Below are 72089 nucleotides of genomic sequence, written 5' to 3'. Positions count from 1 at the left end.
GAACTACCCTAATTTCAAAGTACACTAACATCACTAGTTTGTATGGAAGACAAATGCCAAACAGGGGGGACATTAAGCCCATCCCTGGCTTATACATATGTATACACAGTATATTTATAGCTGGATTTCTGCAAAGGCCAGGGCCTTGGGTGGCTGCAGCCCAAGTAACACCTGAAAATGAGAGAGGAATTGCTACATATGGTAGAATAGGCTGAAAATAGGGAGCGGTCAGACGGCATCTCCGCGTCCAGGCTCCGCCCACCGCCTCTGACTCCTACGCTGACACCAACGCATCCCGCTGCTCTGGCCAAGCGCGGGACACAGGAGAGGACAGAGGGCAGGCCGGACAGGCGCATTGACTTCCTATACACTGTAAGTGCATCTTTTATCAGCGTGATTGACCGAAGTAAAAAACGTTATTGCACCAGCGGTGCGCTCTTGTTTTCTTTTATCCTTTTTGTCAGATCCGCTGGCACCACCCAGCTTCTGGAGTAGCACGCATCTGTCCACCATCCACCTAAGACAGCGCAGGGATTGTTCTTTCTGTTGAAAATAGGGAGCATCACATGAAAAAGGGAAACTGATGCCCAGGGGAGCGGTTCATCAAAGAGATGGGCTACAGTGCATGGATGAAATGCATGGAAGAGGGGGCTGCACATGGAATGGGAGGGGCAAGGCAAACCCACAACATACTTAGCCTAGGGGCACACAAAGTATAAATTGTGTGTGTAGAATAGATAGATAGATAGATTGATAGATAGATAGATAGATAGATAGATAGATAGATACTCGCAACCTCCAGAGGAAAACACAGGATTTCCTACAGTACAAGACCAACTTGCTGCAGTTCCACACTGCCCTTGCTCATGCGAAGCAAGAATACTTTACCAAGCTCATCGGAGCACAAGCTTCCAACCCCCAGCGTCTTTATGCCACTTCCTCCACTGCTTAACCCCCCCCCCCCCCCCCACCTTCCGTTTCCTCCCTCTCTGCCACAGATTTAGCCACCCATTTCACCAACAAAATTGTCTCCATCTGCCAGGAAATATCCAATCTCCAATCTTCACCTCCCACCCCCTCCCAACCAGCTCCTCCTCCACCCTTTCCTCCCCTCTAATCCTTCACTCCTACTACTACCACCAAGGAAGTCAACCACCTACTGCAGACTTCCCATACCACTACTTCCCCCCTTGACCCCATCTTTTCTGATTTACTCCAGCCTCACTTCACGGAATTGGCCCCAGTCCTCACTGCCCTGTTCAACCTCTCCCTATCCACAGGCACCTTCCCCTCAGACTTCAAGCAGGCCACTGTACTACTCCTGCTCAAGAAACCCTCCCTCGACCCCTCGCTACCCTCCAACTACCGTCCTATCTCCCTCCTCCCCTTTGCCTCAAAACTCTTTGAGCTTCTGGTTCACAAACGCCTGACCCAGTACCTCAATGCCACTCACTGCTAGACCCACTGCAATCTGGATTTCGGCCTTCCCACTCAACCGAACTGCTCTCACCAAAGTGGTCAACGACCTTGCCTTAGCTAAAGCTGATGGTAAATACTCCATTCTCCTCCTCCTTGACCTTTCAGCAGCTTTTGACACAGTAGATCATCCCTTACTCCTCCAGTCCCTCCAGTCCTTGGGCATTCACGATCTCGCCCTGTCCTGGCTTTCATACTACCTCTCCAACCGCTCCTTCACGACCGCCTTCAATGAGTCCTCGTCCACCCCCAACCACCTCTTGGTGGGAGTCCCCCAAGGTTCGGTCCTTGCCCCCCTACTGTTCACCCTATACACATCCTCCATTGGCAAGGTTATCTCTTCCATGGGTTTTAACTATCATCTGTATGCAGATGACACCCAGATCTACCTCCACACCCCTAACATATCGACCACTACCATGGACAAGGTCTCCTCCTGCCAGTGCCTATCAGCCATCTCCTCCTGGATGTCTGCTAGGTTCATGAAACTAAATCTAGACAAAACGGAATTTATGATCTTCCCACCCCGGCCATCCACGAACCTCCCAGATGTGCATGTCACTGTTAACCACACTACCATTCACCCTACCTCTCAAGCCCGCTGTCTGGGTGTCACCCTGGACTCTGCACTCTCCTTCACTTCCCACATCCAAAACCTCACAAAGTCCTGCAACTTCCACCTTCGTAACATCTGTAAGATTTGCCCTTTCCTGACCTCTGCCACCACCAAACTCCTCATCCATGCCCTCATAATTTCCCGCCTTGACTAATGCAATGCCCTGTTGTCTGGTCTCCCAATGACCCGAACAGCCCCACTGCAGTCCATCATGGATGCGGCAGCCAGAATTATCCACTGCTATCATCGCTCCACCACGGCAGATCCCCTCCTAGAATCCCTCCACTGGCTTCCTATCCAGTCCAGAATCAGATTCAAGATACTGTGTCTGACCTACAAATCTGTCCACAAAACCTGTCCAACCTACATTTCTAATCTTACTCAGAGGTACACACCTAGCCGCTCACTCCGCTCTTCCAATGAACTTCGCCTAACCTCCCCTGCATCACCAAGTCCCATGCACGCCTCCAGGACTTCTCAAGAGCTGCTCCAACACTATTGAACTCCCTACCTCCACCCATTAGGGCAGCCCCCTCCTTCAACATCTTCAAGAAAGCCCTCAAAACTCACCTTTTCACTCTGGCCTACTACCTCTCACAAGTGCTCTAAACCCACAGCTGAACTCTGGTCCCCTACCGTTCATGTCCTTACCTCTCCCTCTAGATTGTAAGCCTTTGGGCAGGGTCCTCCTCCTTTTGTGTCCTACCTGATCATGCACCTCCATTACTGTGAACCCATGCTATGCATCTGAGTGAACCTAACTTGCCTAATCTCCATGCTCCATCCAGTGACTGACTAAGCATTACCTGGTAGTCATACTGTGCTGTGTGATCTGGCTTTCTTGTATTCCTGTATTGTCATATTGCTGTATGTCACCCCTAAATATTGTCTGTAACCTAAATTAATGTTCAGCGCTGCGTAATATGCTGGCGCTTTATAAATACAATAAATAAATAAATAGATAGATAGATAGATAGATAGATAGATAGATAGATAGATAGATTTTAAATTCAGAATAGGGGGTGGAGCCACAGCCAATCAGATTTGTTTCATTTCAATGAAAATTATTGATGCCAAAGATCGCTAAGCTCACAAACTTGGTCATTGAGTAATTGAGTAATTGTGTGTTAGGGTTAGAAAAAGTGGGCAGAGCCAACACCTCACAAATACATACCCGGGCAACGCCGGGCCATCAGCTAATATAATATATATATGTGTGTGTGTGTTTCTTTTTGCCTTCTGGAAGAATTTATTTGAATTCATTGATTTGTGCTGTGCATGATATTTACAGATTATTTACAACATTTACAGCAGAAATCTGGAGACAAAATAATAAAAAAAAAACCTTGCCATTAGATGGACTGTTAGCTACAACTTAAAGAGACTCTGTAACAAAATGTTCAGCCGTATTTCTTCTATCCTATAAGTTCCTATACCTGATCTAATGTGGTCTGTCTTACTGCAGCCTTTCCTAGTTGCAAAGTATTATCTCTGTTATATAATCTAATCTTCTTTCCTTTGCCGGCTTTGTCGGCTCAGGCAGGAATGTGCTGCTCTGCTTGTCATAGGCAGAAGTTATACACACCCTCTCCAAGCCCCCTCCAGGCTCTGTATAAGCCACAGATTGATCTTCTCTCAGCCTATCACATGCTGGTTAGCAGCCATGTTTTTTGTTTGTAAACACTGCCTAAAACAGGCAATTACAAGTCAGGATTGCAGCAGGGAGTGGCAGAAACAGCACAGAGGGGCCCAGGAGAACATAATGAAGAGAATGGTATGCTTTTTGTTGTAAGAATTTTAGAGTACAGATTCTCTTTAAATGTGAGAATCCCCTTTACAGGGAACAACCCTACTATTTGTCAGAAATAAAAAAAAATTAAAATTAAAAAACACCAGCGAGTCTGTTTCCAGCAACAATTCAAATACCTTGTGCTTCCTAGACTAGGACTGATTTGAGCAGAACTGATTTGACCTCTTATTCCCACCTGAACAACTGGGAAAACAGCAAATCCCGCTATGGATCTGTTTTCTCCCCTGAGCACACGTTGGGGAGAACACAGAAACCTGCAGTGGATTTAAGAAGGAACAGTAGTGAAAATATTGTAATTAATACCATTGTTTATTTTTTTTACAATATTAATTTATAAATTATATAGCCATTGTTTGCCTATTGTAAAGTATTTCCTCTTTAACCCTGCCAGGTTATCTGTACGGAATGTTCATTTACTGAGAGTTCTACACACAGAGGGAGATACTGCTTGCTTCCTCCTTGTGTATTGTCCTTGACCATGCACTCTGCACCACAGCAAAGTGTAAACCGTATAACCTTATTTATTGTCAAGCGCTGTGTGATATGTTGGCACTACAGAAATCCAATAAATAAGTATAATAAGTATAATAAATGATAATGCAATGAGGTTCATTCATAGACAGCAAACTTTCAGGGCCATGGCCCTGACATCACACTGTGGGAGGGGTTTCATGACAATATCGGCTATTAAGGAATAGGTAAAGATTTCTGATTGCGTTGAATTGAATAGGTTATAAAATAAGAAACACTGAATTGAATAGGTTATAAAATTGAATTGAATAGGTTATAAAATAAGAAACACTGAGAGCCCAATATAGTATAGTATGTATTGGAAACCGTGGATAAATGTAAGTGTGAGATGATTATACTCACAAACATGGGTTACCTCTTAGGCAACCACTGTGGATGCAGGTGAGGAGATTAGACCTGTCCTCACTCAGGATTAAGATGTCGCTCTCTGTAGATCAGGAAAGTAGGGGTAGGTCACCCCTCCACCAGGGGCGAACACAGTATTATCGTAAGAGAACAGAGGCGCCAGCAGGATAAAAGGTAATACATTTTTTTTTTAAATTTGCTGGGAGGCAGTGGTGGACTTACCTCCGGAAAGCAGACTCAAAATACTGTCTGAATTAAACAAATACATTTATTATTGGTACCCCAAAAGATGCAACGCGTTTCGCAGGCAATAAGATAGGGGACAAACAGTAGCTCATCAGTAGCACGAATAGCGCTTTATTTTGGGGTACCAATAATAAATGTATTTGTTTAATTCAGAAATTTTTTTGAGTCTGCTTTCTGGATGTAAGTCCACCACTGCCTCCCAGCAAATTTTAAAAAAAAATGTATTACCTTTTATCCTGCTGGCGCCTCTGTTCTCTTACGATAATACTGAATCCTAGGTTAGGCCTCTTCATATCATTGGGGAAAAGCAGCTTGTTGTGCTGTGTGAGGAGTCTGACAGTGAGTGAGGAGTGGGGAGGCAGGAGAGCAGCAGTGTTTCATTTGGCTTGCAGAGCAGAAGGGAGGAGGTGCCACTGCTGTCCTGACTGAGGAGGAATGGAGTGGCTGAGGGCGAGCAGTTTGTTTGTCACACATTTACAGCCAGCCAGTGTGCTATTGTGGTGAGCTGCAGCATGTCATGTGAGAACATTAAATGAAGCAAAGTAAATTGTCAGGTGCTGTGCGATTATTTCAAGTTTGCCTCAGGCAGCAAAAAGTTTAGAACTTGCCCTAAGCGCACAGCTGGGACAGGTGAATTTCTATGCTGTCAAAACCAGGTCACAGGAAGACCTTTGGGGGGGTGGGGGAGGGAGAGGGGCATCAGCACTCAGGGGCCCTGAGGCAATTGCTCCCTTTGCCTACAGTCTATTGGTTAACGAACGAGATAGGGACTGTCATCTCGTTCTTAACCTGAATCTGTCCTTAAGTCGGGACAGTGCCGGATTTCTGTGATTTAAAAGTTTTTAAGTAGTTTAAAATTGACAAAAAGACGCAATGTGTGTGTGGGGAGGTGAGCAGCTACATACCGCACACCTCCTGTGCCCTGGTGTCACCCTCTGCCTCTACAAAACACCTCCGTATCATTACAGAGATCCGCGTCCTCTGACCCGGATACTGTTACTGCTCTGCGCATGCGCAGTATGCCGGGTCGTCTCCCGGCCTGCGTCAGAGGACGTGGATCTCTGTAATGATACGGAGGTGTTTTGTAGAGGCAGAGGGTGACGCCAGGGCACGGGAGGTGTGCGGTATGTAGCTGCTCACCTCCCCACACACACATGGCGTCTTTAGGTCAATTTTAAACTACTTAAAAACATGTAAATCATAGAAATTCGGTGCTTGCGGTGATGTCATCTACGGGGCAGAGCTATCGGTGGGCCATTCGTATCGGCGGGGCGTTCGTAAAGCGGGCGTACATAACCTGAGGACTACCTGTATATATATATATATACTGTATGTACATATCTCAGAATTATGGTTTATAGTTTTAATTCCAGCTATCTATGTGTAATAAATATAATCTGACTTTAGAATCAACAAGACAGGATCGTTATTTAATTGTCATTATACTTGTAAGACTCAGCATTCCACCATGAGTTTAAATGCAGCTAAAACTGCAAAAACTATCACTAACTTCATCTTGTTAACACCTTGCCTTCTATGTTTAGCAGACAAATCACACTGATAATAAGATAACAGGGATGAGGCTTGACGTGTCATCGGAGAGATCGCACTGCGAATGTCACTGAAACATTTATCCATTCCACTGCGCTCGGCATTTGCTGTCCAAATGAATTAGCTGTGGTGACAGAAAGCCATATCTATCCTTCCCAGTCTATTATGTGAGAAGCGCTACTCATGGCCAGATTTGTGGCATATCCCGCATGTCATTAGAACTGGTCATAGTACATTGTTATGCGCATGGTGGCCGTTTCCTCTTATCAATCATTGTCACATTTGGGTATGGCTGAAAAAAAAAGCAGTGACTGTTTCAGAATGCATAGCTAGGCACAATGTAGCTTGTCACACAGAAGAATGCGTTACAATCCACTGACCACTGGCTGAACAATGGGACAAAGCATTACTTCTCTCCTAATCCCACATTCTCTACTCTCCTTGGGGTTGATTCACGTGACAGGCAGCCTATTGGGCCAATCAAAGTGCAGGGATCACTTCCTTTAAAGTAACTGGACCCGAAGGGGTCCAGGACGGGATGAGTGGAGCACCCGTTATTGGCTAATAGCAGGCGTAAAATACTAGCGCCAATAGGCTTGATTGACTAAGACAAATAGCATGCCTTAATAGAGTTAACATGCCTTGTCAGCGTTAACACGCCTTATCAGAGCTAACACGCCTTTTTAGAGTAGCATAGCGAGTGCTACGAACTTATGCCTGCTAATTGATAATGACAAGAGCGCCACTTGTCCTGCCCTGAGCCCCTGCAGGTTCGTAGCGCTCGCTACGCTACTCTAATAAGGCGGGTTAACTCCGATAAGGGGCTTGATTCACTAACCAGCGCTAAGCAGGTTAGTGTGCCTTATCTAAGGTTAGTGTGCCTTATCTGAGTTAGTGTGCCTTATCTGAGGTTAGTGTGCCTTATCTGAGGTTAGTGTGCCTTATCTGAGTTAGTGTGCCTTATCTGAGGTTAGTGTGCCTTATCTAAGTTAGTGTGCCTTATCTGAGTTAGTGTGCCTTATCTGAGTTAGTGTGCCTTATCTGAGTTAGTGTGCCTTATCTGAGGTTAGTGTGCCTTATCTGAACTTAGTGCCACTTAAGTAGCTTTGCGCACACTAAAAGATGCACAAAGCTACATTGCTCACTGCACGATAACATCGCACCCGCTATACTGTACATGATGCGACCTTAAGGTCGCATAGGATGCGACCTAAAAAACTTTGCATCAGTGCACCATTATTGTCGCATTCTATGCGACCTTATGGTCACATCATAAACAGTATAGCGGGTGCAACGTTATCGTCGCACCGCGCGCAAAGATCGACGCATTACGCTGTGCGCACTGTGCGTGGTGCACTGTGCGAAGTAGCTTTGTGCATTTTTTTGTGTGCACAAAGCTACTTAAGATATACTAAGTTCAGATAAGTCACACTAACTCAGATAAGGCACACTAACCTCAGATAAGAACAAAATACATATATCCAGGCACATCGCATCTAGATCTAGTTAGGACATTAAATAAGTTAAGGAAAGGGAGGTGCTGAAGGGGGTGTGGCTAGAAAACAGCAAAAATCTATTAACCCTTCGCACTCTCACATGCAAATGTTCAAACAAATGCATTCACAGATTCACTCATCCAGGCACAACTGTTATCCCTACAGCTAAGTTAAAAGCCGGGGTTTTAGTTCACAGAAGAATGCATTCTTATGCTTAGTCACCTATACTGCGCAGAAGTACCCAGGTAAACATAGGTGTCCTAACTCTGGCCCTGTAACATGCATAGTGCAGAGACATGCAAACACATTCATTGCATCAAACCTATCAATGGATTAGGAGCACACATCCTGACGTCCTCTCCTGGGACAGATAGTGCATCTTACCAATCGCACAAGGGAGCTAACGTAATGTATCCATGTGCACCATGCACATACACCAGCATAAGCTGTGTGCATGCTGACAAACACATACAGGGGAAGGAGGGAGTGTACTGAACTAGACCCTAGCCACAGGGGTCAGTAACAAGAACAAAATACATATATCCAGGCACATCGCATCTAGTTAGGACATTAAATAAGTTAAGGAAACGGAGGTGCTGAGGGGGGTGTGGCTAGAAAACAGCAAAAATCTATTAATCCTTCGCACTCTCACATGCAAATGTTCAAACAAATGCATTCACAGATTTACTCATCCAGGCACAACTGTTATCCCTACAGCTAAGTTAAAAGCCGGAGTTTTAGTTCACAGAAGAATGCATTCTTATGCTTAGCCACCTATACTGCGCAGAAGTACCCAGGTAAACATAGGTGTCCTAACTCTGGCCCTGTAACATGCATAGTGCAGACATGCAAACACATTCATTGCATCAAACCTATCAATGGATTAGGAGCACACATCCTGACGTCTCACATGCACTGTGTCGGGCATGCACTGTGTCGGGCATACTGCTCGCTGGCCTCAGGAGTCCCCATGAATAATTTATGTGATCCAATGGGTGCAACAGCTTCAGATAGCACTAGGCTAGCTAGTAAAGATAGGCGGCACCCCCCGCTCGCCCGCGACCCCCCCCCCATCCAGCCACTTAATACATTACCCAATCTGACTCCGGTGATTGGTGCAGCCTCCCCGCACAGCTCCGGTCTCTCTATGGGGAGGATCCGGTCTGCGCATGACGTCATGACGCCGGTGACATCATGAAATCATGTACAATCCTCCCCATAGCGAAGAGCAGAGCTGTGCAGGGAGGCTGCGCTGATCGCTGGATCCAGGCTGGGTAATGTATTAACCTTCCTGGCGGTAACCCCGAACGTAGTTCGGGGTAAGCCGCGCAGGAGGATTTCTCAGGCCCTGCTGGGCCGATTTGCATAATTTTTTTTTTGCTGCACGCAGCTAGCACTTTGCTAGCTGCGTGAGCACACCGATCGCAGGCGCTCCGCGCCGATTCGCCGCTATCCGCTGCGGCGTGCTGCCCCCCCCCCTAGTCCCCTTGCGCAGCCTGGCCTATCAGCACCAGGCAGCGCTGAGGGGTGGATCGGGACTCCCGATGACGTTGGTGATGTCATCCTGCCCGTCGCCATGGCGATGGGGGAAGCCCTCCAGGAAATCACGTTCTTCGAACGGGATTTCCTGATCGCGATCGAAGCGGGTGGGGGGATACCGCTGCACAGCGGCTATCATGTAGCGAGCCCTAGGCTCGCTACATGATTAAAAAAAAAAAACTGCTGCGCTGCCCCCTGGTGATTTTTAATAGACCTCCAGGAGGGTTTAGTGGCTGGATCAGGTGATCGGGGCGATCGGGGGGATGCTGGCTACCTATACTAGCTAGCCTAGCTCTAGCTGAAGCTGTTGCAAAATTATTCATGGGGGACTGTAAAACCTCCTGAGCGGCGCAACGCTCAGGAGGTTAAAGTGAACCCGAGGTGAAAATAAACTGATAAGATAAACAATTGTATTTATCCTCCTACTCCTAGAAATAAAGTTTTTTTTAGATATCCTGTGTTTTTATTTTATATTTAAATATTTACAATGTAGATTGAGGCTGGGTGCACACTTGTCAGTATGTGAAAGGTTGCATTTCTGTCATGTGCGTCTTGTGTTTGTAGTGCGTTTTTGTGCGTTTGCCTTTTTTTTTCTTTTTCATGTAAAACACATGAAAAATGCAAACAAAACGCATTACATTGCATTACCATTGACTTTCAATATGTGCGTTTCTGATGCGTTTTTGAAAATCAGGCAACAAAACCAGGGTTTTTAACCACTTCACAATGGAGGGGTTTCACCCCTGAAACACCAGCGCGATTTTTACCTTGCTGCGCTGCTTCCATTCATTTTTTTCTGTAATATGATTGGTTATTGGGGACTGGGGTCCCCATAACCAATCATTGGACTTCAGAGCAGGGGTATGTGTGCGCGCGCGGGTCGCGGGGGTGTGCGCGATCGCACGCTGCACGTTTGTTTACTTTACGTTGTTATGAATGAAGACTGCCTCTGTTTGAAGCAGTCTTCATTCTATTTGCAATCGGCGAGTCTAATTGGATTTAGGAACGCTTGTTCCTAACGTCCAATTAGTCACTTGCTGTGCTAGCTGGCTGGAGTGTGCGCGCGAGTTCCCCGCCCACTCCCAGCCAGTAAACAAACAAGTGCGCCTTTCTCTGTCCCTGGGGGTGAAGCGGTACGCAGAGGGACGGAGAAATTTAGCACTGGGGGGGGGGGGGGGGGATAAAGTGGTTAAAAACCCATTTTAGAAAACACATACAAAACGCATATGCATTTTTATATGCGTTTTTTGATGTGGCCCATTTACTACCATTGCAAGTAAAAAATGCTGTGTTTTCTGCAACGCTAAGTGTGTTCCCAGCCTGAATGTTTTGTTGTCTCTGCTCAGTGGCAGCCTATTAAGTGTCCTTGCATGAAACTATTGACCTTTTTCAATCTCTCAATGCCCTCAGAAGTTGTATTCTGCCAGGAAAACTTTGATGGCTGTAATTTGCTTATCAGTGATGATTACTATATTCCAGACAAGGTACCAACAAGACAGAAGCTGTCGCTTCCATGCCCAATAATTTACTCTTTCAGGCAGCAAAATAAAACAAGTAAAACAGCCCGGTTGTTAATATGTTTTGCATTGTACAAACATGTTTATCTTATCATGTCTTATGCCGCCTCGGGTACACTTTAAGCTCCTATCTGTCATAAATACAGCACTGCATTAAATAAGTAATCCACTCTGATGTTTGTTTCAGTCTTCGGCTTTTTTGATCTAACTGCAAAGAGCTACATGTGATTTTTTTTCTTTTTTTAAGTCTCCGTAGAATTCTCATTGCAGGCATGCAATAGAAAAAAAAAACAAATGTATTCAGTCATTGACTTGGCCTCTTCTCTGTGCTGCCTGAGCCCTGTCTCACTTACTCTTCGAGTACTCTGATTAGATCAAAGTACTCCAAGGGTACCCCAGCAGTGAAAGAGAATAATTGTAATCATCAGTTTTCTAGGAGCGGCTGAACTTGCTCTATAAGTTTCTCAGCAGGGCTTCAGGTGCACAGCTTGGTACCTCAGCTCACTGTTATACGATATTTACCATTTTCTGGAAAACGTATTCAGATTTTTTTGCTGGAGTTAGCGATTACTCATGGGACTCACGTTTCAACAGAAGTCATAGCAAATGCTGTAATGAAGTAGTGCAAGGCTTGAACTTACCTCGTTATGTGTCATTTGGGTGAGATGTTACACGCCAGACTTCATCCTGACTTAGACCTGGTGCACACCAAAAACCGCTAGCAGATCCGCAAAATGCTAGCAGATTTTGAAACGCTTTTTCTTCTTTTTCTGTAGCGTTTCAGCTAGCATTTTGCGGTTTTGTGAAGGGTTTTTGGTGTAGTAGATTTCATGTATTGTTACAGTAAAGCTGTTACTGAACAGCTACTGTAACAAAAAACGCCTGGCAAACCGCTCTGAAGTGCCGTTTTTCAGAGCGGTTTGCGTTTTTCCTATACTTAATATTGAGGCAGAAACGCATCCGCAATCCAAAATCTGCAGCAGGCCGGGAGTATGCGTTTCTGCAAAACGCCTCCCGCTCTGGTGTGCACCAGCCCATTGAAATACATTACCCTAGCGGATCCGCACCCGCAAGCAGATCGCAAACCGCAGCAGAACCGCTCTGATGTGCACTAGGCCAATGTCAGCAGCGGTATTAACCCCTTAGGAGACAGAATGCTGAGTTTTGTCAAAATTGGTGACATTCTTATTGGAAAACTTACAAAATCTACAGAGAGTATAATGATGTGTGGTTTTAGTAGGGATGACAGAAACAATTGCACCAAATCACATTTGCAGTGTAAAGACAAAAAGGGGACTAGCAGCGGGAGCACAATAGTGTAGCAAGTTGAATGAAAGTTGGAAGAAGAATAGTTTTGTAAGAATATACTCATAAAATTGGGTTACCTCCAAGATAGCCACTGAGTAGGCATGTGGGGAACGTGTCCTGTCCTGTTCCCACTCAGGTATTAAGAAGTCGCTCTCCGTGGATAGGAATAGGGTAAGGAGACCCTTCCACAAGGGGGGATTACAATATTTGTAATAAAACAGAGGCCCCAATAAGTATAAAATCAATTGATTTAAAATATAATAAAACTGGGGGGTGGTGGTGGACTTTCCTCCCCAAAGAAGACACGACAGATTGATATCAATAAAACAACAAATATTTATTTTATTTCTTTCAGGGCTTGTTCACACTAAGGGTGTTTTTACCCTTTTTTTTCAAGCGCAGGCAATTTTCAAAATCACCCTAAAAACGCTTGTTCAATGATTCCCTATGAGAGAGTTCACATCTGAGCGGTTCGTCTCCGATCCGTTCAGCAAAGAGGTGCCTGTACCATTTCTGAGGCGATTCCGCCCCAATGGAAGGTATAGGAAAAATGCAAATGCCCACAAAATCGCTTTGCGCAGCCATTGTGTTTGCGTTTTTAAGAATAAATACATTGTATTTATTTTATTCCGGGTCAAAGAGTTCATTTCCTGACTTGTGTCAGCGAGTGAATTTAAAAACCGCTCTGAAAAAAGAGCTTAGAAAAGCACATTTAAAAAAAAATGCGCACAAAATCGCAAAACGCTTGCATTTGCGATTTAGATTTTAGATGTGAACAAGACCTCACTCCAAAAAATGGGGGAAACAACAACGGTTCTTTGGTCAAATGATTGAAATCAATTGATTTATATGCTTGTTGGCGCCACTGTTTTCCTACAAATATTGCATTGTAAAGAGGCATTTTGCATTACTATTCTGAAGGCCCTTTTACAGTACAAACGTAGTATATGATCACAATGCGATCAGGGTCGGATTTCTGGGAAGGCCACTAAGGCCCGGGCCTTGAGTGGCTGCAGCCCAAGGGGGAGGCTGGACATAGAAGAGCGGCAGCCGGATATGGAGGAGGCTGCAAATTGAAAAGAATGGCTGCAAATTGAAAAGAATGGCTGCAAATGGGTAAAAACACAAAGAAGGGGGTGCTCCGGCTGAAGAGAGCTGTACATGAAACAGAAGGGCTGTTGTGCATGGATGTTATGTATGGATGAGGGGGCTGCACATGGAATGTGGGGACATTGCTGCACGTGGAAGGGAAGCAACAAAAACATTGGCCTAGGGGCACCAAGTGTATAATTCCGGCCTTGAATGCGACAATAAAGAAAAGTTGCACTGCGTGTTAGAAGTGCAATGTGATGCATACAGTGAAGCATACAGTACAGAGGAGAATGCTTCACCGGCACTGTAAATGTGTGTGTTGTCTGGTAAACGCAGAGCATGCTGTGCATTTTTCCAATAAATGCAACCCTCAGGTGCTCAGTGCAGTACACGTTACCTTTTCAAAAAACACAAAACCTATGTATATGGGCGCTCACAAACAATTAAACAACCAATTAATGGAAACTCTCAAGAAATAATCAAAAGCTCATAACTTAAGTCCATTCACTTAGCTATTAGTCCATGGATCGCAGCATCAAATCACGAAGCGTAGGATGTACTCTCTGTATTGTATCCAGACACTGCGCTCACATATACTCCAGAGGCAATCCCCTTGCAGCGATGGCACGCAAAGAGAAATAACGAAACCATAGCGCGATACTGTATTACCATCTTCCCATATCACCAGTGTTAGAAATAATATCAGTGCCTGCGGATATTATCTCTCACCTTATGCAAGGGGATTGCCTCTGGAGTATATGCGAGCGCAGTGTCTGGATACAATACTTTACCTGTTCGCTGGCTCCAAGCTCCATCAGCATACACGTGCCCCACGTGGTTGCCAGTGTAATGTGGGCACGTGTGTGACATTTCACACACACCCACATATGTGGAGACGGAGCCTGGTAGCAGCAATGGGCAGATAAAGTATACTGCACCGGGGGGCAACATTTTACATTAGGGGGGGGGGGGGGGACAGCACCAGGGGTTCTGTCTCATTCATCGCTTGTCCCGAAAACACCTGCTATTACCATCGTGCACCCAACTGAGCAAGTCTGCCCTATATCTTGCAGCCTGCCTGATCAATACATGCAACCCATTCCGGCACAACATTGGTTGCGTCATCGATCAGGCATGCTCTTGGCAGCACCAATTCTTATCCGATTATAATAATCGAACTGGGTGGTCACCTGATGTATGTCCACCTTTAGCCTTATATATTTCTACATAAATATTCTACTGTTGAGAAAGAAGCTCAAACATGTGTTTAAGCGATAGAAATATGGAGAGCATACCTTTGATGTCAACAGTTTATGCTGTGGACAGACCATAGACTTTTATCCACACTGCTAATCACAAAGGGACTGGGAGGAGCAAGGATGTGTATCGTCAGGTGGACAGCGAGACTCCATCATTTCAACTACTCTATACAATACAATGCAGGTGTGCAGAATGTTGCTGCTGACTGTTTGTCGCAGTTGCCCTTACCTGTAGCCAGGGCCGGCGCTACCATAGAGGCAAAGGAGGCAGCTGCCCCAGGGCCCCAGAGCTTGTAGGGGCCCCCAGTGGCTACAAGAGGAAAAAAACATTTTCAAATCGGCCTTATCGTTTTTGAGAAAATCGATTTTAAAGTTTCAAAGGGAAAAAAATACACATTTAAAAACCTGCCGACTTTAATGATTGATAGCAAATCCACCTTAAATGCTAGAAACCCTAAATTTGCAGGATATGTTAAGGAGATCATTAGGAATAAGAGGAAAAAACAATTTTTCAAAAAGACCTTATAGTTTTTGAGAAAATCGATTTTAAATTTTCAAAGGAAAAAAGTATACTTTTAAATGCGGTAAATGTAACTTTTAGTAGCAAACCTAACGGTAATGTAATTTTACATGCATCAAACAAAAGCGCAATAAATTTCCTGACGGGGTTTCCAGGGGGTCTATACGCAGCTGCAGTGCTTTGGCCATGGATCGCTATAAAGCCGCAATATGGCTGTATGAAAATCCCTGGCATTTTTTCCTATTTTCCCAATTTTTTTTGTGTTTAGAGTGTGGGAATTTTTTTTTTTAATTATGTGGGGTCCCCCCTCCTGAAACTTTTTAACCCCTTGTCCCCCATGCAGGCTGGGATAGCCAGAATGGGACTTCACACCCTGACTATACCAGCTTCAAAAAAGGTCACCTAATGCAGATTTTTGTTCCGGGGTATATGTTGGGGCGGGGGGGGCAAGTTTATTTTGCCCTGGGGCCCCATTGTTGCTTAAACCGGCCCTGCCTGTAGCTCATAGTGATGATGGTCAGGATGAGTTCACACAAGCCCGTATTTCATGCAGAATCATCCAATGCCACTTCCTGATCCTGCATGGGCAAAGCTTGCTATAGAGTGGGTACTTTTGCATAGGGGCCCGTACATTGTCGCTTTGCATAGATTACTACAGTAAATGACCAGAAACTGCCGGTATGTAAAATTTCACCTCTGCTCTTGTCATTACATTTGTCTCCATAGTTTCCCAGCAGGGAAAGTAATCCAAAGAAATTGGTGTCAGACAGTGGATCACAATTTGTATCAATTGAGTTTAAATCTTATCTGAGTGAAATAGTGAAATGTTAGAAAGCATCTGTCTAAAGGTAGCCATACACTGGTCGATTTGCCATCAGATCGACCAACGGATAGATCCCTCTCTGATCGAATCTGATCAGAGAGGGATCGTATGGCTGCCTTTACTGCAAACAGATTGTGAATCGATTTCAGCATGAAATCGATTCACCATCTGTGAAGCTGCCGCTGCCCCACCCCTCCCGGCCAGCTATACATTACCTGCTCTGCCGACGCAAGTCCACCAGTCTCTGCTGTCTTCTTCTCCGCGCTGGGCTTCACTGAACTTCCTGTTCGGGGAACAGTACAGGGTGCTCTACTGTTTACACTTCCTGCCGTGACAGGAAGTTCAGTGAAGCCAGCCGGCCTCGGAGCCCAGCGCGGAGAAGAAGACAGCGGAGAGAGCGGGGACACGCGCGGGCGGAACAGGTAATGTATTGCAGCTAGCGTCGGTCGTCGGGCATTCGAACACCGCTATCGACGCACTCCCAACCTGCCGGCAATTAAGCAAAATCTTCCGCATGGACGGATCGACGAGAACGGTTGATTTCGGACGGAAATCGATCATTCTGTCAGCGTTTGCGCAACGATTTCACAGCAGATTAGATCACAGTGATCGAATCTGCAGTATATTGGTAGGAAAATCGTTAGGTGATCAGCTCAACAGTGAAACCAACATAAGACACAGCAATCCTAATGGCACCTATCTAAATACACAGGGTTCTGACATGGGCCATGAGTCCTTAAATGTAAGTAACAACAGGTGAGATCATAATGAGGCAGGAAGGCCACCTGCTGGTAAATGCTGAAAGCCCTGCCATCCAAAAGCAGAGAAGCACTAGCAGGTAAAGTAAGAAACTGTAGGAAAAAGAATGTCCATGAGGTTTGCAACATGCCCCCTGCTGCTGAGCAGAGGTAATGCAAAAGTCCAGGAGAATAGTGCCACCAGCAGGTGCAACTATGTAAAACAGGATTCCTAGCAAGAGGTTAGGTTTAGAAATCTGAAAGAGTTTACAGCAGGGGGGTTGCTAGCCCCAAAGATCAGTGGCATGTGCCCCAGATCTATTCTGTGGTTCCCTGGATGTCCCCCAGGCAGATCCAGGCAGCGGACTGCAGTACTCGTCTCTGACCGCTTGGTCTCTGGATTCTGCAGACATCTTCTTTTCCGGGCTTCTCCTCCTAGTGTCTGAGAATGAATCAGACACTAGAGCTCCTAGCATCTGATTCTCGGATGCTAGGGGAAGAATTGCCAGCTACAGAGGATGTCTTCAGATCTGGACAGAGGATGGAGGAGATGACTAATTCTGTCCACTGTGTTACTCTGTTGGGGGAGGAAGGGGGGAGGATCAGTGAGGACACACACAACAATGCATGCTCCCTATAGAAGCTCCAGGCACCACAACTTCCAGCAGTGCACCACGGCACCCAGCAGGCCCCAGAGAGTCACCACAGCACCCAGCATGCCCCCATACAGGAACCAATGCACTCAGTATGCCCCCATAGAGGTACCACAGCTCCCAGCATTCCATTGTCATCAGGGGTCTAGTCCTGGGAAAAGAGGTGAGTGGACTCACCCCAACCCCCCCACGCGTGGTGTGCCAAAAAATGGGCATGGTAATGCAACAGAATATGGGCGTGGTCAGGGGAGCCTCTAGGCATAGGTAGTACAGGCCATTGCCTGGAGTGCCATTGGTCCTAGGGGGTGCCATGTTGCTGGATTAAGCCACGCCCCTGGACAAACACATGCCCCTGACGAAGCCCCACCCCCACGGGTGCTACTATTACTTGCGTTTAATGCATCTGCTTAGCGGAAGTTGCAGGCAGCTGCCACTGTGTCCCTCTGTGCCTTGTACATCCCCCCCCCCTTTGTGCCTCCTTCTGTCCCTTTTGTGCCTCCTTCCATCTCCTTGTGCCTCCTTGAGTCCCTTGTATCATGTCTGACCTCTTGTTTGTCCTTCTGTCTCCCTTTATGCCTCCTATCTCCATGTGCCTCCTTATGTCCCCATGTGCCTTTCTTTGTCCCCCTGTGCTACCTCTGCCCCCCTATTCCTCCTTCAGTCCCACTCTGCCTCCTTCTGTCTCCATGTGCCTCTTCAGTCCCCATTTGCCACCTCTGTCCCCTGTGCCTTCCTCTGTCCCCCTGTGCCTCCTTCTGTGCCCCTTTGTGCTTTCGTCTGTCTTCCTGTAGCTCTGTCTTCCCCCCTCTGCCTCCTTCTGTCTCCCTGTGCCTCCTTACATCCCCCTCTGCCTTCTTCTGTCACCCTTTTGTGACTCCTTCTGTCCACCTTTGTGCATCCTTCTGTTCCCCTTTGATCCTCCTACTGTCTCCCTGTGCCACCTTCTGGCCGCTTCGTGCTTTTTTCTGTCCCCCATCGGCACGATGGGGGACAGAAAAAAGCCTCCTTCTTTTCTCCTGTGCCTACTTTTGCCTCCTTCTTTTCTCCTGTGCCTACTTTTGTCCCCCTTTGTGTCTCAAGCTGTCCCCCATTGTGCCTCTTTCTGCCCCCCCCGCCCCCTTTGTGCTTCATTCTGTCCCACTTTGTCCCTCCTTCAGTCTCCCTATGCCTCCCACTGTCCTTTTTTGTGCCTTCTTCTGGCTCTCATGCCTTCTTCTCTCTCCCTGTACCACCCGCTGCCCCTCTGTGGACCTCCTTCTGTCCTCCTGTGCCTCCTTCTCTCCTCCTTTGTGTCTCATTCTGTCCCCCATTGTGCCTCCTTTTGTTGCCCATTGTGCCTCCTTGTGTCCCCCTGTGTGCCTCCTTCTGTACTCCTGTGCCTCTTTCTATCCTCCGTTGTGTCTCATTCTGCCCCCCATTGTGCCTCCTTTTGTTGCTCATTGTGCCTCCTTGTGTGCCTCCTTCTGTCCTCCTTTGTATCTCATTCTGTCCCCCATTGTGCCTCCATTTGTTGCCCATTGTGCCTCCTTGTGCTCCCCTGTGTGCCTCCTTCCGTTCCCTTGTGCCTCCTTTTGTCCTACTTTGTGACTTTTTCTGACCCTCATGCCTCTGTGCCCCTGTGCCTCCCTATGTTGCCCTGTGTGTCTTAATCAGTCCTCCTGTGCCTCCTTCTGTCCCACTTTATGCCTCATGAAAGTGGAGCCCTGCCTATGTGTATTTTCTGGTGAAACGCTGCCGCATTGTGTATTTTCTGGGGAAACGCTGCCGCATTGTGTATTTTCTGGTGAAACGCTGCCCACATTGGGCTTGATTCACAAAGCGGTGCTAACTGTTAGCACGCCTGTGAAAACCCCCTTAGCACGTCTAAACGAGTTTTCGCGCGTAAAACTTTACGCGTGCAAAACTTTATGCGCGTAAAATTTTATGCGCGCACTGCACAGAGCGCAGGGCGCTCCGCGCGAAGTGCCCATTGAAGTCTATGGGACTTAGCGCAAAGTTAGTGCGCGATCTGATTGAGAAATCCGGTGCTAACCTACTTAGCACCCTGGTTAGCACTTCTAAAGACTTTAGACGTGCTAAGTAGGTTAGCACCGCTTTGTGAATCAAGCCCATTGTGTATTTTCTGGTGAAACGCTGCCGCATTGTGTATTTTCTGATGAAACGTTGCCCGCATTGTGTATTTTATGGAGAAACGCTGCCACAATAAGTGTAATTTCTGGTGAAACGCTGCCGCATTATGATTATTTTTTGGCGAAACACTGCCGCATTACGATCATCTTCATGGGGGGGGGGCAGCATGCCACGGGGGGGGGAGGCACATGTTTTCCCACCTGGAGTGACAAAATGGCTAGAGGTACCCCTGGGCGTGGTCATTGGGGAGGGGCAAATATACATGACCTTAGCAGTGCTGTAAAAGGTCTGCCCGGGAAGTCTGAACTCTGCCATGGTGTTTCCCCCCAAAATACATGTAATCTGAAAAGAATTTCACCAAAAATACATGTAATGTAGCAGAGGTTCTTCCAAAATATAGATAATATGGCAGTGGTTCCCCCAAAATAGTCGTAATCTGGCAGCAGTGGTTCCCCCAACATACACATAATCTGGCAGCGGTTCCCCAAAATACACTTAATCTGGCAGCAGCAGTTCCCCTCAAATACAGATAATCTGGCAGCAGTTCTCCCAAAAAAGGTGCCCCCAGTATAGGTATCCAGGTCTATACGTGTCCCCAGTATAAGTAGCCAGATCTATAGGTTTCCCCAGTTTAGATAGCCAGCTCTGTAGGTGTCCCTAGTACAGGTAGTCAGGTCTTTAGGTGTCCCCAGAATAGTTAGCCAGGTCTATAGGTGTCCCTAGAATAGGTAGCCAGGTCAATAGGTGTCCCTAGAATGGGTAACCAGGTGTCCCCAGAAGGAGGGGTGGCAGCGCAGTGAAGGGGGAGCAGTGTGCACAGCGGCCCCCTTCTCTCACCTGGGGCTCCCCCTTCCTTGCTCTCCCCTCCAGAATTAAACTTTGCAGGCGGCTGACAGCAGGCGGAGACATACCTCCGCTTGCTCCCGGTACTAGAGGAAGCTCTGCATTGCCGCTAGTCTGGTCTGGTCTAGACCAGAGCAGCAGCACATAGAGCTGTCTCCCATGCTTGGAACGAGGAGGAGGTAAGTCCCTGCCTGCTGCCTGCCACCCGCAAAGTTTAATTCTGGATGAGAGAGCAAGGAAGGAGGAGCCACAGGTGAGGGAAGGGGGGGAGACGTCCCCCCTTCCCTCCGCTGTGCCCACCGCTCCCCCTTCACTGCGCCGCCTCCTCTCCACATGCTATAGGGTGGACAACCTCCACTCTCTAAAAAAAGTAGGTGGACGTTGTCCACGTTCGCGCAGGACTCGACCCCTGATTGTCATGTTTTGACTGATGTCCAAACTGGAGAACAGGAAATAGAACTAACCAGACATACTCAGAGTCAGAGGACCTTCTGTGTGGTCAAAGGACTATGTCATATAGTTAATTTGAATTGAATTGAATTGATTTGTGTTATAATATGGTATTAGCAGACGTAAACTTTGTCCCCCTGGCAGTATGATTCCTTCCTGATTTTAGGGTCTAAAAGCAGTAAAAAATTTTCATGTGCTTTTAAACCCTAAAAGCAAGAAAAAAAATCATACTACGAGAGAGCCTGGAGCAGCCCCTGTACTTGCTCACCTCCCTGGGATCCAGCACTGCACTTCTCCCTCCATCCTCCGGGTGGCACTGTTACCATATAGTGAAGATTGCCGGATGCTCTGCATGGACGTCCCGGCAGCTAACACGAGTGTAGCTCCGGGTTATCACTTGGCGTTGAGGTTTTCCACCCCGAGTGTAGCTTGTGGTTACCCCTAAGGAAGCTTTTGTAACAATTAGGGTATATGTGGTGTTCATACATCTGACCAGTAGACGGCACTGTTCTGTTGTATTAGTGGATAAGATTATCTAAACTGTTACTGGTCATTGGTTCCTAGTCCTGGCTAAGAACACAGAGTGAAGACAAGGCTTATGTAGAGAGTAGATGAATTCTGTAAATAATAAACTTAGTGTCACTTATCCTGCTTCTGTGACTACTTAACACAACACTATCCCATAGAGCACTGGTGTAACAATAGGCCCTGCAGCCCCTGCCCTCGTGGGGGGGGGGGGGCTCTCGGGCCGTTTTGGGAGGCAGGAGGGGTCGCAGCGTGAGGGGAAAGCAATGCTGCACTTCGGTGGGGAGGGGGGACGGTCCCCCCCTCCCTCACCTCGGGCTCTCCCCTCTGCGCTCCCCTCCAGCATCAAGACCATTGTGTGAGCAGCGGCGGGCAGCAGCAGCTACATACCTTCCGTGCGCTCCAGCGTGGACGTTCCTCTCTTTCTTTAGCCTCTGATTTGGTGGGTGCCAATTAGACACAAAGGGAAAAAATGACAATATCAGTTTTCTCACGAACAACCATCCAATAATGAAGATATATATCAGGACTCTGTACTAAAACTGGTCCTGTTATGCTACATGGGTTGTTACAAATACTACCCTTCACGTGTCAGTGTTTTCTTATAGTTTATACAGAGTGATCAGTCACATTACCATTTAGATTTCTTGTAACAAGCTGGTCCTTCGGGAATTCATGACCAGAATCCTGGCATATTGCCTTTAAAATGCAAATTACCTGGCTGTTAGGCTGCCCCTCTCTCTATAACACTATGTTAGTCACTGGCGAAGAACAAGTATGCAGATCAGGTGATCTAACAAGTATAACTGACTCAGACTTTAGCAAGCTTGCTTTCACCTTTGAGTACTTGACATCCAAATCTAAAAATTGCTGTGCTTAATCCCGGTCAATGAGTGTCTTTCTGTGGCAAGCAACAGAGTGGGGAGTGCTTTAATAGAGGCTCTATGCTCTGTCGCTTGCCACAGACATGCTGCATACTGCTGTTTGTCAACCCTCTTAAAGAATACATCCAAGCGTTTAAAAAAAGACCCACTTACCTGGGACTTACTCCAGCCCGTGGAAGCCATCCTGTGCCCTCGCTGCAGCTCCGGTGGCTCCCGGTCTTCTCCGCTGGTGCGGCCGACTTCACCAGGTTGGGTTCCGGGTCAGCTTCATCTGCGCTCCACCGCGTGGGTCACATAGTCCACATAGTCTCTCTGCACAGGATGGCCACCACGGGCTGGAGGAAGCCCCAGGTAAGTGGATCTTTTTTTTTTTTTAAAAGCTTGGATCACTCCTTTACTAATGTAATTAAAAAAGTGCCCCTGTGGGCACTAACTTTGGGAGGGGGAAGCCTCTGGATCCTAATGAAGCTTCCCCCCCATTTCCCTGTTCAGCACCAATCCAGCACTGGCTCCCTCAATCAGTAGAAGATGGCAATATTTACCTTGGAGATCCAGTACAGGCACAGTACCATCTTCCCTCTCGGGTTCGCGCCTGAGCAATAGAGCAGACCCGATCAGGCTCAGCTATTTCTGCCAGGGCACGAGGGGGAAAATGGTACTGCGTCTGTGCTGGATCACAAAGGTAAATATTACCACGTGCTGCAGGCGCTACTGCATCTGCATGCATGTAGAGCGGACCCGATTGGGGGGTCCCAATGCAGGATCGGGTCTACAAAGGAGGATGGGAAAACCTCAAAAGGATTCAGAGGCTTCTCCCTCCCAAGGTAAATACCCCATAGGGGCAATTTTTTCCTTGCAGGATCTCTTTAAGGTAAGCCAACCTTCATGTTTTAACTGGTTTTAGATCATTTTATCATAACAGGGGTGCCTCCTCCCACTCCCTATATCCTTACCCTTCAGGGGTACAGTATCACCTTAGTTTCAATAGCTCTATTTGGTTACGTTTTTGTTTTTCTGGAGAGCGACCACAGCGAGATCTTAGGCTCACCCATGTTCCGACTGAAGACTGACTAAAACTTCTCCACTAGCGCATCACCATGGTTGCAACTATTGCAACCCAGACAGTGTAAGTATAAAGGCTCGTTTCTCCTATACCTAGGCAAATCTGCATAGAAAAAAATTGCCTGCGGATTCGCATGCGTATGCAAATCCGTCTGTGTTTGCAGGCGCTTTTTTCGCATGCGGACGCAAAAAGTTTTTATGTTATTTTACTGTTGCCATTCATTACTATTGACTTCCGCAGGCATCAACGCATATGGGTAAATGCGTACACGGAAATGCATACGCGTTAACATGAAACCGCTTAAATTGACACAGGTGGCAGTTTTTTTTCCGCCTACGAGGGTAAGCGACTTTCGCCTGTAATGGAAACAGGCCCATTGACTTGTATATGTCAAGCAAATCTGCATGCAGAATATGCATGCAGGGCCCTAATTACACCCTAATTTTACGTCATGCGTATTCACATGAATTTCATGTAACTAGTACTACACTATAGAGCTCCTGGTGCCCCCATCTTTGTTTCTTCTCTGGAAGGCACATTGTGACTTCTGGGACCTCCCCCTACAAATTGCTACATAAGGTATTTTATGCATTTATATTTTATTTTGCAAAACAATATCACAATTTTATGTTAAATGCATACTGTATTTTTTATGTGTTTACTAATAAACGCACTAAAAATAGAAAGATAATTAGAGCTCTAACAGGTTTTGCTTTTATCACAAGTGTTTCCTGCTGCTTAACGAGAGATTCTTCTCTGTGTGCTTAACACAAATTAATAGTCCATAAAGTTTATAAAGGCCATTTATGAAAAAGCCTGACCAATTATCACTAATAGGAATAATACTGTATAATTTATAGCATATGCATGCTAAGAAACTTTATTTAGAGATTGCACACACAAAAAAAGCAGTAGACCATATTAGATGCTCTCCTCTCCACTGGGATGAGACATGGATACGCTTAGCTAAGCATACATTTTTAATAAATGAAGACAACTCTTTATCTGCCTGTGACATACTTTTTCCTACAAGCATTACCCATGGCTCTAAATTAATTGGTGAGTATGTATGTGAGGAGCCTGGCTGTATTTATCCTTTTTATCCACACTACAAGTAATTGTTTTCACACAATGCCCGGCTAAAGAATAGATTGCCACTCTTCAGATTTGTGTCGGACACGCAAAAAAATATTATTAGTGTTTCCTTTTAGTGTAGATGTACATTTTCCTCCTTCCGTATTTTAGATCAGAGAAACTGTACTAAGTGTGAAACAGAAGAAGAGAGACACCCCTGGGAGCAAGATCTGGCAGTGTATTTCAGAGAATAGACAATATGTTCTTTTTATAATTATTTATTTTTTGCTCTTCTTTTTCTTATCTTCTTGTTCTTCTATTATCCATATCATTTGCTTTCTTTTTATTTTCTTGCTCTTCTATTTCCTATAAAATGTTTATTTCATTTTTAGCCCTCCTATTATATGTTCTTTCAACTTTTTTTTCATTTTCTTAGTATGCTTTATGGTTACTAAATGAGGCAACCACTTCAGAACTGGTTACAGTTTGGTGGTACTTAGGTCGCTCTCTTGATAGCACCCGCTGGCTCCAAAGTGTATCTGTAGGATGTTACACTTCACACAGGGGACAGGATGGGAGTCCTAGTAGACTAAGGGAACTGGGCTAAAAATAGCATGTGAGGAGGCATTCTCTGCATCTAATGGCATTCAGACAGACTTTGTACCCGAAGAAGCTGGCATAGTCCGGTGAAACATGTTGTACAATAAAGTCTCTGAACAATTACACTGTATCTTTGCCTGTCCAATTCTTGGAAAAGGAGGTAAGATTCTTCCTCCTGATTTCTTATATTATACAATGACTTGCAAAAGTATTCGGCCCCCTTGAAGTTTTCCACATTTTGTCACATTACTGCCACAAACATGAATCAATTTTATTGGAATTCCCCATGAAAGACCAATAATTACAAAGTGGTGTACACGTGAGAAGTGGAACGAAAATCATACATGATTCCAAACATTTTTTACAAATCAATAACTGCAAAGTGGGGTGTGCATAATTATTCAGCCCCCTTTGGTCTGAGTGCATTCAGTTGCCCATAGACATTGCCTGACGAGTGCTAATGGCTAAATAGAGTGCACCTGTGTGTAAACTAGTGTCAGTACAAATACAGCTGCTCTGTGACGACCTCAGAGGTTGTCTAAGATAATATTGGGAGCAACAACACCATTAAGACCAAAGAACACACCAGACAGGTCAGTGATAAAAGTATTGAGAAATTTAAAGCAGGCTTGGGCTACAAAAAGATTTCCAAAGCCTTGAACATCCCACGGAGCACTGTTGAAACGATCATTCAGAAATGGAAGGAGTATGGCACAACTGTAAACCTACCAAGACAAGGCCGTCCACCTAAACTCACAGGCCAAACAAGGAGAGCGCTGATTAGAAATGCAGTCAAGAGGTCCATGGTGACTGTGGACGAACTGCAGAGATCTACAGCTCAGGTGGGGGAATCTGTCCATAGGACAACTATTAGGATGCACTGCACAAAATTGGCCTTTATGGCAGAGTGGCAAGAAGAAAGTCATTGTTAACAGAAAAGCATAAGAAGTCCTATTTGCAATTTGCCACAAGCCATGTACAGGACACAGCAAACATGTGGAAGAAGGTGCTCTGGTCAGATGAGACCAAAACTGAACTTTTTGGCCAAAATGCAAAACGCCATGTGTGGCGGAAAACTAACACTGCACATCACTCTGAACACACCATCCCCACTGTCAAATATGGTGGTGGCAGTATCATGCCTCTGGGGGTGCCTCTCTTCAGCAGGACAGGGAAGCTGGTCAGAGTTGGTGGGAAGATGGATGGAGCCATATACAGGGCAATCTTGGAAGAAAACTTCTTGGAGTTTTGAGACTTGAGACTGGGGCGGAGGTTCACCTTCCAGCAGGACAACAACCCTAAACATAAAGCCAGGGCAACAATTAGGGATGCTCATTCGGATTCCGCGGAAATGCAATTTCCGAAATTCCGATCGGAAATTGCATTTCCGTATCGGAATGCGGAAATCGGTAATGTAAGTGCCGTAGGCGGATTTCCGCCGGAAATCGCGGAAATTTCCGCCGGAAATCGCGGAAATTCCACCCGACTTTAACATCGATTTTCTCAAAAACTATAAGGTCTTTTTGAAAACTTTTTTTGCATCTTGTTCACAAGATTCGGTTTAATAAACCCTGAAAATTTGGTGTTTCTAGGACTTAAGGGGGCTTTGTTATTAACCATTAAAGTCGGTGGATTTTTACTGTAATGTAAAATGCAGAAAATCTGCATCTGCCTATTTTCTGCATTTTATATTACAGTAAAAATCCGCCGACTTTAGCAGTTAATAGCAAAGCCACCGTAAGTCCTAGAAACACCAAATTTTTAGGGTTTATTAAACAGAATCTTCTGAACAAGATGCAAAAAAAAGTTTTCAAAAAGACCTTATAGTTTTTGAGAAAATTGATGTTAAAGTCGGGCGGAATTTCCGCGATTTCCGGCGGAAATTCCGCATTGGAATGCGGAAATTGGCAGCGGAAGGCGGAATCGGTAATCGGTACATGACGGAATGCGGATTTACCGCGGAATCGGAAATTGGCATTCCGACCATCCCTAGCAACAATGGAATGGTTTAAAACAAAACATATACATGTGTTAGAATGGCCCCGTCAAAGTCCAGATCTAAATCCAATCGAAAATCTGTGGCAAGATCTGAAAACTGCTGTTCACAAACACTGTCCATCTAATCTGACTGAGCTGGAGCTGTTTTACAAAGAAGAATGGGCAAGGATTTCAGTCTCTAGATGTGCAAAGCTGGTAGAGACATACCCTAAAAGACTGGCAGCTGCACACCGAGTGCGCGCCTGACGCAGGCGTGCGCCTGCACCCGCCCACCTCGCTCGCACGCACCTCACTCGTCCTCCCAGCTCCCTGGTCCCAGCTGCCCATTACTGCGCACATGTGCAGTAACAAAAAACCTGGGACACAGGGACAGCTGGCTGCTGGACGCAGCGACAGTTAGGTTTTATTAGGTAGGATAATTTAGAGACTGGTTAGACCAATTGGTAATCTGCCGTTACTGTATGTCTCTGTTTGAGAAATTTCTTCTCTGTTCTATTCTTTTGTTTTTTGTAAAACCCACATAAACCCAATGGGCGTGAACGCGGTGGCAGCCCCAGGACTGCCTAACGCCAAGTCCTGGAGCTGCAGTTTCCCAGGGAACGCCCGCGCACATGCGCTATCGTTCCCTGCCAGTTCACAGTGCGGAGTTCCATGATTAGTCTGTTAGCCGCCGATCGCGAATAACAGGCTGTTTGTAAATGAAAGGGGAAATAAATCCCCTTTGTTTACAACCATACAGCGCTGCGGTCTCCAGCAGCGCTGTACGAGATCGGCGATCCCCGGCCTCTGATTGGCCGGGGATCGCCACGCTCTCATAGGCTAATGCCTATGAGAGGCGGAACAGGACGGATCGCCGTCCTGTTCAATACAGGATCTCAGAGGGGAGGGAGAAGGGAGGGAGGGAGAAAAAGCCTTATACAGGCTGAAGTAAAAAAAAAAAAAAAACTGCCACAATGACATCTCCGGCGGCATGTCCCCTTAGGGACAAAAATAGGAGGTGAGTCCGATCGCTGGGCTCCTTAGCTGGGCTGTGCAGGAGGCTGAAAAGCCTGTACAGCCCAGTGCAGCAAAAAAGGGCTGGTCGTTAGGGGGGTTTAGCACTGTAGTCCTCAAGTGGTTAAGTAACAGATGTACAGACAGCAGAAAAAAACAGGGTAGGCTCTCAGTCTTACCCTTTCTAAGGAAAAACAGTTTTTGCTATTGCTGGCTCACCATGTTGCTTCCACTCACAGCACTAGCTCAGTGTGAAAGGGCAGAGGCTTAGTTAGAGTTTTCAGCACCCAGGGACAACGTTTTTGCCCCCTCCTGTCAATATGGGCGTGGACACGTATTAGCATGTGGTCGTGGTCATGGATGGAGATGTAAAATGCTGTTTAGATAGCCACATGTGCCCCCTTCCCCCATTGATAGACAGATGTGCCCCACTTCTCCCCTTTAAATAGTCAGATGTGCCCCCATTTAGGTAGCCAGATGTGCCCCCCTTTCTCCTGTTTATATAGCCAGATGTGCCCCCCTTCCCTGTTTATGTATGGTAGCTAGATGTGCTCCCTTTTTCTGCTGCCAGGGGCATTGCTAGGATCCCAAGAGATCCGGGGCACTTTTGGGGATGCCAGCCGAAAAAATAGGCGTGGCCATGCACCAGAACGTGGGAGTGGTCATGGGTGGAGCCAAATTTACATTAACTTCACAGTGGTCTAAGTAGGACTGCCCAGCAAAATGTTGGATGAAGCCACCCTCTCCATTAATTAAAAAAAATGCAGCATATCACATAAATAAGCAGTGTCACTTAAACATAGCTAGGCAGAGTTACCTGGCTTTTGTGCTGGCTGGTCTGGCTTTCTGCTGTGCGGGCTGGCCTGCTGCAGAGTTGTCTGGCAGTCCCCCCATAGTATTCCCTGAACTTATAGGGGACCTCCTCCCATGATCCCACATGCCTCTCATTGAGGCTCCACAACTCCCAGCATGCTTCCATAGAAGAAACACAGCTCCCTGCATGCAACCATAAAGGCACCACAGCACCCAGCATGGCACCATAGCACCCAGAATGCCCCCATAGAAGCACCACAGCATACCCAGCAACCCGGTTGATGCACCAAAGCTCCCCCTAGCATCAGAGAAACAGATGCTGGGAGCTCCAGCTTCTAAATCATTCTAAAACACTAGGGGAGAAGCCAGGAAGAGAAGATGTCTGCAGAATCTGTAGACTAAGCAGCCAGAGATGAGTACTGTCGCCAGCTGCCTGACTATCCTTGGGGAAAATCCGGGGCACCCCAGAATAGATCAGTGGCACATGCCACTGATCTTTGGGGCTAGCAACACCCCTGTCTGCTGCTAATGTTTCTGCACTCCTGTGCAAAGGGAGGAAGAGAAGCAGAGGCTCTTCGGGCAGCCAGCAAACCACCTCTCATGCACATGGAGGTGCAGCAGCTGTGCTGAGCGCCATCACAGTGCCGCACCTGGGGACAAATGTCCCCCCTTGCCCACCCATAGCTACATAGCTACGCCTCTGTGAATGGGAAGCCATGTCCACTTTGCAGCCCATCTCCTGCCTAGCTCCACTTGCTTGCTTTGAATTGAAGAGCAGCAGATGAGAGAATGTCCTAGCTTCTGAGCACATGAACACTGCTGCTCAGTCTTCTCCATGTGTGCTCTCTTCTGTGTTCCCCCCACCCAGATTCCAGATGTGTCACAGCAGCCAGTGCTGCTCACACCATTCTCACTGACAACATCCTAATAAGGGAGAAGCATGCAGCGCTGCTGTCAGACCCGTGTGACTGCAGGGCATAGGGACTTATAGTCTTGCCACTGGCTCCAGTGTCCAATACAATGGGCTGCAGTAGAAAGCCAAAATGATACATTCACGCGCCTTGCACTTCCTTGTAAGAATGTGCATACTTCCTTTCACATCTGAGAGGTGATAACCAATGCAGCTTCCCTGCTTATTGCAAAAAATAAAAAATTGGTAGTAAACTCAATCAGACTGATAACTAACATGCTATATTATATATAACCTGAGGAGCACAGTCACATTTAAAGTGAAACTTTACCAAAGGATACTGATAGGGAAAAAAAATAAATCAAGACATTTCAAAGTTAAAAGTTAGAAGATAGATCAAGAAATGAATGATACTCACTGTGCTATTTGTTCATGTCATTAAAGTTTTTCGCTTTTGTGAGCTGCCCACAGGGCCGGATTTAGGCCAAGGCTTCCTAGGCCATGGCCTAGGGCACCACAGAACCAAGGGCACCAAAGCAGCAGGCTGAACTTATGCAGCATTTGCACACTTGCAAATGCTGCAATGCAGGAAGATCAGGCAAACGCCTGACCGAGGTGCTCTGCTGCAAGCAGCTTGTGCAGCGGCCACCTTGCTCTCTGTGCACGTTTGCATTGTGGCGGATGGCTATGGACTTAGGCAGCATTGGAGACATAGGGGAAGAGGAAGCTTCTGCACTGGTGACGAGTGGAGAAATGAGTGACACTGATGGCTGCTGCTGTGTGAAGGCGAGCTGGCTACCTATACTGAAAGGGGGGGGGAGGAAGGAGGGATTAAGGGAGTCATCTGGTTACCTATACTCGAACGAAAGGGGGAGGAGTCATCTGGCTACCTATACTGGAGGGGGGTTCATCAGGTTACCTATACTAGAAGGAAGGGTCATCTGGCTACCTATACAGGGGGGGGGGGGGGTTTCATCAGGTTACCTATACTAGAGGGAAGGGGAGAGGGGTCACCTTGCTACCTATACTGAAGGGGGGCAGCTGGTAACAGTGGCCTTGGGCGGTAAAGAGTACAAATCCGGCCCTGGCTGCCCATAATTATTCATAATGTAAATACATTTTGACTTTGAAAGTTACTTTTATGCAACTAGCAAGTAATTTAATTTTAAAATGACATAGGTGTCTCCCAAAAGATAAGACGATGTACAAAAAAAATTTGTCAGCTTTTATTTACATTTGAGCAAAAAGTGTCCAGTCCAAAATTATTCATACCCTTCGCAATAATCAATAGAACATCCTTTATTGGCTATTACAGCAATCTAACGCTTCCTATAATTGCAGCCTAGCTTTTTGCATGTCTTCACGGGTATTTTGGCCCATTCATCTTTAGCACTGAGCTCCAAATCTTTCAGGTTGGAGGGACAGTGGGGATGGTGTTCTTTAGTTTGAAGGCTTCTCGTTTTTTACACCAAATGAAGGAAACATCATTGTGACCAAACAATTACATTTTTGTTTCATATGACCATAACACAGAAGACCAGAAATTCTTCTTTGTCCAGATGAGCATTTGCAAAGACTGAGCAAGCTTTTGTGTGCCTTATCTGGAGAAGTGGCATCCTCCAGAAGTGGCATCCTCCTTGGTCTGCATCTGTGGAACCCAGCAGTGGGTTCCACCCAGAATGGCCTTGGTGGTGATCATTGGATTCTTTTTTACCTCTCTCACTATCCTCCTGGCCAGCACAGGTGTCATGTTTGGCTTCCGACTACGTCCTCTGAGATTTTCCACTGTGTGGAACATCTTATATTTTTAATAATACTTTGCACTGTAGCTACTGGAACTGGAAAACATTTAGAAATGGCCGTGTAGCCCTTTCCTGACTTGTTATCAGCCACAATGCACAGCCACAGGTCCTCACTGAGCTCCTTTGTCTTAGCCATGACTGTCCACAAACCAACTACAGAAAGCTGCTGTTTTTCACCTGTTGAGTTGATTAAAACTGCCGTTCTCAATTTATCAGGGTAATTAGGATGCTTTAGAACAGCTTGGACTATTTGGAATGGTATAGAACTTTGGATTTTCCCACAGACTGTGACAGTTTGTGAAGGGTATAAATAATGTTGGACTAGACACTTTTTGCTCAAATGTAAATAAAAGCTGAGAAATATTTCTTTTCCACAATAATTTCACTTATGCCATTTCTCATCAAAAAAATTACTTGCTGGTTGAATAAAAGTAACTTTAAGTAAAAATTTGCCATTTTCGAAATGAAAATGACTTTGGCGGAAATAACACTGGTTATTAACCCGGTTTTGGAAAACTATTCGGCTGCATATCGGACACTGTTTTGCATTGCCATTACTCAGAGTACCCTTTTGTGCCATGAAGGGTGAATAATACAGCAGATAATATAACGTCCGCAATAAATAGCATTTGCAAAATGAGTTCACCTTGTGCTAAGTCTTTGGCCCTTTTATGTTTCATTTGCAAGATAAGCTTTCAAAACAGCAGATCCTGATGATTTGGCAAATGACTTGACAAGGACTGAGTCAGCAGATGTGCTGGCTTTGTTATTCAATACTTAGGCTCTTCCCTGCATAAATAATGATAGCTGAGCTGCTTTGAGCAATTAACATCCTCGGTCTCTGAAGTTAGTAGGATATGATACTGCGGTTTCTGAATCATCTCGTGCATCCCAAGACAATAACAAGTTTTTACAGTAAAGATGTAAAAAATAAAATACTATAAAGTCTTTCAAAGGTAAAATTGCTATCTGTAAGAAGTGATTTATGTGGTTCTATAAAGTCTTTAAAAGGTAAAATTGCCATCCGTAAGAAGTGATGTCTGTGGTTTTTCTCCGGCACTCCAGGCTTCACTTTTGAATCCTCGGGCACGTCACTTGACCTGATGAAGAGGCATTAAGCCATGAAACGCGTTGTAAACTGTACCAAATAAATGTTCTTTACATTCGTGCCTAATTGTCTTCATTAAAGTAGATTGATACCCACTCTTATTACATTAAGTTACTTGTTCTTTAGATTACTACATGGGTGCCTCCTATCTCTGTTGTCTGCTGTCACCCTTCACTCCAGGATTGGGGTTGGCTTTATGACCATATCCTAAACCCTTCTTGTGAGCTGCGTCCAGTAAATCCCATAAAGGCAGAGTGGGGATAGTACATCCCCACCTGCTTACATGGTGGTTGCTAGGCTAGAAGCCCTGACTTGTGAATACTTACATTATTTCCTTAACATCTGACGTGCTACACCAGATTGGGCTCCTGATGTCCCCCTTTTTTTTCTTTTTCATGATCTCTTCTGTGGAATCCATCCACTTTTGGAGAACTGTAGGTAGGGAAGGTGAGAAAAAACATCCTGAGGAGAAAAATACAGAGACAACATGGGCCCCAATAGTGTAATATGCCACAAATAAGTCAAAAGTGTGGTGGAAGAAAAGGTAGGTAGTTTCAATTAGGGCAGCCAACCACAAGAAGCAGATGGAGATGCACTAAACCAACTCCACTCGAAAGTCCAGGGAACCTGGATGTGGTCGCGCTCCTGAGGTAAAAAAAAAAACAGTGGTCCTAATGGTGGCTAAACCTCAAAAGGCCAAAGGAAACACCACTCCAAAACAGGGTGGACAAGTACAAAGGGAGGAGAAGAGATGCCTAGGGGTATGATAAAGGTGCTTGCAGCTAAAAAAGGAAGCACTGATCTTCTGCACTTTAATCAGCCCAAGGAAGTGGGCACAGAACCATTTGTCATATGAATTTGTCTTCATTGAGGTAAGCCAAAGCCACTCTCTTTTTTCTCATTTAGTTGTTCTTAACTCAGTTTTATCAAACCTCTGTGTGCCTCTTCTCCTCCCTTTGCACTTTTGGAGAAGTACAAGCAGACATCTGTTATGTGATTGAAGGGGGGGGGGGGGGGGAGGTTCTTACAGGTGTGACACAGATAAAATGGATGTGAGATGCGTCTTATAATGACATAGGCCACCACAATGCGATTGACGGCTATGGCTGTGTTGAGTGTGAGGATTGGGTTAGGGAAATTAATAGTAGAATATTGGTAACATTAAGTCCCTGACACATACAATAGCATTCCAAATTTTAACCACTCTCACTGTGAAGGACCTCTTTCTAAATAGATGGTGAAAACTTTTTTCCTCCATACGCAGATCATGTCCCCTTGCTGGTTGTACAATCCTAGGGAGAAAAGTCTTTGGATTAAAGGGAAGGTTCAGGCACAGGCAAAAAAAAATAAAAATCCAAATCCACTTACCTTGGGCTTCCTCCAGCCCGTGCCAGGCAGGAGGTGCCCTCGGCGCCGCTCCGCAGGCTCCCAGTGGTCTCCGGTGGCGCAGGCTCAGTAGTTCTGAGCCTACGCAGTACAGCCCGGAGGACGTCCGATGACGTCAGCGCGCACCAGTGAGACGCAGATTGGAGCGCAGAAGAAGCCCGACCTGGAAGCCGGCCTGGCCAGGTCGGGCGTGCCACCGGAGATCACTGGGAGCTTGCGGAGCGGCGCCGAGGGCACCTCCTGCCTGCCATGGACTGGAGGAAGCCCAAGGTAAGTGGATTTGTATTTTTTTTTTCACTGTCCCTGAACCTTCCCTTTAAGCTATTCTTCCATGGATTTCTGCTGTTTCACGTTCATCGCTGTCTAGGTTGACTCCCAGATATTTAAAATATTTTATAGATTCTAGATAATCGTCACCTATTATTATGTTCTGTGGTGGTCCTCTCTTTCTCACCTTAATAATAGTTATTTGAAAATATTCTGGTGAATGTCTCCATCTAAAATTGCAACAGTGCTTTTCCCCTTATTTTGGAGTTGCTACTAAACTTTTCTTACTTCTTGGCAGTGGCTGTAGACGGCTACACTGCAGAACCTTCAGTGCAGGTGAGCTGAGACTCTGCTGATTGACAGCACACACAGCTGTGCCAGAAATGAGACATGGCTGAAAGAGCTCAGCTTGGGAGAAAGTATTGTACTTTAAGATGAAGCTCAGGAAGAGAGGCTAAATACACAGCTGAAGTCCTGTATATATCCTATACTTTATCTGCTAAAGATTTGTAATTCTGTCAGCAACGTAACTACGGATCATAGATCCATCCTTTCTATGTTATTGGCATCTGATCCTCATCAAGGAGGGGGGGGGGGGACTTTCTTCCTTCCTCAACGAAGGCCCCCCTCCCCCCTTGCTCCCCGGCTGCCACTATTCATCCTCCTTTTAACGGACCCACAGATCAGTGCAGCAGAAGTACTTGGGCTTACATCTTCCAGCCTTTGGTCCCTGTTGCACTCCTACTGCAGCCACTAGTTCTCTTCCTCCGAGGTCAGACAACCTGCAGGAAAACTTGGACCAAGGGAGAGAAGAACTAGTGGCTGCAGCAGGGATCCAATGCTGGAAGAGGTAAGCACAAGCACTACCACTGCAATGATCTGTGGGTTTGTTAACCTCCCTGGCGGTTAATTTTTTTTTTCAAATGGGCAAAAATCCTTTTTTTTTTGTTTTTGTTTCATGTAAAGCTACCAGAGTGGTAGCTACATGAAACACCACTAGAGGGCGCATGTGTCCCTCTAGTGCGATCGTCGCCGGCACTAATAGCAAACAGGGGAGCGCGTATATAACGCGTTCCCCTGTTTAGCTTCTCCTGTCGCCATGGCGACGATCGGAATGACGTCAGGCGCACCCGATCCAGCCCATAGCGCTGCCCAGAACTCATTGGTCCGGGCAGCTGAGGGCTCTGGCGGGGGGGGCCCTCTTTCGCCGCTGCGTGCGGGCGATCGCCGCAGAGCAGCGGCGATCAAGCTGTGCGCGCGGCTAGAAAAGTGCTGGCTGCGCGCACAGCGCTTTGAATGGGGCGAATCGCCCCAATAGAGCCGGAGAAATCCTCCTGCGCGGCATAGCCCGAGCTCAGCTCGGGCTTACCGCCAGGGAGGTTAAAGGAAGGATGAGTGGTGACCACCAGAGGAGCATGGGAGGGAGGCTATGGTGGAGGATGGAAAGAAGATGTCCAGGGCCCCCTCCCTGCCATGCCACCCCAACACTGAATTCTATCAATCCAGTCTCATACTCAATACAAGGGATGAGCTTTACAAATGGTACTGCTGTTTCGAGTGATTCAGAACACAACTCAAATTTAAAGTGAGGCACACCACAGAAGAGTGGGTTAACTCACCCTGTCGTTGCCTCTGTGGAGCGCCCTCCATGTTGTGTTTCAGCTCTCCAGCTATTTCCTCCTTTACAGCAGAATCACATAATAAGCCAGTGGATTAAAGTCTAAAGATGGGTTTTTGGGAAGAGAAAGACTAGAATTCAAACACTCACACACTCAAATACACCACCTCCCTATACACTCACACCTTTCTCCTTTGAAGTATCCTACTAAACTACCCCGAGGAAATGCAAGTAGATCTCTGGGACTGAACAGTTGCGCAAAGATACGAAAGATGACCTCTTACTGATATTTCCAAGAATACGGTTTTGGAAGCCTAAACAATCTGCGCAGAAGAAGATGCTAAGCCTCACCCTAAGCATGGATTTCCTAAACGCTTCACAACTTTTTATACCATGACAGTACCAAGATTGCACAGCTTTGACGTTCTAGAAAGGGAAATAAAGAAGCCATTTGTATGAAAAATAGTGCCGAAAGGAAAGAGTTAACCTCCAAAAATAAATGAAGAAAAATCAGGCTTTCTCTCTGACGACAGAATGTGTGTAACATGGCCTAAAACTAGTTGGCAGCAATGAGACTTAAGATGTGAAGATCTTCCACTTCAAGCAAGTGCTATCAGTGGGAGAGCATCCCTCAGGCTGTAGACATTATACATTCTAAGCACTTACCATTTGCTCCAAAGCTAAAAAAATAAATAAAGCAGAATACATACTGTACGTAAATTGTGCTTGATGTCTACAGAACCCATATAGTTTATAGCACCAAAAACAGTAACAGCGCAATAAGTAGTAATACAGCAATAAAACACTCAAACAAGGTTAAATTAATTTATGGCATCATTTTGGGATGACAGATGTGTTGCCTGCAATAATTATCAGGATTGATATATATATAACAAACAAACAAAAAAGTGTGAAAATGGTGTCAATTTATCAAGCCTTACTGCATTTGGTAATGCTGAAAACAGACGATTTTACCAAGCCCTTACAAAAATATCAATCCATCAAGGCTGTTACCGCATGAAAAGCTGAAATTATCGAGCAGTGAGGTAAATTACTGAGTTGTGCAGTAAATACCTCAGCAAATGTCAGTAAATGTCAATTCATCAAAGTTACAGCATGCGGTAAAACACAGTTCCATTACTGGCAGTTCTTCCCTGTGGAATCAGTGCGGGACTCACAGAGCTCACAAAAGCAGAGACGATTACCTATGACTGAAAGGAGCAGAAGCCAATAGAAACAGCCCCTGTCTCCTGCAAGTCCCAATGATGAATTCTGATACAACCCACAGGCTTCTACGGACGGTCTAGTTTTTCTACCCCCAGGCAGCGAGCAGAGAGATCACGGAACAAAAGAGGCTTTCCCTTCTCCATTCGGCAGTTTAACCTCTTCGGTTCCCGCTTGAAGATGTGGAGGATCTAGTGGGAAAATCACCTAAGCAGGGCATGTGCAAAGTTTCTTGGAAGTTCACCTAAGCTGTGACAATTAAATAAAATGTTAAGAAACACTAATGAACAGATTCAAAGCGAGCAGAGGCAGTATAACAAACAGCATGACAAAACATGTACATCTAAGGGGATGTCAGATGCCTCTTACTGTTGTAATGCTGTCTTTGCACACATTTTACTGCTGTTACTGACAATGGACTTTGGTAAATTCTAAAGCACCTGTAACAATATTGATGGATTTGCACATTAACCTATTTTGGTTCCTGGACGTAGTTTCTACGTCCAGGAACCATGCGCGCTACCGCGTGCCCCCGCGGCCGATCGTGCGCGTGCACGCGCACTCCCGGCCGCGGATTCGGTAGCAAAGGAATCAATGTATCGGGCTACGGAGCCCGATCATTGATTCCTCTCCCCCGCTGAAAAAGCAACAGCTTCTCTCGGAAGCTGAGCTTTTTCTGGCCGTCTTCTTCCTGATGCGTCTCTCTAAGCGCGTGCTACGCTTAGAGTGACGTCATGTAAACAAACTCATGGCCGCCATCTTGTGGCCAAAAAGTAATACTACACCTGGAAAAAAAAACCACAGAATTAACACACATTTACCTTATAAATCTATTGTTTAAAAAAGTACCCTAATAAAATTTTTAGTATAAAAAAAAAAAAAACCATTACAATAAAAAACAAAAAAACATGTAAATATTTACCTAAGGGTCTAAACTTTTTAAATATCAATGTAAAGATGAAATATTTCTATATTTTTTTTATTTTAAACTTGTAAATAGTGATAGATGCAAAATGGAAAAAATGCACCTTTATTTCCAAATAAAATATTGTCGCCATACATTGTGATAGGAACATAATTTTAACGGTGTAATAACTGGGACATATGGGCATATACAATACGTGAGTTTTAATTATGGAGGCATGTATTATTTTAAAACTATAATGGCTGAAAACTGAGAAATAATGAATTTTTCCATTTTTTTCTTATTCTTCCTGTTAAAATGCATTTACAGTAAAGTGGCTCTTAGCAAAATGTACCCCCCAAAGAAAGCCTAATTGGTGGCGGAAAAAACAAGATATAGATCAGTGCATTGTGATAAGTAGTGATAAAGTTATAGGCTAATGAATGGGAGGTGAACATTTCTCACGTGAAAACGACGGAACCTGAATGGGTTAAAGTCTAAAATACTTTGGGGGATTTTCCCAACTTGTTTTTTTTTTATCTAACAGCCTTTAATGAATTGACACCAATATATGATAATCTCTATAGCTTTATCTCTGTTGTAGCTGTTTGCTGTGCATAAAGCAGAGAAAGATCTGTTTTGCAAAATGCAAAACTATCCCAGTGTGTACCGGGGAGGGGGTTAACTCACCTGTGTCATCGCTGCGGTGCACACCTCTCACCATTTTTCCAATACTTCCGCCTTCACACTCGAACTTCCGCCTTTACACTCGAACGTCCATTAGTGAAGGCAGAAGTATAGGGATGGTGGAGAGAGGCGTGCAGCACAGCAGGGGAAGGCGGTGACAAATGAATCTGACCCTGCACCCATACATGCCAGGACAGTTTCGTATTTGGCAAAACTGGCCTCACTCATCCCTTACTTTGCTTAGTCTTGAATAATTAAGATTGACTTTTGTGGAACCTATCGGGTCTGGTCTGTTGCTTTACCCCTGTTAAAGCTGTTTTGCATAGAGCATAAGCAAGATCAGTTTCACGAAATGGAAAACTGTCCCAGTGTGTACGGGGGCCTCAGCAGAGAGGTTAAAATCACTTGCATCGCCACTGCAGTGCACTCCTCTCTCCATCTTCCCAACACTTCCGGCACTTTTACAGTCAAACTTCCAGTAGTGAAGGCAGAAGTGTAGGGAAGGTGGAGAGCGGCATGCAACACAGCAGGGGGAGATGGCAACACTAGAAGTTAACCCTGCGACCATACACGGCAGGACAGTTTTGCATTTCATAAAACTGATCTTGCTTATCCCTGCTTTGCGTAGTTTTGCATAATTAACAATTAACTTTTGTGGAACCTTTCAGTCTTGGTCTTTGGATTAACTTTAGATTGTAAGCTCACAAGGGCAGGGCTCTCTCACCCTTTTGTGTTTTGAATTTTGTTACACATTTATTTATATTGATTATGTCATTGTTATAACCAATTCTCATGCTCAGTCCGCCCATGATGACAAGTGAGGCGACTTCCTCAGGCGGCAGAAGTCTGGGGGCAGCAACAGACAGAAACAGGAAGTTAAGAGAGTACCTGGTCAACCTATACTGGGGGCAACTGTACCTGGCTAACCTATACTGGAGGCAACTGTACCTAGCTACCAACACTGGGGGCACCTATAACTGGCTACCTACCTATACTCGGGGTGTTCGCCACAGCCAGGGCAAGTCCGAGGCATAGGCTGGAGAGGCTCCAGCCTCAGGGCACAGTGTAGGAGGGGGCGCACAACTCACTCAGCTATCATTCCCCTACTGTGTTTGAAGCAGAGAGAAATAAGAAAAGGGGATACATGGCAGTGACTACAAGCCAGATAACTAGAGATTAAGGTGTTGGGGGCCCTGGGGCACCTCTTAGTCTAATAGCAATCAGTGTGTGACAGCTGGGGTGGGAGGGATGGAGGGGCGCACTTTGGTGTCTCAGTCGTGGGTGCTGGAGAACCTTGACCCGGCTCTGACCACAGCTATAACGTGCAGTACAAATTGTCGGGTGCTGTGCGATCCGATCATTCCAATTTGGGGGCGGGAGGGCGTGTCTTCACAAGTTTGCCTCAGGCAGCATAAAGACTAGAATTGGCCCTGCCAACTCTGTATATTGTACACATTCTGTATTTTGTACCAACTCTTTATTTTGTATATTGATGGATACTATTGTCTGTGCTAACTTGAACCCCATGTATGTTTCCCACTTTGTACAGCGTCATGGAATATGTTGATGCTTTATAAATCAATAATAATAACACGATTTGCATTTGGGCTCGCTTACAGTCTTTATATTTTTTATAAAGTCTTGTTAGTATCATTTGGATGATGCAAATTATTTTGTATTTACTAGGCATTTATTTAGCTTATTTTGGTGACAAATGCATTGTGAAGTCTAGACATTTTATGTATTTCAATATAGTTAATGTATTTATAGAAAAAAAAATCAGACAAGTTAGCTAGTAGCTATAGGAGCATTTTTTTTTTCATATAGAAAGAAAAAAAAATCAATTAATTTTTAAAACAGTGTAATCCGCTAAAATTAAACTTTCAGATTGAATCCCGCTGAGAATATATGTAGCATGACAAAAAGAATCTGTAAAGACTAATTCTCATTTAAGATGATTTTCCAGATCATTAATGTTAAATAATTTCTGAAGGCTTGGACTAGGTACTGGAACAGCCCAGCTCCAGAAAACTTTAATTTTCTCTGTAATCGGTTTTGTCTGCCTTCCAGAGAGCCTTGAACGATTTCCCTGTGATAGTTCAGTTTAAGTAAGAATTATCTGAGGAACCGGCTCAGAAGCCACTACTTGATTACAAAAATTCAGGCTTAATCAGTAAGGCGGCGAGAGGAAGATGATGCTCGGAGAGCGGTAGTTCATAGAAATCAATCACATTTCCTGCCTTCAAATCAGCAGTTAAAGTGAAAATTCCAAGTTTTGTTGAGGAAAAAAAAATTCCCCTGAAGTCTTCAATAGAATGAACTGTATCAAACTAAACAGCAGTTATTTACAAACGACTACGAGCTACTGAGCTAAAAAGAAATGCATTTGCAGTCACAGTATATATTTAGTGAAAGTGATTAAAGTATACACAAACTAATGTTATAAAAGTCAAGGTGAGAAGGCTTTCAAGGCATTGCCGGCGCTGCCGGGATCAATTAAAAATGGCTCCAGAGCCTACAGTGTAAAAATGGCGCCGCATTAATTTGCATTATAAAACGATATTTATCGTTTTATGAGTTAAAAAATGGCACCGCACTAAAAACGATATTTATCGTTTTATAACTTCCATAAAACTATAAGTATTGTTTTGAAATGTAAGTCATAAAACGATAAATATCGCTTTGAAATGTGTTGAATATGGGTTTTGCTCCCAGTGTGTGTGTGTGTGTGTGTGTGTATATATGTGTGTGTGTGTGTATATATGTGTGTGTGTGTGTGTGTGTGTGTGTGTGTGTGTGTGTGTGTGTGTGTGTGTGTATGTATATATATATATATATATATATATATACAGTATATATACAGTGGGTTGCAAAAGTATTCGGCCCCTTTGAAGTTTTCCACATTTTGTCACATTACTGCCACAAACATGTATCTATTTTATTGGAATTCCACGTGGAAGACCAATACAAAGTGGTGTACATGTAAGAAGTGGATCGAAAATCATACATCATTCCAAACATTTTTTACAAATAAATAACTGCAAAGTGGGGTGTGCGTAATTATTCGGCCCCCTGAGTCAATACTTTGTAGAACCACCTTTTGCTGCAATTACAGCTGCCAGTCTTTTAGGGTATGTCTCTACCAGCTTTGCACATCTAGAGACTGAAATCCTTGCCCATTCTTCTTTGCAAAACAGCTCCAGCTCAGTCAGATTAGATGGACAGCGTTTGTGAACAGCAGTTTTCAAATCTTGCCACAGATTCTCGATTGGATTTAGATCTGGACTTTGACTGGGCCAGTCTAACACATAGATAAGTTTTGTTTTAAACCATTCCATTGTTGCCCTGGCTTTATGTTTAGGGTCATTGTCCTGCTGGAAGGTGAACCTCCGCCCCAGTCTCAAGTCTTTTGCAGTCTCCAAGAGGTTTTCTTCCAAGTTTGCCCTGTATTTGTCTCCATCCATCTTCCCATCAACTCTGACCAGCTTCCCTGTCCCTGCTGAAAAGATGCACCCCCCGAGCATGATGCTGCCACCACCATATTTGACAGTGGGGATGGTGTGTTCAGAGTGATGTGCAGTGTTACTTTTCCACCACACATAGCGTTTGGCATTTTGGCCAAAAAGTTCCATTTTGGTCTCATCTGACCAGAGCACCTTCTTCCACATGGTTGCTGTGTCCCCCACATGGCTTGTGGCAAACTGCAAACGGGGCTTCTTATGCTTTCTGTTAACAATGGCTTTCTTCTTGCCACTCTTCCATAAAGGCCAACTTTGTACAGTGCATGACTAATAGTTGTCCTATGGACAGAGTCTCCCACCTGAGCTGTAGATCTCTGCAGCTCGTCCAGAGTCAACATGGGCCTCTTGACTGCATTTCTGATCAGTGCTCTCCTTGTTCGGCCTGTGAGTTTAGGTGGATGGCCTTGTCTTGGTAGGTTTACAGTTGTGCCATACTCCCATTTCTGAATGATCGCTTGAACAGTGCTCCGTGGGATGTTCAAGGCTTTGGAAATCTTTTTGTAGCCTAAGCCTGCTTTAAATTTCTCAATAACTTGATCCCTGACCTGTCTTGTGTGATCTTTGGACTTCACGGTGTTGTTGCTCCCAATATTCTCTTAGACAACCTCTGAGGCCGTCACAGAGCAGCTGTATTTGTACTGTCATTAGATTACACACAGGTGCACTCTATTTAGTCATTAGCACTCATCAGGCAATGTCTATAGGCAACTGACTGCACTCAGATCAAAAGGGGCCGAATAATTATGCACACACCACTTTGCAGTTATTTATTTGTAAAAAAATGTTTGGAATCATGTATGATTTTCGGTCCACTTCTCACGTGTACACCACTTTGTGTTGGTCTTTCATGTGGAATTCCAATAAAATTGATTCATGTTTGTGGCAGTAATATGACAAAATGTGGAAAACTACAAGGGGACCGAATACTTTTGCAACCCACTGTATATATATATATATGTGTGTGTGTGTGTGTGTGTGTGTGTGTGTGTGTGTGTGTGTGTGTGTGTGTGTGTGTGTGTGTGTGTGTGTGTGTGTGTGTGTATATATGTGTATATATGTGTATGTATATATATATGTGTGTGTGTGTGTGTGTGTGTGTGTGTGTGTATGTATATATGTGTGTGAGTGTGTGTGTGTGTGTGTGTGTGTGTGTGTGTGTGTGTGTGTGTGTGTGTGTGTGTGTGTGTGTGTGTACATGCATGTGTGCGTGTGTATATATATGTGTGTGTGTGTGTTTATCTGTGTGTATATATACCTACATAAATACACACACACATATACACACACACACACAAACACACACATATATATACACACACAGACACACACATATATACACACACAGACACACAAGCATACACACAAACACACACACACACACACACACTCACACATATATACACCCACACATACACATATATACACACACACACTGTATATACACACACACACACACACACACATATATATATACACCCGCACATACACATATATACACACACACTGTATATACACACACACACACACACACACACACATATACACACACACACACACGCACACATATCCAGGTAAGGAACGTTAAACTGTCAAAAACGAAAAATATTGTTTTTCATAAAAACGATAAATATAGTTTTTTGTAAAAACGATAAATACCGTTTTTAGTAAAAATGATAAATATCATTTTTAAAAAAATATAGTGCGTAATCAGGCGCCATTATTTGGCTGGCGCCATTTTTTACTGGACCCGGCGCTGCCATTAAAGAGAATCTGTACTCTAAAATGCTTACAATAAAAAGCATATCATTCTATTCATTATGTTCTCCTGGGCCCCTCTGTGCTGTTTCTGCCACTCCCTGCTGCAATCCTGGCTTGTAATTGCCATTTTATCCAGTGTTTACAAACAAAAGACATAGCAAGTGATACACTGAGAAAGAGCCGAGTGCGTGAGTCATACGGAGTGTGCAGGGGGCCTGGAGAGGGTGTGTATAGCTTCTAGCCAATCACAAGCAGCACAGCACATTCCACACATTCCAGCCTCAGCCCGACAGAGGAGAGAAGATTAGATCATATAACAGAGCTAATACAGCCACTGTGAAAATAGGAAAGGCTGCAATTAGACAGAGCACATTAGAACAGGTATAGGAACTTATAGGATAGAAGAAATAAGGCTCAACATTTTGTTACAGAGTCTCTTTAAGTCAAAGGGAACCATTGCCCCAGGGCCCACAACCACTGCTGGGCCCCCTGCACCACCGGACCCCCCGGTTGGTCTCCCCTAGACTGTCTCCGGGGCCCCTGCATGATGTGTGGCTGTCTGGCTGCACTGTAACAACAACTAGAGATCCACCCTGCCGATTTCAGGAAGTGCTTCGGCTGAGCTGGAGCGCACAGCCGACATGCAAGGAAGCAACCTTTCACCCGGATGTAGCTTTCTACATACTGGTAGTTAATGGGCATTGGAGTGGCTGGTGTGGACAGAGCAATGAACAGTGAGTAATCCCTCTGGAGAAAAGGGGAGGCAGAAGCCATCTCGGGGGCCCCGGCAGTTGACTTTGCTGGTGGAGGTTAGGGGGACCCCTGGTTACCTTTGCCACGGGGCCCACGTTCCACTTCAACTGGCCCTGACAGTCTTAAAGAGGAACTCCTGTGAAAATAATGTAATAAAACATGCTTCATTTTTACAATAATTATGTATAAATGATTTAGTCAGTGTTTGCCCATTGTAAAATCTTTTCTCTCCCTGATTTACAGTCTGACATTTACCACATGGTGACATTTTTACTGCTGGCAGGTGATGTCAATGGAAGGAGATGCTGCTTGCTTTTTTTGGCAGTTGGAAACCATGGTCCTGACATCACACTGTGGGAGGGGTTTCAGCCCAATATCAGTCACAGGGGCGTTTCTGACTATCGCTCTCCGAGCATCATCTTCCTCTCGCCGCCTTACTGATTAAGCCTGAATTTTTGTAATCAAGTAGCGGCTTCTGAGCCGGGTCCTCAGATAATTCTTACTGGCACATCAATTGACCCTTAATGGTGTTCTCCACACTCGATTGCCTGATGAAGCGGGATGTTGGCCCGTGAAACGTGTTGTACATTTGGAGAATTGTTTTAATAAATGTTAAGGTTATATTTATAACGGCTTATTCTGCCTGGTCATTTATATACCTGAGGGAGGAGAGTCCACCCACTTCCTTTCTTTTAAAACAGTTTTTAGCTATTTTATCCTTTGTTGGCGCCTCTGTTATTCTCGTTCTATTACTTAACGCAACACATGTCCAGAGGCATAGCAATAGACCCTGCAAGGGATGCAGGTGCAGGGGGCCCAGAAGCCCCGGGGGGCCCCGTGGGGGGAGAACTTTCTTTTCCCTATCCTGAGAGACCGACAATTAAGGGCACAGAGAGAAAAAAACTTTGTGCTCTCTGCACAATTCTCTATTCACAATGGGAAAGAATGGAAACCAAGAGCCCAATGTAGTGTAGTATATATTGAAATAAGGAGAAAAATTTAATTGTAAGTAATTATACTTACAAACCAGGGTTACCGCACAGGCAACCACTGTAAAGGCAGGTGGGGAGATTAGGCCTGTCCCCACTCAGGACTAAGGTGTCGCTCTCTGTAGATCAGGAAATGAGGGTATAGACACCCCTCCACCCAGGGGTAGACACTGGTATTGTAGAATGTGAACAGAGGCGCCAAAAGGATAAAATATGCTAAAAAAATTTAAATTGTTAGGGAGGAAGTGGTGGACTCACCATCCCCAAACAGTACACTTCTAGCGCCTAGGCGTGTACTAGACTTCTTGCTGAGTGATACGCCTTCTGTTATTGCCTGAGGAAGGGAGAATATACCTGCGAAACGCATTGCCTGTTATTATTGAAGTATGTGAATAAACTTTTCGTGTTTATAAATCAACAGCTTTGTGTCTGTTTAGGGATGGTGAGTCCACCACTTCCTCCCTAACAATTTTAACAATTTTAGCATATTTTATCCTTTTGGCGCCTCTGTTCACATTCTACAACTCTATTCACAATCCTCTAATGATGGCATCTGCTCAGCCACTCATAGGGAATCATACAAAGTTTTGCAGATAAAGATTTGTAGACAGTCCCTATTCAGAGTGAAGCAGGCTGTTGTGTACAGCACCCAGACCCCATCCTCTCTACCCTTCCCCAAGTGCTGTTTACTGTAGTAATGCTTGAGGCATCTGGGAGCGTAGAGAAAAAGCTTTCTGCTCTCTGCCCAATTGTTCTAATGACTGCATCTGCTCAGCCACTGATAAAGAATCATACAACGTTTTGTAGACAAAGATTTGTAGATAGTCCCTATTCAGAGTGAAGCAGGCTCTTGTGTACAGCACCCAGCACCCAACCTCTCTACCCCTCCCCAAGTGCTGTGTACTGTAGTGATGCTGGAGAAAGAAAATCTCCAAAGCAAGGGGGGAGAGGGTCCCCATCCAAAGTTTTGCAGGGGGGCCCATTGATTTTTAGTTACGCCCGTGCACCTACAAAATCGCAAATGCACAGTGTTAAACCGGCCTAAAAGTCATTGTACCCCACTATCCATAAACCCAAGGGTGTATCTGGATAATATAGGGCCTATGGCAAACACTGAAATTTCCCCCCCCCCTGCCTGTCAGAGCCCCCTTACCTTCTAGAAACAGCATCCTTTCTCGTGTACATGTATTATGGTTGCTTGTGTTTTTTACCTCGACATATTGCTGAAGTTACTTTTTTGGAAATATCTCTCTTATTTCCTCTCTGTCCTCTTTACTAATATTAAACCAAGTGCACCCTACATATATAAGTTACATAGTGGTGTTCCCCAGATAACAGAATAAATCTGATCTGAGGTGTGAGTGACAGGGAGGCACAGGAGCAAGCATGGTGGAATAGCACAGGAGCAGGCATGGCGCCCATGGTGCTGTGGCGCCCATGGCGCAAACCATGCCTGCACCCCTCTAGATACGCATTTGCATAAATCCCCTCATCATTTTTGTTTCTCCTTCAGCTGGAATTAAATGAAATAAACCTTTCTGTTGCTGTAATAAATTAGTAATGTTTTTGGCACAGTTTTAAATGCATTAAGCAGGTAAAACAAATGGCTGAGAGCAAAATGTGGAATAACAAAGTTAGTCTCCGAATTAATAAACCGCATGATGAATTGAGCATGTTGGCATTAATTGACCATCAAGTTGTCATACGGTGACAGCAGGCTGAAACAGAATGCTTTTTTTTTCCTCGTAGAGCCATGAAATGAAAGAGCATTTCCTGAAATACACTTCTCTGCAATTATCACTATTTTCAAAGTGACATCTATCCAATGTGCACATCCTATTAAACAAATGGAAGAGATGGAAAAATATTCACTTAGGCTGTGCGCTGTACGAAATCAATCTCTCCTCCGCACCTGTGGAATTTGTTTAAAGCAACGCAAGAATGGTAATAAGTCTTTATGCTGCATATTATTGAACGGGGCTGTTTATGAAGAAGACTGTAAGTTAAAGGAGTTGTCAGGCCAAAATTAATAAAATAAGCGCTACTTACCGGGGGCTTCCTCCAGCCCCAAGCTCCCAGCACGTCCCTCACCGCAGCTCTCCCTTCAGCCGTTCGGCGGAGCTCCGACCCGGTCCCCGGCGATGACGTCAGAGCGACCTGGAGGTCGCTTTGTACTGCGCCTGCGCGATCGGCGCTGTCAATCACCGGCACGTGGGCCAGAGCAGACTGCGCAGGCGCAGTAGTTCTGCGCCTGCGCAGTACCCCTGGGTAGTGCTGAACATACTTACAATTGTGTTTCATCTGTGGTGCTGTGACATATGTCACAGCACCATTCTAACCCTCCAGCACCCCCTGTGGCTCCACTCTTCTCAGCTGTAATATTCGACTGAGCAGCATGTCTATTATGGGCGGGGAGGAAGTGGCAGTTCTCCCTGCCTGCCCTTAGGAATGCCCCCTCCACTCACCGCTTATGGTTCCTAATATGCGGTACTGCAGGGGAGCTGCAACGTGTGCGGGCTTGTGGAGACTGAGCTGATAGCGTTCAAATCACAATTATATGTATGTTCAGTAGCACTACCCAGTTCAGGGGTACTTTAACAGCACCTTACACTGGCATTCGCAAACCTCATGCTGCCGAATGGACAACTTTATTGTTACATTACTATTTTGTGTGTTTAATGCTGTAATGTCTCCCCTATCTAGAGTACAGTGCTGCGTCATATGTCAGTACTTAATATATTCGTAATAATAATATTAGACAAGACAAGACAAGACAAATAACATTTATATTGCGCTTTTCTCCTTGCGGACTCAAAGCGCCAGAGCAGAGCAGCAGCTCTATTGGCAGTAGCAGTGTAAGGGAGACTTGCCAAAGGTCTCCTACTGAATTAGTGCTGGCTTACTGAACAGGCAGAGCCGAGATTCGAACCCTGGTCTCCTGTGTCAGAGGCAGAGCCCTTAACCATTACACCATCAGCCAACTGCCAAACTTTTATGCCTATGTCCTATTCAAAAACACTTTTTGTGAACAATGCCCACTTTATCATGTTATAACCAAAAGGGCGTTCTAAGCAAGATAGGCAAAAAGGGCTCTGGAAATTTGCGCACACCATGTGCCTCAATTGCCTGTAATGTGAATTACGGCTATGATGGTGCTCAGACATTATTTTCAAAAGACAGAGCCAAAATTGCTATAAAAAACAGCAATACCTGGCAGCCAAATTTCATCTTACCTTGGAGTCCACGGCGGCCTGAAGGGGGAATTGTAATCAACATCGCCGGGACTTTTGCAGGAGCAGGGTGAGCCATTTTTCGACTTTGCCCTGTGCCCAAACTTCCCAGCGCCTTAATTGCATGTATGAGTTCTGAGCGCCTCTATCATGTTACATTGTAAACAATAACCTCCTTGAAGGAAACCTAAACCCAATGATAAAAAAAGAGATCACCTGGGGCTTCTCCCAGCCCCCTGCTGCCATCCTGCCCCGTGACGGTCATCCTCCGTTCTTCCGCCGTGGTGCAGTTTTGTTTTACACCGACCGGGAGTCGGTGGGCCTCTGCGCCTGTGTGGCCCTCATCATGTGTCGCTTAGCTCACATTCCTGTTCACAATAGAGTCCTCTGCAGTCGGTGTAAACGAAACTAAGCCGCGGCGCCAGCGGGAGAACGGAGGATCGTAGAGGACAGGCATGGGAGGGGACGGCTGCAGGGGGCTGGTAGAAGCCCCAGGTACGTGAATCTCTTTTTTATCAATCGGTTTAGGTACACTTTAAGTAAGTTGTATCAACAGAAAGATCATTTTACAAAACAGAAAAACAAAACAAAGAAAAACAGTGTTTTATTTTTGTAATAGCATGTTTTGTAATGTAGTCGTTTTACAGTCGTCGCAGGCTTCCGCTCGGACGCGCATTACGTGTTATGCATAAAAACAGTGAATATTAAAGATAATAACCCCTGAGCAAGAGCCTAGGTAATGAAGTGCGCACAGAGCGCCAATGTCTTTTCATGATTATTTCAGGGTCAGGAGATGCAATAAAACTATTTTTATGGGCCATTGAACAGTTACAGACAGAGTTTTCCCCATTTACAGCAAAATGTCACCTGTATATCATACGCTGTGTAATCCTAAAGAGATTAATGTCCCTCCAGAGGCACATTTCATTTCTTATAGCTAACTGAACACAGATATTGTGAATCTGTTTTATTACTTGCATTCCAGTTGTGCCGACTCTATTACCGAAGCCTTGGAGACCCCTGTCTCTCCACTCGCCTCATCGTTGTTAATGCAGGGAGCTGCCGCGCTAATTCAATTACGTCAAGGGAGCGAGCGAGAACACGTGACGGAGCGTATTCTAATCACGCAATCATTAACCTTGTCCATCACGGCTCTTTATTGAGAATCAATAAGATCAATTCTATCTGACAGCCTCTTGATGGTTGTTTGGCGGTCTAAGTCAGTGATTGCCGAGAGGCATCTTAAGTAGCGTTTGTCATGTAAGACAGAAATTGTCATTGACTTTGGTTCGGGATAAAAATGTGGCTCAGATTTCCATTAACGCAGAAATACGTTTAATGGATAACCCCGCTTTTGTTAGATAGTTGATCAGGAATATATGAATGCTATACAAATCATTTGGTAATGTATTGCTATTATGTTTTTTTATTTAGCTATTCTATTAACTGTTTTTCTATGAGAAGGTTAAGTAGATTATTGTTGAGAAAGTGTTTGGTTCTATATATTGCAGCGATTAACTCATTAGAGACAGCAGCCTCCGGCCCCTTTAAGGACAAAAGGCTTTTTTCATTCTTTCACTTCCCGATGACTGTGATTGGCTCACAGTAAGTGATCAAGAGGTCAGGAGCCACTGAAAACGGCTCCTGACCAATAGGAAGAAGCTCTTCTATCACATGACAGCTGAGTTTACTTCCTCCTGTAGCAGCGATCAGCTCGAGACTGCGGTAAGCTACAGCGTAAAATCTACCACATCAGATTAAAGGAGCCACAGATGCAGTGTAGATTCTACTTACCGCGATCCTGAACTAGTGGCAAATATATTTTTTATTAATTTGCATTCATCTGCATATAAAAAATGAGCATTTCACTGTCTTTCTAGCAGAAACTCGTACATATTTTAGGCCTTCCGATTCTGCTTTCTCCTGGCTTTGTGATACTTCTCTCCACTGATGAAGTGTGTCTTATATATCGCTTCCTGCTTAACTGTAACCCCTTCTGCCACTGTAAGCCTCTTCCTGAAGCCATACCCTAACCTCCTCCGTAATGTTAAGTCTTCCCAAACACCTAACTCTAAGGCGGTATTGGGCAAATCAGGCACATGCAGCTTCTGGATATATTGCGGAAGTCTTAGGGTTAAGACTAGTGTTGGGCGAACAGTGTTCGCCACTGTTCGGGTTCTGCAGAACATCACCCTGTTCGGGTGATGTTCGAGTTCGGCCGAACACCTGACGGTGCTCGGCCAAACCGTTCGGCCATATGGCCGAACTAAGAGCGCATGGCCGAACGTTCCCCGAACGTTCGGCTAGCGCTGTGATTGGCCGAACGGGTCACGTGGTTCGGACCCGAACGCGCTCTGATTGGCCGAACTGTCACGTGGTTCGGGTAAATAAATACCCGAACCACGTCATATCTCCGCCATTTGTCTGTGGGTTTAGCTTTGGGTAGGCAGGCAGGGTAGTTCGCGCTCCAGCCACGCTAGCCAGGGTCCCCCCCAGTCATTGTGTGTCGCTGCTGGGAACAGTAGTACACCGCTCGTTCAGCCACACTATATAGCATTCTGTGTACTGTTCTGTGTCTGCTGGGAACAGTAGTACACCGCTCGTTCAGCCACACTATATAGCATTCTGTGTACTGTTCTGTGTCTGCTGGGAACAGTAGTACACCGCTCGTTCAGCCACACTATATAGCATTCTGTGTACTGTTCTGTGTCTGCTGGGAACAGTAGTACACCGCTCGTTCAGCCACACTATATAGCATTCTGTGTACTGTTCTGTGTCTGCTGGGAACAGTAGTACACCGCTCGTTCAGCCACACTATATAGCATTCTGTGTACTGTTCTGTGTCTGCTGGGAACAGTAGTACACCGCTCGTTCAGCCACACTATATAGCATTCTGTGTACTGTTCTGTGTCTGCTGGGAACAGTAGTACACCGCTCGTTCAGCCACACTATATAGCATTCTGTGTACTGTTCTGTGTCTGCTGGGAACAGTAGTACACCGCTCGTTCAGCCACACTATATAGCATTCTGTGTACTGTTCTGTGTCTGCTGGGAACAGTGGTACACCGCTCGTTCAGCCACACTATATAGCATTCTGTGTACTGTTCTGTGTCTGCTGGGAACAGTAGTACACCGCTCGTTCAGCCACACTATATAGCATTCTGTGTACTGTTCTGTGTCTGCTGGGAATAGTGGTACACCGCTCGTTCAGCCACACTATATAGCATTCTGTGTACTGTTCTGTGTCTGCTGGGAATAGTGGTACACCGCTCACCCGTCACTATATAGCATTGTGCTCTGTGTCGCTGCTGGGAATAGTGGTACACCGCTCACCCGTCACTGTATAGCATTGTGCTCTGTGTCGCTGCTGGGAATAGTGGTACTGTATAGCATTTCTGTACTGCCACTGTACTGCTGCCAGTCAGCGTGTACTGTAAGGATAAGTGAAATGAGGAAGAAATCCGGTGAAAGAGGGAGGGGCAAGGGAAGAGGTGTTTCCCCTGACGGTTCACGTACAGGCCACAGGGGAGCACCCAAGAAAACCCACTCAATACCGCCCATGTTGTCCAGGACAACAACCCTCACAAATCCAAAAGAACAGGACCAGATAATTACTTGGATGACCTCTCAAGCGTCCAGCAGTGGGTTAAGCAGCACCAGCACATCACGCACGAGGTCCGAGTCCTCAGCCAGTTACAAGGAGCCAGTGGGCACAAAGCTGACACAACCGGCAGCGACACCACGCACACAACTGCCAGATAACCAGTCCGATGAATTACCTCAGGACACAATGGGGTATTCGCAGGAGCTATTCCCAGCCCAACAAACTTCCACCTTTCAAAGGTCAATGGAGGAACAGCCAGAAATGTTGTGCCTGGATTCACAACCGTTAACTGTGGGAAATGCACCGCGCACTGAAATACAAGGCGAGTCCGAAGAGGACTCGGAAACCCAAATCCCAGAGCAATTTGGGCAGGAGGGGTTGCAATTGCAGGAGGTCGGCCGACAAGATCTGGAAGACGACGTTGGAGTGTGCTGCGCAGAGGTTGTTGTGGGGAGCTCTACTCCACGGCGGTGGCCCACAATGACATATGACGAGTTTGAGGAGATGGAAGAGGAGGGTATGGACAATGTGGACAGAGACCCAGATTTTGTTTGTGAACGAGAACATCGCCGTCGTAGCAGCAGCACAGATGAGTCTGTTGAAGAACACACTGCTGCACGAGTTCGCCTTGTGCCACAAGGTAGGCGGCGCGCAATTTCAGGCACCACAAGCGTGGAAGTTCAAGTGAGAGGCAAAAGAGGAGCAAACAGAAATCGCCAGCAAGGAGGCAGGTGCTCCAAAGTCTGGGCTTTCTTTGAAGACTGCACTGAGGATGTTACCATGGCGATTTGCAAGGTGTGCAAGACCCGCCTGAGCAGGGGGAAAAATATTAACAACCTCTCCACCACCAGCATGAGCCGTCACATGCTATCCAAACATCCCACTCTTTGGGCAAACGCGTCAGGACAGGGTACCAGAAACAACACTGCCTCCCTTGGGTTCACCAGACTCACCACCAGACCCGCCTCAGCAGCAGCAGTAGCCCAGCCATTGCGTGGTTCACAACATTCACAAACATCAGACGACGCTGACACTGTCACTTTCCGGAGTAGTGCTCTTGAGGTCTCCCAGTGTTCATCAAACACAACAACCAACAGCCCTTCCGTGTGCAGCGCTACGGTTCAGTTGTCTGTGTCGGAGATGTTTGAGCGCAAGAGGAAATTGCCAGCAAATGACCCCCGGGCCGTGGCAGTAACAGCCAGCATAGCCAAGCTTCTGGCCTGCGAAATGCTGCCATATCGATTGGTGGAGACAAACAGCTTCAAGGGCATGATGTCAGTGGCCATCCCACGTTACGTGGTTCCCAGCCGCTACCACTTTGCACGCTCTGCAGTGCCTGAGTTGCATGAGCACGTGGTCAGCAAAATAACCCGAAGCTTGAAGAATGCCGTTGCCTGCAAGGTTCACCTCACCACTGACACCTGGACGAGTGCGTTCGGCCAGGGTCGATACATCTCCCTTACCGCGCACTGGGTGAACCTTGTGGAGCCTGGCAGCGATTCCTCACCTGCTACGGCACGGGTGTTGCCCACGCCACAAACAGCTGCACCGCCGTCCCTCCCACTGGATAACAGCAGCACCTACCTCTCTGACTCCTTCTCCTCCAACGCATCTCAAAGCTGTACCTCATCCGGAAACGCTAACCCAGCAGCAGTAGGATCGTGGAAGCAGTGCAGCACAGCTGTTGGCATGCGTCAGCAAGCGTTGCTGAAGCTAATCTGCCTTGGGGATAAGCAGCACACAGGGGAGGAAATTTGGAGGGGAATAAAGGAACAGACGGATTTGTGGCTGGCACCGCTGGACCTGAAACCGGGCATGGTTGTGTGTGATAATGGGAGTAATCTCATTCGCGCTTTAAGGTTGGCTAAGCTGACACACATCCCTTGCCTGGCGCACGTGATGAACCTAGTAGTTCAGCGGTTCCTGAGGACATACCCAGGCGTGCCCGATCTGCTGTTGAAGGTGCGTCGAGTGTCCAAACATTGTAGAAATTCCAGTACTGCTTCGGGGGCACTCGCCAAGATGCAGGAGCGCTTCAATCTCCCCCACCATCGCTTGCTGTGTGATGTCCCTACGCGCTGGAATTCTACGCTGCACATGCTAGCCCGCTTTTGCGAGCAGAAGAGTGCAGTGGTCCAGTACATGACGGCGCAGTACCGAGGCGCATCCGGCCAGCTGCCAAGCTTCTGTGGATCCGATTGGGCCAACATGTTGGACCTCTGCCAAGTCCTCCAAAATTTTGAGCAATCCACGTTGCTTGTGAGCAGTGACAACTCTTCAGTCAGCATTACCATACCACTGCTGTGTTTACTGAAGAGGTCGATGTTAAAAATCAAGGAAACAGCTGTCATGATGCAACTGGGGGAATCTGAAGGAGAAAACGATCAGCGTGATGGTACCAACATCAGGCCATCCGCCTCAGGGAACGCTGGCCCCAGCAGCTATGACGAAGAAGAGGAGGAGGAACAGCTGGAGTTGGAGCAGGAATTTCATGCCACCACTGACGAGGGCCAGAGCGGTGCACGTTGGACTTCCACAATTCAACGCGAATGGTCAGCAGAAGCAGACCAGGAGGAAGGTGACGACTATGATGCATCACAACAACTATCACAACGCTCACAAGAGGATGATGAGGATTCTGGTAGGACTCTGGCACACATGGCTCAATTCATGCTAGACTGCATTGAACGTGACCCACGCATTGTGCGCATTCTGGACAACACCAATTACTGGGTTTATACCCTTCTGGATCCACGGTACAAACACAATGTTCCAAAACTGCTTGAAGAAAGAGTCAGACAGGTCAAAATGGAAGAATACCAGCAGGCCCTTGTGGAGACTTTAGAGAGGAGATTGACATCCTCCCCCTCCTCTAGCCAGTTGTACGCAGACAGACTGACTTCCGCAAACCCAGGACGACCAGGAGGGCAGCAAACAACGCAAGCCGCAGCTAGTACCCAAAAGGGAATGGTATCGGCAGTGTCCTTGGAGTGGGAAAATTTTCTGACACCCATGCAGCCGCAGCCCACTGAACAGCAAGCGTGCAGATCCACCTCCAACACCGATCGCCTGGAGAAGATGGTCAAGGACTACATGTCAGATGGCGTAGCTGTGTCGAACCATCCATCTGCACCCTTCAACTATTGGGTATCGAAGCTAGACACCTGGCACGAACTGGCAATGTACGCAATAGAGGTGCTGGCTTGCCCGGCAGCCAGCGTTATGTCGGAACGCTGTTTCAGTGCTGCCGGAGGCATCGTCACAGATCGGCGTATCCGCCTCTCTACAGAAAATGCAGACCGTCTGACTCAAATTAAAATGAATCAATCCTGGATTGGAAATGACTACGCAACACTCCAGGACCCCAACCAAGTAACATGACCAATGAACATCTGGGATGGTGTTGCGTTTCCGGGCCCTGTTTATTGAACCTCTCATCTGTATTACATTTATGACTGCATGGCGGCAAAAAGCATTGCTGCTATATCCGCACGCTTTTTGTCCACATGCAAGGCCTGGGTTGTTGTGTCTCACAAAGCGTGGCCTTCTCCTCCTGCGCCTGCTCCTGTTCCATCACGTCTGCTGCTGCTGGGTTAGCGTTGCCGCGTGGTCCCTGTTTATTGAACCACTTATCTTTATTACATTTATGACTGCATGGCGGTACAAAGCATGCTATCCGCACGCTTCTTGCCCTCATGCAAGGCCTGGGTTGTTGTGTCTCACAAAGCGTGGCCTTCTCCTCCTGCGCCTCCTCCTGTTCCATCACGTCTGCTGCTGCTGGGTTAGCGTTGCCGCGTGGTCCCTGTTTATTGAACCACTTATCTTTATTACATTTATGACTGCATGGCGGTACAAAGCCTGCTATCCGCACGCTTCTTGCCCTCATGCAAGGCCTGGGTTGTTGTGTCTCACAAAGCGTGGCCTTCTCGTCCTGCGCCTCCTCCTGTTTCATCACGTCTGCTGCTGCTGGGTTAGCGTTGCCGCGTGGTCCCTGTTTATTGAACCACTTATCTTTATTACATTTATGACTGCATGGCGGTACAAAGCATGCTATCCGCACACTTCTTGCCCTCATGCAAGGCCTGGGTTGTTGTGTCTCACAAAGCGTGGCCTTCTCCTCCTGCGCCTGCTCCTGTTCCATCACGTCTGCTGCTGCTGGGTTAGCGTTGCCGCGTGGTCCCTGTTTATTGAACCACTTATCTTTATTACATTTATGACTGCATGGCGGTACAAAGCATGCTATCCGCACGCTTCTTGCCCTCATGCAAGGCCTGGGTTGTTGTGTCTCACAAAGCGTGGCCTTCTCCTCCTGCGCCTCCTCCTGTTCCATCACGTCTGCTGCTGCTGGGTTAGCGTTGCCGCGTGGTCCCTGTTTATTGAACCACTTATCTTTATTACATTTATGACTGCATGGCGGTACAAAGCCTGCTATCCGCACGCTTCTTGCCCTCATGCAAGGCCGGGGTTGTTGTGTCTCACAAAGCGTGGCCTTCTTCTCCTCCTGCGCCACCCTCCTCCTGTTCCATCACGTGTGCTGCTGCTGGGTTAGCGTTACCGGTCCCTTTTCCTGGAACCTCTTATATGTATTACATTTATGACTGCATGCCGACAAAAAACATGTTACCTGTGCAAAGAAAACAGACATTTCCCGCATTTAAAAGACAGTTTTCCCTTTGAAACTTTAAAATCGATTTTCTCAAAAACTATAAGCTCTTTTTGCTAATTTTTTTTTCCTCTTGTACCCACTCCCAAGGTGCACATACCCTGTAAATTTGGGGTATGTAGCATGTAAGGAGGCTTTACAAACCACAAAAGTTCGGGTCCCCATTGACTTCCATTATGTTCGGAGTTCGGGTCGAACACCCGAACATCGCGGCCATGTTCGGCCTGTTCGGCCCGAACCCGAACATCTAGATGTTCGCCCAACACTAGTTAAGACCAATGGGGGGGGGGGGCTAAGGGTTAAAGACCACCAGAGGGATCTTGAGGTTAGGCACAACCGGGGGGGGGGGGGGGTCTTGAGGTTAGGCACCGCCAAGTGGGGTCTTGAGGTTAGGCAGTGCCGGGGGGGTCTTGAGTTTAGGCACCACCAGGGGGGATCTTGAGGTTAGACACCACCGGGGGGGGGGTTCTTGAGGTTAGGCACCACCAGGGGGGGTCTTAGGGTTAGGCACCACCATGGGTGTCTTAGGGTTAAGCACCACCAGGGGGGGAGTTAGGGATAGGCATTGGTAGTGGAGGGTTCTGTGGGGTCTTAAGGTTAAGCACACACGGGGGGGATCTTAGGGTTAAGCACCACCAGGGGGGTTAGGGAAAGGCATCGGTAGTGGAGGGTCCTGTGTGAGAGTAGGGTTCCGTTTTCCTAAAGTAAAGTATTGGTATGCAACCTATATTTTACTAATGAAAATGAAAACTTTAAATAAAAGAGTATCAGTAAATTTACTGATATTCTATCGGCACTGTTGCTGTGCCTGAATTTCCATGGCGCCTGAAATTCAAGTGCGCCCGTGTTCACAGCAGTAAGGAAAACAAGCTGGGCACCAGAGTGCAATGCTTCTAAATGTAATCCTACTAAGTCCATTCAAGTTATTTGGAGAAAGTTAGTCTCTTGTAGATGTCATGCCACCAAACTCTTTGCGTAATAATTTTAAATATGAAGCATGAATAACAATCCTAAAGTATTTATTAACTGCAAAACTATACAAAATTTTTAACAATATAACAAGTGGCAGCGAAAATACAAGCTATTAATGTACCAAGAACCCAGTTACAATGTTTTTGCAAACAAGAGAAAAAAAAAAACCAAAAATGATCCCTGCATATTCTAGTCTTAAAGAGAATCTGTATTGTTAAAATCGCACATAAGTAAACATACCAGTGCGTTAGGGGACATCTCCTATTACCCTCTGTCACAATTTCGCCGCTCCCCGCCGCATTAAAAGTGGTTAAAAACAGTTTTAAAAAGTTTGTTTATAAACAAACAAAATGGCCACCAAAACAGGAAGTAGGTTGGTGTACAGTATGTCCACACATACAAAATACATCCATACACAAGCAGGCTGTATACAGCATTCTTTTTGAATCTCAAGAGATCATTTGTGTGTTTCTTTCCCCCTTCTGCTCTCATGCACTGAAGTTTCAGGCTGCTCTTTTCTTCCTGCAAACAGCTTTGCCCTTGTATGAATTTCCTCAGTATGTGAAAGCCCAGCCAGCTCAGAGGATGCTTTATCCAGCTTGTAAAAGATACGAGAGCAGAGAGAAGCTGCACTAATCTAAATATCACACAGGCAGTGTGCAGAGAGGGGCCTGCAAGGGGGAGTTCATAGCAGAACCACAACACTGAAGAACTTGGCAGCCTTCCAGACACTGGCCGACAAGTCTGACAGGGGAAAGATACATTGATTTATTACAGAGACAGTGATAGTACAAAGTGCTGCAGTAAGCCAGAACACATTAGAATAGCTTTTGGAACTTGTAGGATGATAAAAAACAGGATGCAATTTTTGTTACGGAGTCTCTTTAAAATGCAAAGCAAAAAAAAGAAAAATTGTAATTTAATATTTGTCCATATTTTCTATTCATTTTTATATGAATAAAACATCCAAAATAGTCTCCAGGCAAAATAAACATATGTATCCTAAATTGTTCTCGGCGACAGTTTTATTTGTGAAATCAAACACTTCTTTTTTTATATCCTTATTTTCAACATTCACCATTCCACAGATGTTTTGTTTACCTCTATCCAGCAGGCTGCATATGTCCATAAGGCATTACTAAAATCAAAAATCATTACTATGTATAAGCCTAGGTAAATGTATTCAGAGATTTTCTCAGGCTACATCAGAAATTAAAATAATCCCGGTTGCAAGGCTGATGCTAAGAAAACTAGATTGACAAGTTTGATGCTTCAGTTAAATGTAAATGTTTAAAACATTGTACAACAGCAGCAGTGATGCTGTTGGGTCTTTTCTTCTTGTCATATGAAAGTTTCGTGTGTATTGGGTGCCAAAAGATTGCCTCCTCTGATTTGGTCATAAAAGAACATAACGATTAACAAAAAGTTAGTGAGTATTTGTGTGAGTGCAAACTGATAACCGCGGCTCCTGCTTTGTGTGAGCCAGGGGTGTCAAACTCAAATACCAAGTGGGACGGAATTGTACACTGGGACCTAGTCGTGGGCCAACCTCAATGTCTACTGGCCATCTCCCTCCCTTATAAAGTTCCCAGGTGTCTAATAGCACCCACCCTCCCCTATACAGTTCCATGGTGTCTAAAGGCCCCCACCCTCCACTATACAGTTCCCTGGTGTCTAGTGGCCCCCACCCTTGCATATAAAGTTCCCTGGTGTTTAGTGATTCCCCCCACCCCCCCCCATGCCTTCCCTGGTGTTCTAGGGCTTCACCTCAAATGTTGTTCTCCTGGTGGTCTAGAGTGGGCCAAACATAATGCAAAGTGGGGAAAACACTTGAGGGCCAAATTGATGGCTCTTTGGTCCAGATTTGGCCCACGGGCCGGAGTTTGACATGTATGGTGTAAGCCATTTCTCACACAGCATATTGAGAATTTGTAGACAATCTTCACTCCAAATAAAGTATTATTGTCATGGTTGCAAAATATCTGAGCTTGCTGACTGCTTTTAAAAGCTATATATACACATTGTGCAGTGGCACGGTCTTTTTTTTCAGCAAGGTACTCACTTTCCAGCAACACTGCCAAGACCGTGGAGCTGATCGTGGACTTTAAGAAGTCTGCTTCCGCCCCTCCTCCAATGTACATTGATGGCACTGAGGTGGCCAGAGTATCCTGTGTCCATCTCCTGGGCACCACCGTCTCCAGCGACCTCAGGTGAAAAGCCCAACATCACTGCCACCCAGCGGAGAGCCCAGCAGAGACTCTTCTTCCTGCACCAACTAAGGACGTTTGGCATGGCCCGTGAGATTCTGAAGAGTTTGTACTCCGACACCATCGAATCGATCCTCTATTTTGGTCTGGTATGCTGGTGCCTCTGCCAGTGACAGGAAAAAACTACAGAGGGTCTCTAGGTTGGCGGAGAGGATCATCGGGAGTCCCCTCCCCTCACTTGTCATCCTATACAACACCAGACTGCGCTCTAGAACGCTGCAGATTGCCAATAATCCATCTCATCCAGGCCATGATTCTTCAGCCTGCTTCCATTAGGCCGGTGGCTTCGGGAATTACCAACCAAGACTGCTAGGCACAAAACTCTTTTTTTCCCTCAGCTGTCAGCCCCTTGATCTCCCTACGCATACTCCCCACCCCACCTTAAGCCGAGCTGTGGGCAGTTTTCTTGGACAACCGGCCAACCTGCCATAAGATCATAACTAATCGGTCCCTCCTATGCCTTATGTCACAATTTCTAAACGCTTGTTGGTGCTCTCTGTACATTATCATTTCTCTGCCTGTGTGAGCCTCTGTACTTATTAATGTATCTACCTGTCCTCTACTTGAACGTCAGCATGTAATTCCAATTCCAGGCACGACCCAGTCACGCTTGGTGAAATTATTCAGTATTCTGTATCCCTGTATTCTCTTTGTGTGCTTTAAATAGTGAAGATCATTAACAAACTTCCTCTGCTTACACCTCTCTGACACTGCAGTTGCCCTTGGCAGGTTTTGGTGCTCCTCATCAATTGTTATGTACACAGTGCATGAAGGGGCCAAATGTCAAGCACACACTGGGGTCCACAGTCAGAGCCAGTATAAGTGACACGAGGGGAACGAGGGCAAAGGTAACCTGGGGGTCCCCTAAAGGCCCCCCCCCCCCCAGCAAAGTCAGCCCTAGGGACCCCCTAGCCTGCTGCTAGAAAGAAAGTACCCTGCTGAAAAAGTAGTTCCACTGCGCCCCTGCACAATGTGTGGCTGCATGGTAATAACTTACCTGTCTTAGCACACTGATCCATCCGTACGCTGTCTTCATCTTCAAGCCTGCCTCTTCTCAATATTATGCATCAGGGAGAGTTGGATGTGCTTCCCGAAGCAGGCTACATCTGAATAACTACTAGCATAGGTGTGCAGAGCCTAATTATAGGCATAGTACACATCTTTCATTCAAAACAGATGCACCAAATTAGCATTAATGGAGGCTGTTAGCTTCCAAAACAATTTGCATGCAAAGTATTCCTTACTGGACCTTTCCACTGCAATGATGCCATCTTGTTAGAAGGAACCCTAACCTCTAACTAATTAACAAACACGCATATGTATACCTAGGAGCAGCTGGCCCTAAAATGGTTTACACATTTTTTAAAGACAACAGGGGAGAAATGGCAGTGCATCCTAAGACCAGGTCGCATCTGAATGACTACCAACAGAGGCACGCAGAGCAGGTTACGCATAAATAAACTTTAACGGTTCATGGAGAAGAGGCAAGCAGTGGGGATGAAGAAGGAGCATGGATGCAGCAGAACAATGGGACAGGTGAGTTATTACAATGCAGCCACGTATCCTGAAGGTCTCGGGAGCAGTTAGGGGAGATCATCCGTGGGAGCAGCAGTGGCCAGGGGCCCTGGGCCAATTGCCACCTCTACCTTTTATGACAAAGTTTCATAGCTGCACCACTGGTCTTATTGGATCTTGGCAGCTGACTTTTAGAGTGTTTACAGGCAGTAAAACAATTTTTTATGCTCTACTTGTAAATATGGATGTGTCGAGATGGGAGCTAGAATGTGTTTTATGCTAAGATCCCAAAGTTCAACTTCAATACTTATAGGGTCTTGCCCAGAAATAGTTTAGTCAATGAGAACTTTGGCACTGGAGATACTAAATCACTTCACAGTGACTCCTCACAACAAGTTCAGCAATAACTCTTTGACACTTTTTTTTGTTAAGATTATCTATCTCCAGCTTTGTTATCATCGATCATATCTTCCCGTTCTCACAAAGAGACACAGCATGAATTTATCATTGTGCTGCTGCTGGTGTCCCAAGGGTCTGCACACATACATAGCTCTGTCATGTACACGAGATAAACATTAATTTGTTTGATTTATTATGCTGGTTGTATTATGAGTCACGTGGGGCTGGATCATGTTGCCTTTTTGACACGCCAGGCGTTGGAAATACATGGTAGAGAAAACTGTTTACCTGCGGGCATTCAAAAATATTGCAGAGGAATGGGGATGTAAAGAGGAACGTTACTGAATATCTTAGTACATAAAATTGCTTATTTTTGTTTTACAATATTCAATTTGTAAATTATTTAGTCAGCGTTTGTCCACAGTAAAATCCTTCTTCTCCCTGATTTTTTACTTTTACATTTATCACAGGTAGGGAGGGACATCTTTATTGCTAGCAAGGAGCATTTTTGTTTGTTGTGTGTTCCGAAGTGAGCAGAAACTACAGCTCTTGGCCCATATGCAATTCACTTTCTCACCTGAGCTTTCTCCTAGGTGATATTTTCACAACTTGTCAGAAAATGCCTTTCAAGCCACCAGCAAGCAAGAAAATACTCAAAATAAATTTGATAGTACTTTTTCACTAACATTTAGTTACTTTTTCAATTGCAAAATGCTTAAAAGTTATTTTAAAGAGAATATGAAAAGTATCTCCTTGGAGATAACTCAGGGGAAAAAGTGCACTGGGGGCAGAAGGCTGTAGATAGTTTTCAGGATAGTTCTGAATTTTGCCAAAATATACCTTTGTGAAAATCTAATATATTTTTGCAAAAATCAAGTCAGATAAAAATTCTAAATTTCTGATTATTATTACTCTATTTTCACATCAACTATCATACTATTTGGACTCTTGGGCCCATATGCAATTCATTTTTTCTCTTGTGTTTTCTCCCAGGAGAAAATTGTCATCTTCTCTTTAAAATAACTTAAAGTGAACCTCCGGACTAAAAATCTATTCAGCAGAACTGAAAAGACTTGGTGTTTCTTTAACAATTTCACAGCATCAGAACTTTGTTTTTCTTACCAAAGCATCATTTTTAGCTGCCTTTTTAGCTAAGCTCCACCCATCAAAGGAAAAAAGGCCGAGCTTTTTTTCCCTGATGCTGTGCAGAGCGTGATGGGATTTCCTATGTTGTTATTCACATTGCCTAGCAACTAGGAGAGGTGCTCAGGACACAGGACAGTTGGAAATGTGTCTCATGCTCCCTGTCACCTCCTTTCAACCAAAAAGATGGCTGCCATCATGAAATCAAACATTTGCATGTTCTTTTAAAACAGGGTGGGTAAGAGATTATATTACCTATCTATTTTAATTAACATAACTAATGTAACTTAATGACAGTATGTTTGTTTAGGCTGGAGTTCCTCTTTAAGCATTTTACAATTGAAAAAGTACTCAAAAGTTGGTGAAAAAGTAGTATCAAAATTATTTTGAGTATTTTCATGTTTGTTGCCGGTTCAAAAGGCATTTTATGAAGAAGTATGAAAATATAATCTCTAAAAAAATTTAGGAGACAAAGTTTATTGCATATGGGCCTCGGTGCCTTCTCAAAGATTTTGCATCATATAAACATCTCTCATACTGTTTTACACTTTGGTCAACAGAGAGCGAAATTCCAGGAAAATGCTACTTACATTAAATACCTGACCCGAAGTAGGTTAACTAAGCTCTAAAGTATGTTAGGAGGACTGCAGTTACATACCTCTGTGCCTTATTCCTTGTCCTCTGTGCTCCCTCCGGTCCCCATTATCCCTGGACAAAAAATTTGACCATGGGAGAAAGTCAAACTTTGAAAGAGTAAGAGGCTTGTTTGTGGTATTAGTTTGTCCCTTTCCCACCCTGTTCATGCCCCTTGACCACCCCATTCACTACTCTTTGCCACCCCGTTCACATACCATTGTCGCCCCTATGGAGGTCACTCCCATGTTTACCCTAATCCCAGTGCATCTGCATTGGTCACAAAGAAGCCTTGACCCAGAAGTTCTTCCAGGGTCTGCACCATTTTAAAGATGCAGGTGCCAGTTTTTGGACCAGAGCAATGGCCAAATGCCACAATTAAGGGAGGAAAGAAAATGGCGAAAAGAATCTGCAAGGAGTATGCTTTAAGTTTGTGCTCATATGTTTGCCCTTTAAAGTACACCTGTTTATGTGTTTGGGTCAAGTGTGCTTTAAATAGGAACTGTCTTGAAAATAACATAATGAATACAATTCCTTATTGTGTATAACATTCATTTATACAGTAGATTATTTAGTCAGTGTTTGCCCATTGTAAAATCTTTCCTCTCCCCGACATTCTGAAATGTATCACTGGTGGTGACATCTTTAATTCTGCCAGGTGAACTGCTTCTAATTGAGACTTCTATGTAGGGATGGCCGTAAATGCCAATTTCATATAAGGCAAAAATTCCAACTTCCGATTTTTTTGTTTTTTCGATTTCTAATTTTCTGTTTTCCGATTTTCAGTTTTTCCGATTTCCACATTTCCGTTTTTTTGATTTCCGGTGTTTTGAGGAGTGTTTAAATAGTATTTTAAATATTTCTTTTTTTTTTTTTTGCTTTAGAGAATGCAAAAATATATAAATAAATTAAAAAACGGAAATCGGAAAAACGGAAATCAGTCTTGTGATTGATCTAAAATTTAAATTTTCCAGAAAAATTCTGCATTCCCTGATTGGTCTAATGCTTCCGAGTTCTGTGATTGGGCTAAAAGAGGGAGGTACAGCTTGCTTGGCAGTTAGAAAAAAAGTTATTTCCCACAATGCAATACGGTTTACAGACATCAAACCGTCAAGACCATGGTCATGATATCACACTGTGGAAGAGGTTTCACCACACTATCAGTCATACAGACATCCCTGATGATACATTTGAGAAAAGGTAAAGATTTCTCGTGGTAAAGGGGGGTAACAGCTACTGATTGGGATGGAGTTCAATCCTTGATTAAAGTTCCTTTTGAAATGTCCAAGCAGAAAGTTTTGAATAAAGATGGTACCACTTATTAAATCTCAACGTCTTTCAAAATAGTGTATTTCTTCTTCAGACTACCATCCTGTACATCGAGCCCATAGCAGAAATATATAATACCATAATGCTATTACAAACATTTCTAATTTAATCTATTGAGTTAAGCAATAAATGGTATCATCCTTATGCAAAATGTTCTGCTTTAACCGATGACTATCACACTACAAAACCCAACCACTATCAAATGTCAGAAAAAGGGTAGTTATGGAAAAAACGATGATCAATCAAGATTATTTCTTTGCAGAAAATCTTTACAATAAAGAAAAATGGTTATGAATGTACAGTGCATCTAAAAAGTTTGGAAAAAGTTTTACCACCATTTCAACAGCTGGTTTGTGTTGAGCCAGAAGATTTAAGCTGTCAGAATAGCGCACATCAGCACAATGAAATGTCTTCACCTAAGCCTGGCAGATATTTAATGCCATGGCACAAAGGTTATGATGAAATTATAGCCCTATCAATCTTTTAGTCCTAAATGTGCTGTTATAATCACAAATGGCTCATTTCACTGCAAGAGAAAATGAAGTGAGAACTATAAAATATGGATGGGAGCTTAATGGGAGTTCCAGGTAATGGGTGGACAGTGTACATTATTTTGCTAATGTGTAATGGGATATTTTTAGACGAGATAGGTGAGATAATTAAACTAATTATGATATGTTGATGGAAACCAACCAATCAATAATCATCATAATCATAAATGAACCACATTACTGAGATAGAGAGGAAAATAATTGTAGATTTTTTTAACTTAAAGGGTACCTGCTCTGAGAAAAAAAAGGTGCTTAACCACTTAATGACAACCAGACTTATAAAAACGTCCTGCTAGAGCCTCTTAACGGCTCCAGGACGGTTTTATAAGTCACACAATGCTGCTGCCGCTGTGCGCGTGCACGCTCCCAACGAGTGCACGCGCGTGCACCCGCGCGTACATGTGCGTTACCGTACGCATGCACGTGAAATTAGTGAGAAAAACAAAACACCATTGAAAAAGTACACCTTTATTTCACCATACTTTGTACTAGGGACATGATTAAAATGTTGTCCTAACCAGGACAAATAGGCAGATAAAATGTGTGGGTTTTATGTACAGTAGCAGCGTTGATATTAAAACCCTAGGGGATGAAATTGGAGAAATAGTGTATTTTTTCCTTGTGTTTCCCTTTAAAATGCATGAAAAATACAGTAATTACTGAAAACAAATATCAACCCCAAAAAGCATTATTGGTGGTGAAAAAAGCAAGCTATAGACCATTTCATTTTGTTTAGTAGTGAATATGCTATTGGCAAATGAAAGGGATGAGCACTGAAAGGTGAAAATCGATCTTGTCGTTAGGGTAAAAACCGCGTTGGGCTGAAGTGGTTAAAGTGAAACTAAAACATAAAATAGACTGATGTGATAAACAATTGTATCTATCCTCCTGCTCCTAAAAAAAAGACCTTTAGATATCCCACAGTTTTATGTTATGTTTAAAAATAGTTTTATTGTTTGGTTTCAGCTCAATCAGAAAGAGGTTGATTCACAAAGGTTATTGGTACTTATTTTTCCCTTTAAAGGGAAGGTTCAGGGTGGATAAAAAATAAATAAATATGTGAATCCACTTACCGGGGGCTTCCTCCAGCCCGTGGCAAGCAGGATGTGCCCTCGGCGCCGCTCCGCAGGCTCCCGACCTGGCCAGGGCAGCTGCCAGGTCGGGCTCTTCTGCGCTCCAAAATGCGCCTCACGGGGGCGCGCTGACGTCATCGGACGTCCTCCGGGCTGTACTGCGCAGGCGCAGTAGTTCTGCGCTTGCGCAGTACAGCCCGGAGGACGTCAAATGACCAATTAGAGAGAGATCTGTCAGATGCCCATACACCACAGGCCGATTACCGATCAATTTCATGCCGAAATGGCGCATCCGATTGCCTCGCCACCCCAAGGCTGTCCCCCTAATGTTAAATCCACCCCCCTAGTGCAAGGTATACATTACTTGCTTGTCCTTGCTGGCTCCGGCACACTCTGTTTTTCAAACACATGCGCCACGTGGTTGCTTTGTAATGTGGCCATGTGTATGAGGTCTGATGTCACATGCACCCCATTACTAGGAAACCACGTGGCGCACGCATATATGGAGCAAGGAGTGTGCCCAGAGCTGGCAGAGGGACAAGTGGAGGTGATCTGTAGCCATTTGCAGTGGGCACTGGGGGGCCATTTAACATTGGAGGGACACTGCCAGGGGTTTTGCTGCGTTGCCGATCATCAAGAAATTGCAAAAAATTCCTGCCGCGCACCCGATCCAGCAAGCAGGACCAACATCTTGCAGCATGTGCGATCGACAATGCAACCAATTTTCATCTCGAAATTGGTCACATTGTCGTCAGGCATGCACTTGGCGGCACCCATTTTCCTCTGATTCGATTATGATAATTGAATCAGATAGTTGATCGGGTTGAAAAAAGACATATGTCCATCGAGTTCAACCAGAGAACAAAGTACAACACCAGCCTGCTCCCGTACATATCCCTGTTGATCCAGAGGAAGGCGAAAAACCCTTACAAGGCATGGTCCAATTAGCCCCAAAAGGGAAAAAAATTCCTTTCCGACTCCAGATGGCAATCAGATAAAATTCCTGGATCAACATCATTAGGCATTACCTAGTAATTGTAGCCATGGATGTCTTTCAACGCAAGGAAAGCATCTAAGCCCCCTTTAAATGCAGGTATAGAGTTTGCCATAACTACTTCCTGTGGCAATGCATTGCACATCTTAATCACTCTTACTGTAAAGAACCCTTTCCTAAATAAATGACTAAAATGTTTTCCTCCATGCGCAGATCATGTCCTCTAGTCCTTTGAGAAGGCCTAGGGACAAAAAGCTACCTTTATGTTTAAAAATGTAAAAAAGTGGATTTATTGTTGTGTCTCAGCTCAATTAAACAGTCTGTCCTTTACCTCTGAGTGCTAAAATACATGAACTATTGACGTTTTTATCTATCCCTTGCAAGGAAAGCTGTAATTCTTTATCAGTGAAGGACGCTATGGTCCGACTGGGTCCTGACTGGAGAAAAACTGTCAGTTGCATAGCTGAATAATAACTCTTTCAGTAAGAGCAAAAAGAAAAGCAACACTTCATATTTATTTGTGTGCTTGGCACTGAACATACACATGCCTATCTCATCATGTCACATGTCACTTAAAGAGGAACCGTGACCAAGAATTGAACTTGAATTGAAGGAATTGAAGGAGGTCGCGTACACGCGTCACAGGACGCAGTGAACAGCGGCCAATAGCTGGGCGTCTCAGCCCACAAAAAATAAATAAACCAAGGCTGCGGTAGCTTAGCCTCAGGCCGACAGTCGCCATGGCAAGCGGCCCCGCCCACATAAACAAAGTGGTTGGAAACGAACGGAGAGCCACAGCGAGCTCATCCCTGATGGTAAGCAAGGAGTGAACCAATCAGTTGCCGCAGCCAACAAAAAGTAGCGCGGCAACCCACATTGGTCACTAGGAGTGTGGAATAATTTCACACACTGGGGCTTATTAGCCAATGTTTAAGTTGCAGCAAAGGGGCAGAAGAATATATATGCACACTGGGCCACCATGGTGTCGGAGTGGGAAGTGGACTAAGGTGTACTATGAGTGTGGGTAAGAAAAGAGTGAAAAAGGAAACAAGTGGGAAGAAAAGGGACGTGAATGAGACACCTATGAGGTACCTAGAGAGAGAGAGGTGGGATGTCAGAACACCAGACAGTATTAACCATTTTTCCCCCGCGCGTACGTATTTCTCCGCCCCTTTTTCCATCCTTTAAAAACCAGGGACGGAGAAACACGTACTTTCCGCGTTCCCGACGCTGCCCGCGCTCCCGCTCGTAAACACGCCGCCCGCCGCTAGTAAAACCGCCGCCGCCCGCTCGCCCAGAGATCAATGAACGGGAAAATCCATTCCCGTTCGTTGATCTAAGCCCCGCAATGATCAGCTGCTCTCCTATGGGCAGCGCGATCATTGTGAGAAAAAACTCACGTGTCCAGCCTCCTTATTCTTCCTCCAAGCTTCCGGAAGGAAGCTTGGAGGTCGCATTAAAACAAAAAGTTACTGTGGCCATCTTGTGGCCAAATAGTAAACTACACCCTACACATTTTTCACATACAAATAAATGACTTTTACACATAAAATTAACTCATTACCTCCCACACTCCCCATTTTTTTTTTTTTGTAATTAAAAAAAAATTAAAAAATTTACAATTAAAAAAAATACATAAATAGTTACCTTAGGGACTGAACTTTTTAAATATTTATGTCAAGAGGGTATAACACTGTTACTTTATAAACTATGGGCTTGTAATTAGCGATGGACGCAAAACTGAAAAAATTGCACCTTTATTTCCAAATAAAATATTGGCGCCAAACATTGTGATAGGGACATAATTTAAATGGTTTTATAACCGGGACAAAAGGGCAAATACGTTTCATGGGTTTTAATTACAGTAGCATGCATTATTTAAAAACTATAATGGCCGAAAACTGAAAAATAATTATTTTTTTCCCCACATTTTTCCTATTTTCCCATTAAAACACATTTAGAAAAAAATAATTCTTGGCATAATGTCCCACCTAAAGAAAGCCTAATTGGTGGCGAAAAAAACAAGATATAGTTCATTTCATTGCGATAAGTAATAATAAAGTTATAGACGAATGAATGGAAGGAGCGCTGAAAGGTGAAAATTGCTCTGGTGGTCAGGGGGTAAAACCCCTCAGTGGCGAAGTGGTTAAGCATAGAGGAGAGGTCGGGTTACATCATGGTAGTTAATTTACAAGTTCTATTCATTTTTATTAAGTGGAAAATAGTTAAAAAGTCCCAAAGGGGTCAATCTACAAAAAACTGTATAGAAAAAAAGTAGGTCGCTAAAAAACTGGGATAAGATAAAAAAACATGATTTGAACACAAGGGCAACGAGAGGCGGCTTAAAGGGGTATGGAAATAAAGGAGAAAAACCTACGGGTCCAAAAAACATGCAAGATCGACATAATCGTTTAGGCCAAACGCACCCATAGTATTAGTACGCAAAATCCAATGCACTATTTGCCTGAGCAGCAGCTTTTTCTTATCACCACCCCTGCGGGGGATGTTGCAGACATCAATGCATACAAAGGATAAAAGATTAGGGGTCGTTTTGATGAACAGTCGACATGTGTTCGACTATCCTTGGGCAACCTTTGCCCTTGGGCAGTAAGCGTACATGTTCTAAAATACGTTCTTTAACCATCCTGGTTGTCTTGCCAATGTAAAAACGTTGGCATGGACACATGAGTGCATAGACCACGTAACTGGTCCTGCAAGTGGCAAAAAATGGTACATTACAAGATACAGGACCCAACTGAAAAAGTCGGCCTGTTTTCATTAAATGGCAAGCTTTGCAAAAGCCACAACGATAATTTCCTGTGGATGTAAATTCGCTCAGCCAAGTGCGCTGTGGATTTTTTCGAAAGTCACTATGCACCAGAGCGTCACCAATAGTAGGTGCTCTTTTAAAAGCTATCAATGGTTGAGGAGGTAGGCTATTCTTCAAAACTAGATCTTCAAGTAAAAGTGACCAGTTCTTGCTGAATGCCCACTTAATTTGTTTGGCCATAGGAGAAAAATCAAACGAGAACACTCCTGAATTGTTAGTGGGCCTAGTCTGTTTATTCCTTTTAATCAATTCTGGTCTATCTCTCATAGTGGCTTTTTTGATGGCACAATCCAGGGCAAGTTCATTATATCCTCTTGCGAGGAGTCTTTGTTTGAGATCTTCAGCTTGGTTCAGAAAATCTTCCAAATTGGTATTTTTCCTGCGTAACCGCAGGAATTGCCCAAAAGGAAGAGATTCTGTAACATGTCGATATATGAGTCCATGGCTCCTCAAGAACAGGGAGTGACTGTAACGTCCTGGCGGGTGGCCGCCGAGACGGCTTACTTTTGGCACAAACAGAGCATGCCCTTACAAACTCTCTACAGTCTTGTCCCATTGAAGGCCACCAAACACACCTTGACAGTAGTTCTTGTGTTCTAGCCACACCTGGATGGCCTGCGTTCTTGTGGCTATGAAACAACTGTAAGATTTGAAGCTGCAAATGCAAAGGCACAAACAAAGATTCCTCAGGTTTACCCTCTGGGGTATCCTGCTGAAAAGACTGTAAAGTGGCCATGAAATTTTCCTGAATTTCGGTGGCGGCAAGCACAACATTATCTGGCAAGATGTTTTCAGGTTCAGAGGCCTGGACAGGCTCAGACTCAAAAGACCTAGACAGGGCGTCAGCTTTTACGTTTTTGTTCCCTGGCTTGTACATAATTATAAATCGGAACCTGAAGAAAAATAGGGACCATCGAGCTTGTCTAGGGCTGAGTCTTTTGGCCCCCTCAATGTACTCCAGGTTCTTATGGTCAGTATACACTGTGATGACATGTTCCGCCCCCTCCAGCCAGTGACGCCACTCTTCAAATGCCAACTTAATGGCCAACAGCTCTCTGTTCCCAATA

Source organism: Hyperolius riggenbachi, chromosome 3 (assembly GCF_040937935.1).
Source record: "Hyperolius riggenbachi isolate aHypRig1 chromosome 3, aHypRig1.pri, whole genome shotgun sequence".
Classification (NCBI taxonomy): domain Eukaryota; kingdom Metazoa; phylum Chordata; class Amphibia; order Anura; family Hyperoliidae; genus Hyperolius; species Hyperolius riggenbachi.
This window is presented reverse-complemented; position numbering follows the sequence as displayed.